Source organism: Somniosus microcephalus, unplaced genomic scaffold, assembly GCF_052327205.1.
Source record: "Somniosus microcephalus isolate GS21.2 unplaced genomic scaffold, FLI_Smic_1.0 unresolved_chr2, whole genome shotgun sequence".
NCBI lineage: Eukaryota > Metazoa > Chordata > Chondrichthyes > Squaliformes > Somniosidae > Somniosus > Somniosus microcephalus.
Window position 1 is genome coordinate 56,901,459 of NW_028225180.1, and position 71,731 is coordinate 56,973,189.

The 71,731-nt window shown below is 47.7% G+C and overlaps 1 protein-coding gene across 5 annotated transcripts; it reads left to right on the plus strand.

Moving 5' to 3' along the window:
- Nucleotides 1-22,367: 22,367 nt before the first annotated feature.
- LOC147092685 (NACHT, LRR and PYD domains-containing protein 3-like) lies at nt 22,368-59,462 on the plus strand. 5 transcript variants are annotated; one of them, XM_085975988.1, is made up of 12 exons: nt 22,368-22,451; nt 22,982-23,148; nt 27,684-27,776; nt 30,172-30,338; nt 35,649-35,820; nt 35,923-35,988; nt 43,437-45,171; nt 52,585-52,671; nt 52,811-52,981; nt 53,127-53,294; nt 53,467-53,546; nt 56,561-59,462. In XM_085975988.1, exons 3-12 carry the CDS (start codon nt 27,701-27,703, stop codon nt 56,635-56,637), a joined length of 2,799 nt encoding a protein of 932 aa, XP_085832114.1. In that variant the 5' UTR covers nt 22,368-22,451; nt 22,982-23,148; nt 27,684-27,700; the 3' UTR covers nt 56,638-59,462. The 5 variants fall into 5 exon arrangements, with proteins under 5 accessions (XP_085832114.1, XP_085832113.1, XP_085832115.1 ...); XM_085975987.1 differs by lacking the exon at nt 22,368-22,451 and adding an exon at nt 22,466-22,609; XM_085975989.1 differs by lacking the exon at nt 22,368-22,451 and having other exon boundaries at nt 22,618-23,148; nt 56,557-59,462.
- The last annotated feature ends 12,269 nt before the right edge of the window (nt 59,463-71,731 follow it).

The following is a 71,731-nucleotide window of genomic DNA, read 5'->3' on the forward strand; positions in this document are numbered from 1 at the left end:
GTGTATCCAGCTGCAGCTACTGGCAGATCGCATTGCGGCGCTGGAGCTGCGATTGGATACATACTGGACCATTCGCGATGCTGAGGACGTCGTGGATATTATGTTTTAAGAAGTTGGTCACACCGCAGGCAAAGGTTGCACAGGCAGAAAGGGAAGGGGTGACCAACAGGCAGAGTAGTAGGTGCAGGCAGGTAGTGCAGGAGTCCCCTGTGGCCAATCCCCTCTCAAACAGATATACCACTTTGGATACTGATGGGGGATGGCTTACCAGGGGAAGGCAGCAGCAGCCAACTTCCTGGCACCAGGGGTGGTTCTGCTGCACAGGACGGGAGGAAAAAGAGTGGGAGAGCTATAGTGATAGGGGATTCTATTGTAAGGTGAAGAGATAGGCATTTCTGCGGCCACAAACGAGACTCCAGGATGGTGTGTTGCCTCCCTGGTGCAAGGGTCAAGGATGTCTCAGAGTGGCTGCAGAACATTTTGGAAGGGTAGGGTGCACAGCCAGTTGTCGTGGTGCATATAGGTACCAACGATATAGGTAAAAACTGGGATGAGGCCCTAAAGGCTGAATATAGGGAGGTGGAGGTAAATTAAAAAATAGGACCTCAAAGGTAGTAATCTCAGGATTGCTACCAGTGCCACGTGCTAGTCAGAGTAGAAATAGAAGGATATTTCAGATGAATACGTGGCTAGAGGAATGGTGCAAGGGGGAGGATTCAAATTCCTAAGACATTGGAACCGGTTCTGGGGGAGGTGGGACCAGTACAAAACGGACGGTTTGCACCTGGGCAGGGCCAGGACTGATGTCCTAGGGGGAGTGTTTGCTAGTGCTGTGGGGGAGGGTTTAAACTAAAATGGCAGGGGATTGGGAACCTGAGCGGGGAGACAGAGGAAAGGGAAACGAGGATAAAAGCAAAAGACAGGAAGGAGAAAAACAAAAGTGGCAGTCAGAGAAATCAAGGATTTTAATCAAATATGGCCACAGTAAATAATAATTCTAAAAGATCTAATTGCGTTAAAAAAACAAGCCTGAAGGCCTTGGGCTAGAAATTCAGTAAGGCCCCGCCAGCTTTGCGCCCAGTTACTGCCCAAAGAGGACTTCTGCGCCAATAGAGGAGTTTGCGCTGATATTCAGCGCAGCGGTAATGGCGGCGGTAGCCGGTAGCGCTGTGCCGGCAGCGATGACGTCATCGGTGTGCGCAGTGCCCCGGTTCTGCCCCGATACCGGCCCGACCCCCATATTTAGTTGCGGCCGCCTCTTCCGCAGCGGCCACAAACAACGTTCTGCAACCGTGGCCGTCCTGCAGCCTTAGTGGCACTAGTTAAGGCGGAGGTGCGGCCGGCCACTTTTTTGGCGGCGGCCGCCTGCCCACACCTCCTTCCCCGGCCTCCTCCACCCCCCCCGCCGCGGCATTGCCGGCTGCTTTCCGCGAGCCCGGCACTTCTCCGTGGTGCCGGGCTCATTTGCCGGCACTATCAAGCGGCGATCTCCCCGTTGCAGGCACCTCCCCCTTGAGAAGGAGAAGGCCTGCAGTACCGCAGCCTGCCGCTCCGCAGCGGGTGGCGCAGCGGCACCTACAGCGCTGAAATTCAGTTTCAGCGCCCCAAGCGGGGGCGGGCACACCCTGGAATAGCGCCCGGTTCTGACTTGGGGCGCAAAAACTGAATTTCTGACGGTCGCAACTGGCTCCGCGCGCAGCGCTAACTTTTGGGCGCAAGCGAGCTGGCGGGGCCTTACTGAATTTCTAGACCCTTGTGTCTTAATGCAAGGAGCATTCATAATAAGGTGGATGAATTAGCTGCGTAAATAGAGGTAAATGAATATGATATGATTGGTATTACGGAAACATGGCTCCAGGTTGGTCAAGGCTGGGAAATCAACATCCAGGGGTATTCAAAATTCAGGAAAGATAGGGGAAAAGGAGGTGGGGTAGTGTAGGATTCGCAAAATTGGATTTCATATTAATAAGGATCAATGGGCAGAAGAGGCCATGATTTTAAAGACTGTTGAAAAAGGGGCATACAAAATGGCCGCCGTATCATGTGACCAGCTTATTGGGACACTTTAAAATGGTTCCTGCACAACCTCCGACAACTATGTGGATTGAACCCATAGCAAGTTCTGGAAGCTGTTTCTGAGAGGACAAAGCCAGACCCACAGGCATGCATATGGATTAGATGCAGATCCACTCAAGATCTGGCTGGAGACAGAGGCCATCTAAATGTTGACCCAGATGAAAGAGACAATAACTTATTCATGAGGACAACACCAAGGGCTCGGTAACAGGATTAGCACGAAATTAAAAACAATGAGAGCCATTTCAAACCAGAGATGGGCCTGTTACCAGCCGCTTAAAATGATTTAAAATATAATAACTGCCCCGCTGTGCTCAAAGCCCACCAAAAGTTAAAACAAAGACTCACCTGATTTTGGGGGGGAAGTGAAGCCTCAGGAAGAAAGGTATAACTGAAGAGACTTTTCAGCAGTTGAGACAAGCAGAAGCACCGGGTTGGAAGCGACACTCGAGGCAAGCTGAATAAGCAGCTTGGAGGACCGGCAGTGGGACACGACTCGACAGGGGCAACGACCCCAGGGACAGCTTGGACGAGTTGAGACACAGGACCAGGACGCAGCACCCCGGAACGCAGCTTGAGGAGGAAGACACAGCTTGGGAGAAGACGTTGGAGGAAGCTTGAATCAACAAGCTCGGACAGTCACAAAGAGAGCGGAGAAAAAGGACCGTTTAAAATCGGACAGTCGTTGCAGCCCCAGCAGCCTCGTTTTCAAAACCTTGCACTTCCTAGTGGGATTGGTGAGCATGTTTCTGGCCCTTCACAATCAGATATAGTTGGGTTTAATAAGGGGGTGGATTTAAGGGTACAATTAACATGAGTTATTGTCCCTCGATGTTCCATGTGTTTCTTTATTTCATGATGATCTTTGTAGAGTATAAGATGCCTATATTTGCCTTAGTTAGTATAATGTCGTTATGATTTGTTTGTATTTGTTTTTCCCTCCCATGTACCGTACTCTTGTCTTTGTTGCATTTGATTTGAGATTTTTCCATTTGCAATAAAATTTCATTTTTATTCATCAAACTTGGTGTACAAGAGTCTTCTCTGCATTGCAGTTCCTGCAACTAAGTCCAGATTATAGAATCTAAGGGGTGAGTGGGTCGAACCACTCAAAGTTTTACTGTGCAAGAGAGAGAGGCCTCTAGAGAGAGAAACCTCGGGAAACCTCTCAAGGAAAACCCCTTACAGTAGCATTGCTGGTAAGAGGGGATTAACACAATTGTAAGGAAGGATATTAGCTCTGATGAAGTGGAATCTGTATGGGTAGAACTGAGAAATAAAAGGGGGCAGAAAACGTTCGTAGGAGTGGTATATAGACCTCCAAACAGTAAAGTGGAGGTCGGGGATGGCATTTAAAGGTAAATTAGAGAAGCTTGCAATAAGGGCACAGCAGTTATCATGGGTGACTTTAATCTACATATAGATTGGGTTAACCAAATTAGCAACAATACTGTGGAGGAGGAATTCCTGGAGTGTATACGGGATGGTTTCCTGGACCAATATGTCGAAGAACCAACTTGAGATCAGGCCATCTTAGACATTGGTATTATGTAATGAGAAAGGATTAATTAGCAATCTTGTTGTGCGAGGTCCCTTGGGTCGGAGCGATCATAATATGATCGAATTCTTCATTAAGATGGAGATTGAAGTAGTTGACTCTGAGATTAGGGTCCTGAATTTAAATAAAGGAAACTATGATGGTTTGAGGTGCGAGTTGGGTAGGATTGATTGGGGAATGTCACTCAAAGGGTTGACGGTGGATAGGCAATGGCAAACATTCAAAGATCGCATAGATGAGCTACAGAATTTGTTCATCCCAGTTTGGCATAAAAATAAAACAAAAAAGGTGACTCAACCGTGGTTAACAAGGGAAATTAGAGATAGCGTAAGGTCCAAGGAGAGGACATATAAATTGGCAAGACAAAGCAGTAAAACTGTGGATTGGAAGCAGTTTAGGATTCAACAAAGGAGGACAAAGGGATAAATTAAGAGGGGGAAAATAGAGTATGCGAGTAAGCTTGAAGGGAGCATAAAAACTGACTGTAAAAGCTTTTATAGATATGTGAAAAGAAAACGATTGTTGAAGTCATGCGTAGGTCCCTTGCAGTCAGAATCAGGGGAACTTATAATGGGGAACAAAGAAATGGAAGACCAATTAAATACATACTTTGGTTCTGTCTTCACAAAGGAGGAAACAAATAACCTCCCAGAGATGTCGGGGAATATAGGGTCTAATGAAAGGGAGGAACTGATAGAAATCAGTATTTGTAGGGAAATGGTGTTAGAGAAATTGATGGGATTGAAGGCCGATAAATCCCCAGGGCCTGATAATCTACATCCTAGGGTACTTAAGGAAGTGGCCCTGGAAATAGTAGATGCATTGCTGGTCATCTTCCAAAATTAGATAGATTCTGGAACAGTACCCATGGATTAGCGGGTAGCTAATGTTACCCCACTGTTCAAAAAAGGTGGTAGAGAGAAAACGGGGAATTACAGACTGGTAGTGGGGAAAATGCTAGACTCCATTATAAACGATGTAATAGCAGAGTACTTGGAAAACAGTGACCGGATCGGACAAAGTCAACATGGATTTACAAAAGGCAAATCGTGCTTGACTAATCTACTGGAATTTTTTGAGAATGTAACTGGTAAAATAGATAATGAAGAATCAGTGGATGTGGTGTATTTGGACTTTCAAAAGGCTTTCGATAAGGTCCCGCATAAGAGATTAGCGTGTAAAATAAAGGCACATGGGATTGGGGGCAAGGTATTGACTTGGATAGAGAACTGTCTGGCAGACAGAAAGCAAAGAGTTGGAATAAACGGCTCTTTTTCCGAGTGGCAGGCAGTGACTAGTGGGGCACCGCAGGGATCGGTCCTTGGACCCCAGCTATTCACAATGTATATTAATGATCTGGACGAGGGAACTAGATGTAATATCTTCAAGTTTGCAGATGACACAAAGCTGGGTGGGCATGTGTGCTGTGAGGAGGATGCCGAGAAACTCCAGTATGATTTGGACAGGTTGGGTGATTGGGCAGAAGCATAGCAGATGCAATATAACGTGGATAAATGCGAGGTTATCCACTTTGGTGTCAAAAACAAGAAGGCAGATTATTATATGAATGGCAATAGATTGGGAGAAGGGGAAGTGCAACAAGACCTGGGCGTCCTTGTGCACCAGTCGCTGAATGTAAGCATGCAGGTGCAGCAGGCGGTTAAGAAGGCAAATCGTATGTTGGCCTTCATAGCAAGAGGGTTTGAGCACAGGAACAAGCATGTCTTGCTGCAGTTGTACAGGGCCTTGGTAAGACCACATCTTGAGTATTGTGTGCAATTTTGGTCGCCTTATCTGAGGAAGGATGTTCTTGCCATGGAAGGAGTGCAGCGAAGCTTCACCAGGCTGATACCTGGGGTGGCAGGAATGACGTATGAGGAGAGATTGGGTCGATTGAGCTTGTACTCGCTGGAGTTTAGAAGAATGAGAGGGGATCTCATTGAAACTTATAAAATTCTAACAGCACTAGACAGACTAGATGCAGGAAGGATGTGCCCGATGGTCGGGGAGTCCAGAACCACTGGTCCCAGTCTAAGGATAAGGGGTGTTAGGGAATATAATTACCCGATCTAACAAGGGGTAAGCCATTTAGGATAGAGATGAGGAGGAATTTCTTCACCCAGAGAGTGGTGAACCTTTGGAATTGTCTACCACAGAAGGCAGTAGAGGCCAATTCATTAAATATATTGAAGAAGGAGTTGGATATATTTCTTAAGGCTAAAGGGATCAAGGGATATGGGGAGAAAGCAGGGACAGGGTACTGAATTTGGATGATCAGCCATGATCGCATTGAATGGCGGAGCAGGCTCGAGGGGCCGAATGGCCTACTCCTCGTTTGTAAAGGGAAGATCGTATTTGACTAATATATTTGAATTTTTTTATGAAGTAACAGAGAGGATTGATGCAGGGAATGCAATGGATGTTGTCCACATGGATTTTCGGAAGGCGTTTGGAAAAAAAACGCATAGAAGGCTGGTTAACAAAATTGAGGGTCATGGAATCGGTGGGTCAGTGACAGCTTGGATCAGGAATTGGCTAAAGGATGGAAAATAGCGAGTTGTGAGCAGGATGATTCCAGGTATGACGGATTTCAATTATGTGGAGAGATCGGAGAATCTGGGATTATTGCCTTTACAGCAGAGAAAGTTAAGGGAAGAGCTAATAGAGTTCTTCCATATTATGAGTGGTTTTGGTAGAACAAGTAGGAAGAAATATTCCCTCTGGCAAGTGGGGCGTTAACGAAAGGTCGCAGTTTTAAAATAATTGGCAAAAGAGCTGGAGGGGAAATTAGAATAATTTGTTTTACACAGAGCTTTAAGATCTGGAATGCACCACCTGAAAAACTGAAACAAATTCCATGGGAACATTCAAAAGGCAATTGGACCTGCACTTGAAGAGGAGGAATTTCCAGGGTTATGGGGAGAAAGCTGGGGTGTGGGACTTGTTTGGACATCTTTTCAAAGAGCAGGCACAGGCACCGTGGGCCGAATGGCCTCTTGTGTTGTAAGATTGGAAGGGGTTTGATCCAAGAGCCCAGCAGATATTAACTGTCTCCCCGCCCCCAGCACCAACTTGGAAAGAACCCACATTTATGTTCCCCATAATATCGATATTACACTGCATGTTAATGTAGTACCAGACACTCAAATATATTTCATATCCAACTCTCAATAAATAATTTTACAATTCTGAACTGGACGCTGGGTTTACTTAGTTATTTTCTATCAGTAAATCTATTTCTGAATTTCACAATGGCGGTTGAATTAAATGATTACCATTTAAGTATAAACTGACAAAATGATGCGTAAATCTTATATTTTAATGAATATCAGTAAAACTATTTTGTGTTGCCAGAATAAAGTTTCTTGTTGGTCACATGATGCAAGTTTATAGATACATATAGTTCGATAACAGTAACAGATTTAAATGGTTTTAGGCAATCTGATTTTCAGGGGTCACGGGTTCTATCTCCAACAATGCAACTATTTTATCGCTGTATTTCTGTAGATACGGCGCTGCTAATGTTCTGTACAGATGGGACTAACGGGGGATTCAGTAAACCCGCAGTGTCAGGTCTGGTGGTGTAAAAAATCCGTTATTGGAATCGCAGCTTCATGATTAGAAACAATGGCTGAATGTTCAGGGTTAATGTTCTGAACTAAACTCCAATCATGTGAAGTTGGTTTTGTTATTTTCAATGCGTGATTTCCTCTATTGCCAGGGTAACAATCTGTCAGATCTCAGTACAAGAGGCGTTGGCTCCAATGTATATCCGAAAGACTGAAACAGTCAATGTAAACTCCTGTCTATGTATTCGGCAGTCCAGGAGTCTGAACCTGTTGCTTCTGAGCAGTAGGTAATGTACATATAATTCGTAGGACTACCTCTTGCCATGGTTTAATAACACATCTTTTAAATTTGATAACCTAAGTCTCCATACATTTTGTATAGAGAATATTGTTCCACATGTTATTCAGTTCTGGGCACCGCCCCTCAGGAAAGAAATACTGGCCTTGGAGGGGGTGCAGCGCAGATTCATCGGAGTGATAATTGAACTAAAATAGTTAAATTATGAGGATAGGTTGCAAAGCCTAGGCTCCTATTCCCTTCAATATAGAAGATCAAGTGGTGATCTAATTGAGGTGTTTAAGATGATTAAAGGATTTGATAGGATAGATAGAGAAAAGAAGGTGACATATGCTTCGATACTCAGGGCAAGGCTAGAATACTCAATAAGTTCTTTATAACGGTATTCATTGAGGAGATGGATGCTGACAAATTATCGGTAGAAGTGGAAAAGGCAGAAGCAATAGAAGGGGTGGAAATTGATAGAAAGGATGTACCAGAAAGGCTGGGTATGCTAAGAATGAACAAGTCGCCTTGTACAGAAGGCTTGCATCCCAGGTTGCGAAGGGAATTGGGGGAGAAGATAGCAGAAGGGCTTGCCATTATTTTGCAAACTTCCCTAGATGCGGGGGACATGCCTGAGGATTGAAAAGTTGCAAATATAACACCCTTGTTCAAGAAAGACAAACCTAGTAACTATAGGCCGATCAGTTTAACAGCAGTGGTAGGTAAAGTTTTAGAAACAATAATCAAGGAAAAAATTAACGGGCATTTAAGAAAGGAGGGAGAGAGAAAACGGGAAACTACCGACCTGTTAGATTCCAGCATTTTCCCAATTAATGATGTGAGGCTATTATAAAAGATGGAATAACTGGGCACTTAGAAACTAATAGTAAGATTGGAAAAGGTCAACATGGAATAATGAAAGGGAAATCCTGTTTAACTAACCTATTGGAGTTCTTTGAGAATGTAACTAGTGGAGCAGCCAAAGGGGAACCTGTAGATGTGGTGTATTTGGATTTTCATAAGGCCTTCGATAAGGTCCCACACAAGAGGTTGGTGATCAAAATTAGGACACATGGAATTGGGGGTAATATACTAGCATGGATTTAGACGTAGTTAACAGACAGAAAGCATAAAAGTAGGGATAAATGGGTCTTTTTCAGGATGGCAGGCTGTGAATAGTGAGGTACCGCAAGGATTGGTGCTTGGGCCCCAGCTATGTACAATGATTTGGATGAGGGGACTAAATGCTGATGATACAAAGCTAGATGACAGTGTCAGTTGTGAAGAGGATGTGAAGAGGGCTCAAGGGGATCTCGACAGGCTCACTGAGTGGGCGAGAACATGGCAGATGGAAAATAATGTGGTTAAGTGTGAAGTTATCCACTATGGCAGAAAAAAAGGAAAGGCAGAGTATTTCCTAAATGGTGAAAGATTGGGGAATGCAGATGCTAAATGTGACCTGGGTGTCCTTGTACATGAGTCACTGAAAGTGAATGTGCAGGTGCAGCAAGCCATTAGGAAGGCAAATGGTATGCTGGCTTTCATTACAAGAGGATTTAAGTGCAGGACTAAAGAAGTCTTACTCCAATTATATAGGGCCTTGTTGAGACCACACCTGGAGTACTGTGTACAATTTTGTTCTCCTTACCTAAGGAAGGATATACTTGCCAGAGAGGGAGTGCAACGAAGGTTCACGATATTGATTCCCGGGATGGCGGGAGTGTCGTATGAGAAGAGATTGAGTGAACTTGGCCTGTATTCTCTTGAATTCAGAAGAATTATAGGGAATCTCATTGAAGCATACAAAATTATTACAGGGAATGTTAGGGTGGATGCTGGGAGAATGTTTGCCTTGGCTGGGGAGCCTAGAACCAAAGGCCACAGCCTCAGGATAAAGGGTAGGCCATTCAGGACTGAGAGGAGAAGAAATTTCTTCACACAGAGGGTGGTGAATCTTTGGAATTCTCTACCCCAGAGGGCTGTGGAGGCTCAATCTTTGGGTATATTCAAAACATAAGTTGATAGATTTCTGACAAGTAAGTGCATCAAGGGATATGCCGATAGGGCCGGTGAATGGAGCTGAGGCAGAAGATCAGCCATGATCTCATTGGGTGGCGGAGCAGGCTCGAAGGGCCGAATGGCCTACCCCTGCTCATATTTCTTATGCTCTTAATTTCTTATTTGAAGAGATTTAAGCTAATTAAAGAAAGCCAACACGGGTTTGTAAAAGGATGATCGTGTTTGACAAATATGTTTGAATTTTTGTATGAAGTAACAGAGAGGATTGATGCAGTGAATGCAATTGATTTTGTCCATGTGGATTTTCGGAAGGCGTTTGATAAAAAACGCATAGAAGGCTGGTTAACAAAATTGAGGGTCATGGAATAGGTGGTTCAGTGACAGCTTGGATCAGGAATTGGCTAAAGGACAGAAAAAAGCGAGTTGTGAGCAGGATGATTACAGGGATGATGGATTTCAATTATGTGGAGAGATTGGAGAAGCTGGGATTATTGCCTTTACAGCAGAGAAAGTTCAGGGAAGAGCTAATAGAGTTGTTGTGGTGAAAATAAATTCACACCTAAACCATGTAAAAGTAAAAAGATGCCGTTTATTATCAGAGCTCTGGGAGAAGAGTCTTAGACCCCACGGTCTGTGTGAGCACCTTCTCGTTCTCTCTTGGTTGGTACAGCTTTTTATTCTATTTTCATCCAATCACATTGTATTACAATAATCACCTGATCACATTGTATTACAATAATCACCTGATCACATATGGATTCTTTTCAGTATTAGTAAAGGTTAGCTAAATCTTACTATGCCTTTGGTCACAGGTCAAATTCCCATGACCCCTATATTCTGCTGTGTCTACAATTTTTAGCTAAAGCAGCATATTCCTTATCGCTTACGCAAAACGCACATATTCTGTCTGGTCCCACAACTGCGTCTTATCTTGGTTTTTCGAAGCAAATCACGTTGTTCTTTGTTTAGTTTTGCCTTTTTACGTAAGTCAATTTTTATTGTGATATTTCTTAGCTCAACCTGGTTTCTTTTAGTCACTTTCACATGACCCCACTCCTTTGTTCTGAGTTTAATTTTGCTGGCATCACTTAAGTAGTGGTCACCTCGGCTGTCCGAATTCTGAGAGGGTTCAATTTAACCCCTTCAATACAATAGCTAATTAACCCTCCCCTGCAATGATTCTGGCGGTTAGGCCCTCGTGACCCTTATTGGTCTGCAATACTGGGCTGCAGGTCATAGGTTACAGTATCAACAACTCGTTTGTAACTGAGCCCATTCTTTCTGTTCTGTTTCTTATCTCTGCCACCTGGATTATGACGTCTGGTTCTACAGGCTGCCAGACCATATTTGCTAGGCTGAGGCTTCTTTAATAATCTACGCAAGCCATTTTGTTTCTTTATGTTACTACTTTAAGTTTAGCTGATTTTATTAAATCTTTCTCACAGTTCAGCATTAGCTGTGTGTAGCTTGGTGGCTATGCCTTATCTTCTTGTAAGGCTCCATTGTATAAAGTCCTTGAGCTGGGCAGACATTTTATCATCACCTGGCTTCTCCTCAGCTCTTAGTGATCTCGCACATGACCCCTCTCTCTTTAATTTGTTTGCCCTGCATTTTAAACACTGAGAGGGTTTGCTTTTAACCCTTTCAGAGTTCTTCCATATTATGAGCGGTTTTGATAGAGCAAGTAGGAAGAAATATTCCCTCTGGCAAGTGGGGCATTAACGAAAGGTCGCAGTTTTAAAATAATTGGCAAAAGAACTGGAGGGGAAATTAGGATAATTTGTTTTACACAGAGGTTTAAGATCTGGAATGCACCACCTGAAAAACTGATAAACAAATTCCATGGGAACATTCAAAATACAATTGGACCTGTACTTGAAGAGGAGGAATTTGCGAGGTTATGGGGAGAAAGCTGGGGTGTGGGACTAGTTTGGACATCTTTTCAAAGAGCCGGCACAGGCACCGTGGGCCGAATGGCCTCCTGTGTTGTCCGATTGGATGGGGTTTGATCCAAGAGCCCAGCAGATATTAACTGTCTCCCCGCCCCCGGCACCAACTTGGAAAGAACCCACATTTATGTTCCCCATAATATCGATATTATACTGCATGTTAATGTAGTACCAGACACTCAAATATATTTCATATCCAACTCTCAATAAATAATTTTACAATTCTGAACTGGACGCTGGGTTTACTGAGTTATTTTCTATCAGTAAATCTATTTCCGAATTTTACAAAGGCAATTGAATTAAATGATTACCATTTAAGTATAAACTGATAAAATGATTTGTAAATCTTATATTTTAATGAATATCAGTAAAACTATTTTGTGTTGCCAGAATAAAGTTTCTTGTTGGTCACATGATGCAGGTTTATAGATACATATAGTTCGATAACAGTAACAGATTTAAATGGTTTTAGGCAATCTGATTTTCAGGGGTCACGGGTTCTATCTCCAACAATGCGACTATTTTATTGATGTGTTTCTGTAGGTACTGCACTGCTTAATGTTCTGTACAGATGGGCCTAACGGTGGATACAGTAAATCTGCTCTGGTGGTGTAAAAAATCCGTTATTGGAATCGCAGCTTCATGATTAGAAACAATGGTTGAATGTTCAGGGTTAATGTTCTGAACTAAACTCCAATCATGTGAAGTTGGTTTTGTTATTTTCAATGCGTGATTTCCTCTATTGCCAGGGTAACAATCTGTCAGATCTCAGTACAAGAGGCGTTGGCTCCAATGTATATCCGAAAGGCTGTGAAACATTCAATGTAAACTCCTGTCTATGTATTCGGCAGTCCAGGAGTCTGAACCTGTTGTTTCTGAGCAGTAGGTTATGTACATACATATAATTTGTAGGACTACCTCTTGCCATGGTTTAATAACACATCTTTTAAATTTGATAACCTCTGTCTCCATACATTTTGTATAGAGAATATTGTTCCACATGTTATTCAGTTCTGGGCACCGCCCCTCAGGAAAGAGATACTGGCCTTGGAGGGGATGCAGTGCAGATTCATCAGAGTGATAATTGAACTAAAATAGTTAATTTATGAGGACAGGTTGCAAAGTCTAGGCTCCTATTCCCTTGAATATAGAAGATCAAGGGGTGATCTAATTGAGGTGTTTAAGATGATTAAAGGATTTGATAGGATAGATAGAGAAAAGAAGGTGACATATTCTTCGATGCTCAGGGCAAGGCTAGAATACTCTAAGGCCTAGAAATTCAGTTGGTTGCGCCAGCCGGTAGCGCCTTAGGAGGAGTAGATGTCGGGCGCTAGGCGGCTAGCGGCCGGGCGAAGCACGATCTGCGCCTCTCCCCAACTTCACTCACGATTTAGCGGCGGCGCAAAGTCTTTGCGCGCACTCAGCTGCGCGCGCAGATCCTGACGTAATTTCCTCGTGCAACGCCCTTTGTGCGCCCCAACCGGAAATTCAGTCGCGATGCCCCGTTGTGCGCCTGGCGCCCCTAGCGACTGGTAGAGTGGAACGGTGCTCAGTCGATGCGGGCTCGCAAATTAAAGGGCACTCCTCCGGCACTATAAAAGGCTGCCATTTTGCAGCACTCCTTCTTGAGAGATGGATCTTTGCAGAGAGACCAAGGTAGAGAGCTTTCTGCTTTGGCTCAACACTCGGACAGGTACTTGTGGCTTCAGGCCACAGCTTTCCACTTGTCTTTGCCTTCATTGACATATCATTGTTTGCTAACATATTATGGGGGCTGCAATGGGTGCAAACGCTGGCTTTCTCCATTGCATCCAAAGGGCTCACAGATGCCGTGAGAGAGTGGCAGCCCTGGCTAGATGGAGAGGGGGCAACAGGCGTCGGGAAAGGAGACCTTACCCACCCAGGGTATACCACCAGCAGTTCTCCTATCTCAACATGTCTGACGAGCAGTGTGTTCGGAGGCTGCGATTCTGAAGGGAGGTGGTCACAGAGATCTGCTACCTGCTTGGCTGTGATCTGCAGCCACAGCTGAGGAGCAGGACGTCTCTGTCGGTGGCAGTGAAGGTGACGGTGGTTCTCAACTTCTATGCCACCGGCTTCTTCCAATCCGCTACTGGGGACATTTCCAACATCTCCCAGTTCGCCGTGCATTGCTGCATCCGCCAGGTGACCAATGCCCTTTTCAAAAGGAGACGTCAGTTCATCTCCTTCTCCATGGCCCTTGCCAAGCAGCAACAGCGTGCAATGGGCTTTGCAGCATTCGCGGGCTTCCCCATGGTGCAGGGCGCAATTGACTGCACGCATGTGGCTTTGCGGGCACCTCTGGAGAATGCCGAGGATTACCGCAACCGGAAGGGCTACCATTCGCTCAACGTCCAGCTGGTGTGTGACCACAGGCAGCTCATCCTAGCTGTCAATGCCCACTTTCCAGGCAGCAGCCACGATGCCTTCATCCTGCGCCAGACTTCTGTGGCAGACATGTTCCAGGCCCAGCCTCACCCACGAGGATGGCTTATCGGGGACAAAGGCTATCCTTTGTTTACCTGGCTGATGATCCCGCTCCGTGCGCCCAGCACCCCTGCTGAAGAGTGTTACAATGATAGCCATCAAGTGACCAGGAACATCATCGAGCAAACAATCGGCGTCCTGAAGCAAAGGTTCCGCTGTCTGGATCATTCCAGTGGAGCCCTACAATATTCGCCGGAGCAAGTCTCCCATTTCGTGGTCGTTTGCTGCATGCTGCACAACCTGGCTATCCGCAGGACTCAGCCACTGCCACCAGAGATTGGAGGACCACAGGAGGAGGAGGAGGAGGAGGAGGACCAGCACAGGAGGGAGGCAGAAAGTGCAAGGGCCGCCCGTCGCCGGCTTATTGAACGTCGGTTCTAGGCCCCCTCTCAGGGAATGGCTTGTGCCAATGTCAGCAGATGAATGTAGCCGCTCCACAAGCCCTCAGCCGAGCAGGGCAACCAGGACTTGACAAAAAAACCATGCACAGTGCAATTTAAGAACATTAATTTATTGCAAACCTCTGCCCTTCCCACATTACAACCTCATGTGGAGAAGCCCCCTCCAAAAACACAAAACTAACAGTCTCGGCCTTACAAAAACAAAGAAAGACACCAGTCTCGGCCTTACAAAAACACAACTACACCAGTCTCGGCCTTACAAAAAGCACCAGGCATTTGTGCAGACCTTCTACTTTTTGCCCTGCGAGGGCGATGCCTTTCGCATCCTTGCCTGGCCCCTGCCCGCCCTGCAGCTCCTCCTCAATAGGAGCCCAGTGGCTGCAGCAAGGCTGGGGGAAGGCTGCTGAGGGTCAGATGGCGAGACGGCAGATGCCCTTGGGGGTCGGCCTGCACCAGCTCTGGCCCTGGAGGGGCCGGCTGCTGACTGCTCCAACTCTGCTTGGGTGGCAGCCGTCTGTCCAGCGGCTCGTGGCAGCTGCAACGGCGGAGTGGCAGTGTCGGCTGCAGGAATGGTGCCAACCTGGCAGATCGCAGGTGCTCGCTGGTCACCTGAGACATTGGCACTCGCACGGGCCAGCACTGCAGCATGCACAGCAAACAGCTGAAGAACAGACTGCTGGCCTGCTGCTGCGCGGCGGGTGCCCTGGCGATGCCTGGCTGATCCAGCGAGGGTGGCAGCAGTTAGTGCCCGTGTGGCCCTGGTCTGTGTCCGCATGACAACAGCCAGTGAATGGACGGCATGACTGAGCACTTGGCTCAAAGCCGCCTGTGCTGCCGCGAAGTCCTGTAGACTCCTGGCCTGTGCTGCTCCAAATTGCTGCACACTCCTTGACAAAGACTCAATGGAGTCAGGCATCCTTGCCACTGGAGCCATGAGCTCATTGTGCCTGCGCTCAGCCTGGATGGCCATTTCCTCCAGGAGCCGCACCTCCTCTGCGCTGACCATCGCAGGACTGGAGGCCACACTCACCCTCTGGGGAGAAGTCTGCCGAGCTTCCCCACCCCTACCGTGTTGCTGCAGGCCGCTGGGCCCCGGAGCTTCACTCTCCTCCGACCCTTCCCCCCGGCTCCCCTCCAGGGAAGACGTGTCCCCTTCCTCGCCATGGGCTGGCGCGGCTGAGGGTGGCACTGATGGGCCGGCTTCCTCTTCCTCCTCCTCTAATTCGGAAGCGCTGACAGTGGCAGCTTGAGGGCCCGCCTCCTCACCTGGCGATTCACCATCTGAAAGCAGGAAGGCACAAGAGTAGCTTTAGAGTGAGGACAGGGCGGCAGCGAGGGAGGCATGAGTGCTGCCATTCACTGCATTGGTCGGACAGTGGCAAAGGATGCTGATCTGAGGCGCAAGTGGAACGAGAGAGGTCAAAAAGGTGATGCCCTTACCATTGGTGCCCAGAACAGGGTCGGCATCCCCACTGGCGACGGGGCCAATCAGCCGGCCTGCCATAATGCGCTCCACACGCTGGTCGAGGTCGGAGAGCTCTTTGACGTCAGGATGGCCTCCCCCGGTCTCAGTTCGTTTCCGCCAGTTGTGCGCCACCTTGGCCTGCAAGAGAAAGGACGGCCTCTAAGTACAGTGTGAAGCCCTGATCTTGTCTGCACTGCCTCCCATGGTCGAATAGCTTTTACAGTGTGAAGCCCTGATCTTGTCTGCAATGCCTCCCATGGTCGAATAGCTTGTACAGTGTGAAGCCCTGATCTTGTCTGCAATGCCTCCCATGGTCGAATAGCTTGTACAGTGTGAAGCCCTGATCTTGTCTGCAATGCCTCCCATGGTCGAATAGCTTGTACAGTGTGTAAAGTGCTGAATGTGCAAGTGATTTTCATGACAGTCCCATAGCTGCTGGATGAGGGCTGGCCATTAGGGCTTTCAGGTCCCTTTGCCCATAAAGTGAGGTGCACATGCAGGGATGAGGAGGACACTGGAAAGGGTACTCACCCTGACAACCCGAGTGAGGTCGTTGAACTTCTTCCGGCATTGCACAGGAGTCCTGGCAACCACGCTGTTGGAAGACACCCTGTTTGAGACCTCCCTCCAGGCTTTCCGGTAGGCGCTGGGCAGTGGCCTCTTGCCACCTTCTGGGAACAGAACATGGCGCCTGCGCTCCACTCCGCCAACCAGCACCCTCAGGTCACCGTCCCTGAAGCGCTGCGCGCTCTCCCTGGCCTTCTCCATAGCCCTGGGCATTGTGCAGATGAAGCTGAAGTGGTCAGGCCTAGGTTGAGGGCTGCAGTGTGCAGGGCGTGGCAGGCAAACAAATCGACCCTCCCCCTTTAAGAGCTGACCGGCGCCAGAGTGTCTGCCGTCAATCAACAACTCGCTGCACCGGCGCTGCACCCGGCCTCGGGGGTATCGCTCAGCACTGCCGGCTTAGTGCCTAAAGATAGTCGTGCATCGCCTGTTTTAGCGCAGCAGCAACCTCTTGGGGCGATGCGACTGAATATCGGCGAAGGTGGCGCGACTTTGCGCCGGGCGCAAACTTTAGCGGCCGCCCGACTTTACCACCCCAAAAGTGGCTATACTGAATTTCTAGGCCTAAGTTCGTTGTAACAGTGTTCACTGAGGAGATGGATGATGACAAATTATCGGTAGAAGCAATAGAAGAGGTGGAAATTGATAGACAGGATGTACCAGAAAGGCTGGGAATGCTAAGAATGGACAAGTCGCCTGATACAGAAGGCTTGCATCGCAGGTTGCGAAGGGAATTGGGGGAGAAAATAGCATAAGGGCTTGCCATTATTTTGCAAACTTCCCTAGATGCGGGGGAGGAGCCTGAGGATTGAAAAGTGGCAAATGTAACACCCTTGTTCAAGAAAGACAAACCTAGTAACTAAAGGCTGGTCAGTTTAACATCAGTGGTGGGTAAAGTTTTAGAAACAATAATCAAGGAAAAAATTAACGGGCATTTAAGAAAGGAGGGAGAGAGAAAATGGGAAACTACAGACCTGTTAGCCTCACATCATTAGTTGGGAAAATGCTGGAATCTATTATAAAAGATGCAATAACTGGGCACTTAGAAAGTAATAGTAAGATTGGAAAAAGTCAACGTGGAATAATGAAAGGGAAATCCTGTATAACAAACCTATTGGTGTTCTTTGAGAATGTAACTAGTGGAGCAGCCAAAGGGGAACCGGTAGATGTGGTGTATTTGGATTTTCAGAAGGCCAACAAGAGGTTGGTGATCAAAAGTAGGACACATGGAGTTGGCGGTAATATAGTAGCATGGATTTAGACGTAGTTAAAAGACAGAAAGCAAAGAGTAGGGACAAATGGGTCTTTTTCAGGATGGCAGGCTGTGACTAGTGAGGTACCACAGCTATTTACAATCTATATCAATGATTTGGATGAGGGGCCTAAATGTAACATTTCCAAATTTGCTGATGATACAAAGCTAGATGGCAGTGTCAGTTGTGAAGAGGATGTGAAGAATCTTCAAGGGGATCTCGACAGGCAAAGTGAGTGGGCGATAACATGGCAGATGGAATATAATGTGGTTAAGTGTGAAGTTATCCACTATGGTAGAAAAAAAAGAAAGGCAGAGTATTTCCGGAATGGTGAAAGATTGGGGAATGCAGATGCTCAAAGGGACCTGGGTGTCCTTGTACATGAGTCACTGAAAGTGAATGTGCAGGTGCAGCAGACCATTAGGAAGGCAAATGGTATGCTGGCCTTCATTACAAGAGGATTTAAGTACAGGACTAAAGAAGTCTTACTCCAATTATATAGGGCCCTGGTGAGACCACACCTCGAGTATTGTGTACAATTTTGGTCACCTTACCTAAGGAAGGATATACTTGCCATAAAGGGAGCGCAACAAAAGTTCACGATTGATTCCTGGGATGGCGAGACTGTCGTGTGAGAAGAGATAGAGTAAACTAGGCCTGTATTCTCTTGAATTCAGAAGAATGAGAGGGGATCTCATTGAAGCATACAAAATTATTACAGAGATTGTTAGGGTGGATGCTGGGAGAATGTTTCCCTTGGCTGGGGAGTCTAGAACCAGGGGCCACAGCCTCAGGATAAAGGTTAGGCCATTCAGGACTGAGAGGAGAAGACATTTCTTCACACAGAAGGTGGTGAATCTTTGGAATTCTCTACCCCAGAGGGCTGTGGAGGTTCAGTCATTGGGTATATTCAAAACAGAAGTCGATAGATTTCTGACTAGTAAGGGCATCAAGGGATATGGCGATAGGGCCGGTGAATGGAGCTGAGGCAGAAGATCAGCCCTGATCTCATTGAGTGGTGGAGCATGCTCGAAGGGCCGAATGGCCTACCCCTGCTCGTATTTCTTATGTTCTTATGTTCTTATTTAGAGAGATTTAAGCTACTTAAAGAAAGCCAACATCGTGTTTGACAAATATATTTGAATTTTTGGATGAAGTAACAGAGAGGATTGATGAAGGGAATGCAATGGATGTTGTCTACATGCTTTTTCGGAAGGCGTTTGACAATAAAACAACATGGAAGGCTGGTTTACAAAATTAAGCCTCGTGCAATAGGTGGGTCAGTGACAGCTTGGATAAGGAATTGGCTTAAGGACAGAAAATAGCGAGTTGTGAGCAGGATGATATCAGGGATGACGGACTTCAATTATGTGGAGAGATCGGAGAAGCTGGGATTGTTGCCTTTGGAGCAGAGAAGATTAAGGGATATTCCAAATTATGATGGTTTTTGATAGAGCAAGTAGGAAGAAATGTTTCCTTTGGCAAATGTGGCTTTAACAAAAGGTCACATTTTAAAAAACAATTGGCAAAATAACTCGAGGGGAAATTAGGATAATTTGTTTTTCAGAGGTTTAAGATCTGGAATGCACCACCTGAAAAAACTGACGTAAACGAAGTCCATGGGAACTTTCAAAAGACAATTGGACCTGTATTTGGAGAGGACGATTTTCCCGTGTTATGCAGAAAAAGGTGGTGTACGGGACTAGTTTGGACCTCTTTTCAAAGAGCCGGCACAGGCACCGTGGGCCGAATGGCCTCCTGTGTTGTAAGATTGGAAGGGGTTTGATCCAAGAGCCCAGCAGATATTAACTGTCTCCCCGCCCCCAGCACCAATTTGGAAAGAACCGACCTTTATGTTCCCCATAATATCGATATTATACTGCATGTTAAGGTGGTTCCAGACACTCAAATATATTTCATATCCAACTCTCAATAAATAATCTTACAATTCTGAACTGGATACTGGGCTTACTTAGTTATTTTCTATCAGTAAAACTATTTCTTAATTTCACAATGGCGGTTGAATTAAATGATTATCATTTAAGTATAAACTGATAAAATGATACGTAAATCTTACATTTTAAGGAATATTAGTAAATTTATTGTGTGCTGTCAGAATAAAGTTTATTGTTGGTCACATGATCCAGGTCTATAGATACATATAATTTGATAACAGTAACAGATTTAGATGCTTTAAGACAACCTGATTTTATGGGGTCACGTGTACTATCTCCAACAATGTGACTATATTATTGATGTATTTCTGTAGATGCGGCGCTGTTTAATGCTCTGTACGGCTGGAACTGACGGTGGAGTCAGTAAATCCACAGTTTCAGGTCTGGTGGTGTAAAAAAGCCGTTTTTGGAATCGCAGCTTCATGTTTAGAAACACTGGCTGAATGTTTAGGGTTAATGTTCTTCACGAAACTCAGAACATGTGATATTGTTTTTGATACTTCCGTTTTCTGTTATTTTCAGTGCGTGATTTCCTCTATTGCCAGGGTAACAATCTGTCAGACCACAGTACAAGAGGCGTTGGCTCCAATTTATATCCGAAATACCGTGAAACATTCAGTGTAAACTCCTGCCTATGTATTCGGCAATCCAGGAGTCGGAACCTGTTGTTTCTGAGCAGTAGGTTATGTAGATACATATATATCGTAAGATTTCCTCTTGCCATGGTTTAATAACACATCTTTTAAATTTGATAACCTCTGTCACAATACATTTTGAATATAGAATATTGTTCCACATTTCATTCAGTTTTGGGCACCGCCCCTCAGGAAAGAGATATTGGCCTTGGAGGGGATGCAGCGCCGATTTGTGGTAAATGGCTGTTTTTCAGACTGGAGTATGGCAGACAGAGTGGTTCCCCACGGGTCAGTGCTGGCGCCACCGCTTTTTTTGATATAATAAATTACCTGGAAATTGGAATACAGAGTAGAATTTCTATATTTGCCGATGACACCAAACTTGGAGGTGTGGCAAACAGTGATGATGACATAAATCGACTGCAACAGGACATAGAAAGGCTAGCAGAATGGGCAGACAAGTGGCAGATGGAATTAAATACTGTGAAGTGTGAGGTGATGCATTTTGGCAGAAGTAACAGGGCGTGCCAATATACACTTAATGACACAGTTTTAAAGAGTGTGCAGGGACAGAGGGACCTGGGAGTTAATGTGCATAGGTCCCCGAAGGTGGCAGGACATATTTGGAAAATGGATAACAAAGCATATGGCTTCATAAATAGAGGTATTGAGTACTAAAACAAAGAAGTTATGCTAAACCTTTATAAAGCGCAGGTTAGGCCTCAACTGGAGTACTGCGTCCAGGTCTGGTCACCAGACATTAGGAAGGATGTGAAGGCCCTTGGGAGGGTGCACAGGAGATTTACCAGGATGGTTCCTTGGATGGGGGATCTTAGCTACAAAGACAGGTTGGAGAAGCTGGATTTGTTTTCATTAGAGCAAAGGAGGTTGAGGGGTGATTTGATAGATGTGTACAAGATTATGACGGTTTTGGATAGGCTAGACAAGGAAAGGCTGTTCCCATTAATTGATGGTACAAGGACTAGTGGAAACAGATTTAAGGTTTTGGGCAAAAGATACAGAGGGGATATGAGGGAAATCTTTTTTAGACAGGAACTGGTGATGACCTGGAATTCGCTGCCGACGGAAGTGGTGTAAGCGGAGACACTCAATGTTTTCAAAGGGATAGGCACTTGAGGGAAATAAACTAGTAGGGCTACAGGGATAGAGTGGGGGAATGGGACTGACTGGATTGCTCTGCAGGGAGCCGGCATGGACTCGATGGGCCGAATGTTTTCCTTCTTTGCCGTTATGACTCTATGACTCAATTTTCCCTCTGGTGGGGATGTCCAGAACAATGAGGCATAAACTTAAAATTAGAGCTAGGTTGTTAAGTGGTGATAGAATCAAATAATCATCGTTTCTGCACAGTAGGAGGCCATTCGGCCCCTCCAGCCCGTGCCGGCACTTCAGCTCAATCCCACACCTTTCCTCATAACCATGCAATTTTTTCAGGTACTTATCTAATTCCCTTTGGATGGTGGAAAGCATTTCTTCACACAAAGGGCAGTGGAAATCTGGAAATCAGCCCCCCACAAAGTTGTTGAGGATGGGGGGTCAATTGAAAATGTCAAAACTGAGATTAATAGACGATTTTCTCTCTCCACGGATGCTGCCCGACCTGCTTAGTGTTTCCAGCATTTTCTGTTGTTATTTCGGATTTTCAACATCCACAGTACTTTGCTATTGTATTAATAGATGTTTGCTGGGCATTAAGGGCTATAGAACCAAGGCTGGGGTTAAGACACAGGTCAGCCATGGTCTAATTGAATGGTGGAACAGGCTGGAGGGGCTGAATGGCCGCGTCCTGTTGCTCAATTCCGATGAAGTCCTCCTACCACTGGGGGTGCTATAGTGATGCGTTGGGGCCACAGTTCCCTCCCGCGCAGGCGCGGTGTCGATCCGTTGCAGGCACATTGTCGCACCCTTGCCCTGCCGCGCAGGCGCACTGCCGCACACCTGCTCTGCTGCGCAGGCGCACTGCCGCTCCCTTGCCCTCCCGCGCAGGCGTAGTGGCGCAAACTTGTCACAGCGCGCAGGCGGAGTGTCGCTCCCTCACCCTCCCGCGCAGGCGCAGTGTCGCTCCCTTGGTCTCCCGCGCAGGCGCAGTGTCGCTCCACTGCTCTCCCGCGCAGGCGCAGTGCCGCTGCCTTGCTGATCCCGGGGATGTGCAGTGGGCGGGGTTTGCTGTGTGCCGGGCCGGTGTGTGAGTGACGGTAAGTAACAGGATGGTTGCCCGGGTTACAGGGGCCGCGCTCTGTGACTGAGGGAACTCGGCTCCATTCAGCACACGGCCTGGCAGCGCGGCTGCTCAGCACAGAGTTCAGATCACAGCGAGCGAGCGAGGGAGGGGCTTCACAGAGTCACAGCCCCGGTTTGTAACTTCGCAGAGAAACGGAGGGGAGATTCCGGTCAGCATCAGCTCCCGAGGAATGTGCTGAACCGGCTCACAATACAGGGGCTGGTCCGGGGGTGGAGGGCGCGGTGGGTTCAGGCAGTTTGGACACAAAATGGCGCATTTCCGCCCAGAGCAGTGAAACTGGGGGAGTCTCTGGCGGCCGGAATTTACTGTGAGGAAAATCTCCAAAATAAACACACAGCCCCGGAACTGGGGATCTGAGGAAAGAGACAAAATCAAACAAATATTCGGCCTTGAAATTTAATTTTTAGTAAGCAGAAGAAAAGTTTAGATTACATTATTTCACGCTTTCAATATTGTTCTCATTTTCTGCTCTGCCACAATTAGATCTCCCGGTGAATGACGGAGTGATTGAGGAAGGTCCACAGCTGGAGGTAAACAGGGATTTTAGACTGAGGAACAACAGCAGGTGAACCAGCACCGGATTGTGTGAGCACCAACCAGAGAGAACCCTTCCGATTCAAAGAGCTTCCAGAGATCGACTGCAGATCAAGGTCAGAGAGAGTCCCATTGACTCAGATACACACTGGTCCTGTAGATGGACTGGGGAGAAAGGTCAGAGAGAGTCCCATTGACTCAGATACACACTGGTCCTGGAGATGGACTGGGGAGAAAGGTCAGAGAGAGTCCCATTGACTCAGATACACACTGGTCCTGGAGATGGACTGGGGACAAAGGTCAGAGAGAGTCCCATTGACTCAGATACACCCTGGTCCTGTAGACAGTCCACAAAGCTTACAATGTAAAGCAGGCAATGGTGAGAATGAGACTGGAAGATTCTGACCACTGAGCACAATTATCCAGCATGAGGCCATGCAATGGGATGTAAAGTGTGATCAGTATCTGTCTCTAAACACAGTCACAGTGAATCTTGTGTGTATTTTAGAGTAAAGGAATTTGATCTGAGAGGTGACTCCAGTGTGGGGCAGAGCCCAGCAGATCGACACATGTCTGTTTATTAGGTCGGACTGAACTCACACCGTCGCCATCAGATCTCAGTGTTAAAATAGCTCAGATCTGATGACAAATCAAGTGGAAAGACTGAACAGAGAAACCAATTATAGTCAATTCATTGAACACGATGCAGAGACAAACCTCAAAGATCAGCGCGGCCTGTGACCAGCAGGTACAAAGTATTGTCAGATAGTGAGTGCTGAGCACAGCTTCATTACCTTTGGACATCCCCAGTGTTTAGTACTGGGGACGGTGAAAGACATTAAACGCCGGGTGAGTGCTTGCCTCCTGTTTCATTGGTCACAGACACACACAATACCGAAGTAGGACAACACTGGTCAAAGCAAGCAGGGAATATGCTTCCAAAATCAACGTCAGATACACAGCGAGCATCAGATTCCCAGTGTATTCTGAAATGGTATGAACCCAAACCAAGTCAAATACAGAATGTAGTCTGAAATGGGGATGAGTAATAATATTAGTAATAAAAGCTGAAAATGCTGGAAACACTCAGCGGGTCAGGCAGCGACTGTGGGGAGAGGAAGATGGGGTTGGTGTTTCAGATCCTGAACCCGTTCTCAGGAAAGGTCATTGACCTGAACCGTTAACCCCACCGTCCCCCCCCCACCCCCACAGACACTGCCTGACCTGCTGAATGTTCCCAGCATTTTCAGCTTTTATGACAGTGTTCCAGCATCTCCAGTATTTTGCTGTTAGTAATAATATTACAAGTTGGTTTTGCTATTAGAAGAGATGTATGTTTCCTCCCTTGTACAATGTCCATTATATTCAGGGTAAGACTGTCCAGAGTGCAATACATTCCTGTCCCCACTCTGCCCCCTGCCTCCCCCTCTCTTTCCTCTGCCTCTACCCCCGCCACACTGACCAAACCCCTGTGCCCGCTCTGCCCCCTGCCTCCCTCTCTCTTTCCTCTGCCTCTACCCCCGCCACACTGACCAAACCCCTGTGCCCGCTCTGCCCCCTGCCTCCCTCTCTCTTTCCTCTGCCTCTACCCACCACACTGACCAATCCCCTGTCCCCGCTCTGCCCCCTGCCTCCCACTCTTTCCTCTGCCTCTTCCCAGGCCACACTGACCAAACCCCTGTCCCCGTTCTGCCCCCTCCCTCCCTCTCTTTCCTCTGACTCTACCCCCACCACACTGACCAAACTCCTGTCCCTGCTCTGCCCCCTGCCTCCCTCTCTTTCCTCTGCCTCTACCCACCACACTGACCAAACCCCTGTCCCCACTCTGCCCCCTGCCTCCCCCTCTCTTTCCTCTGCCTCTACCCACCACACTGACCAAACCCCTGTGCCCGCTCTGCCCCCTGCCTCCCTCTCTTTCCTCTGCCTCTACCCACCACACTGACCAAACCCCTGTCCCCACTCTGCCCCCTCCCCCTCTCTTTCCTCTGACTCTACCCACCACACTGACCAATCCCCTGTCCCCGCTCTGCCCCCTGCCTCCCTCTCTCTTTCCTCTGCCTCTACCCCCGCCACACTGACCAAACCCCTGTCCCCGCTCTGCCCCCTGCCTCCCCCTCTCTTTCCTCTGACTCTACCCAGGCCACACTGACCAAACCCCTGTCCCCGCTCTGCCCCCTCCCTCTCTCTTTCCTCTGCCTCTACCCCCGCCACACTGACCAAACCTCTGTCCCCACTCTGCCCCCTGCCTCCCTCTCTCTTTCCTCTGGCTCTACCCCCGCCACACTGACCAAACCCCTGTCCCCGCTCTGCCCGCTGCCTCGCTCTCTTTCCTCTGACTCTACCCCCGCCACACTGACCTAACCCTTGTGCCCACTGGACGCCCAACCCCTTGGCCTGTGAGTGTGACCAGTCTTTCCATTGTAAGTGTTTCCTGACCGTGCACCCTGCTGATGTGTGGAGATGTTTGAAAAGCATCAACAAGCTGTGTCAGTGGGAGGGATTCTCGGGTGAGCAGCACCTGTGGGGCAGGTAGACAGGTAACATTAGCCATTGTCTTCGGTCCCTGCCACGAGCTGTGTTCCCGAGGCAGCGACTCCATCCCTCGCCCTGCCCACTGTCTGAGGCTAAAGCAGAGCATCCGCAGCCTTGCTGTCGTATTTGACCGTACGATGAGCTTCTGACCACATATCCACTCCATGACCAACACCGTCTACTTCCAGCTCTGTAACAGCGCCGGTCTCTGCCCCTGCCTCAGCTCAACTGTTGCTGATAACCTCACCCATTCCTTTGCTCGCTGACCGGAATTGGCTCCGGGTCTGGCAATGCTTCGATTTTTATAATTCACATCCTTGTTTTCAAATCCCAAAATTGCCTTGCCCCTCCCTATCTTTGTAATCTCCTGCAGTCCCCGAAATCCCAGCGCTCCTCCAATTCTGATCTGTGGCATATCTCCGATTTCCTTCTCTCCACCATTGACGGCCGTGCCTTTAGCTGCGGAGGCCCTAAGCTCTGGAATTCCCTCTTTAAACATCTCTACCTCTCTCTGCTCCTTCAACACGCTCCTTAAAATGTACCTCTTTGTCCAAACATTTGGTCACATAAAAGCTCCTTATGTCTTGGAGCCGGTGTGGGGACGGGTCAGTGGGGCAGAGGAACAACAACACGTGATCTGTATAGCGTCAGTGAGGAGGCATGCTCCGGATTACACAGCCTCACTGCAAAGAAAACTAGCATTTAAGGGAAAGCTGGAGAAACACATGAGGGAGAAGGAATAAAAGGTTATGCTGATAGGCTTAGATGAAGAGTGGTGGGAGGAGGATCGTGTGGTGCAAAGACATTGCCCCCTCCTATTTCTCATCTACATGCTGCCCCTCAGACACATTATCCAAACAAAGGAGATCTGCTTTTATATGTACACTGACAGCACTCTGCTCTACCTCTCCAGCACCTCTCTCGACCCCTCCATTTCTTGTGGTTTCTCACGTTGCTTGTCCGACAGCCAGTCTGTGATGACCTACATATTTCTCCAATTGCACATTGGGAAGAATGACGACATGATCTTTGGCCCCCGCCACGAATTCTCGCCAGAGATTCCATCCCTGTCCCAGCCAATGCCTCGGATTGTTCACAACCTCAGTGGTGTAGTTGGCATCAAGCTGAGCTTCCGACCTGATCTCCTCTCCTCACAATGACCGCTTACCTCCACCTCTGTAACATCGGCATTCTTCGTCCCTGCTTCAGCCCGTCTGCTGCTGAAATCCTCATCCTTGCTTTTATCACTGTAGACTTGATTTTTCCAATGCTCTCTGGGCCGACTTTGCTGCTTTCATCCTTCATGCACTTGCATGCATCAAAACCCTGCTCACTGATCACCCCTGTCCTTGTGAACCTACATTGGCTCCCAGTCCCCCAGCAACTCCAAATTAAAACTCTCATGCACGTTTAAACCCCATTCCTTGTCTCAGCCCTCCCTGTCTCTGTAACCTCCTCCAGCCCTAGAATCCCCCACCACCAAGATCTCTCTCTTCCTCCGACTCTGGCCTCTTGTGCATTTCACCCTCTCCTCACTCTAACTAGATCACATCTCCATGAACCCAGGACAACGTCACTGCTCATGGAGACCAGAGGAATCGCACCCAGACATATACGGTGTAAGTGGATCGATATTCATATTCATACAATACCAGAATTTAATATCAAACCTCAACCAATCAACACACATATGTAAATAAAATAATACAATACCGCCACACTGTGTACAACCGAGTGAAGGATCATATAATTCATCAATGATTGCCTGCTCCATATTTCCCTGCAGAATATCCTGTACCTCAGGAATAAGGCTAGTTTTGGCCTGCACTGTGTGAGTAAATCTCACCAATGGGCGCTCCCAGTGCCGATTTTCGGCCGACGGGAGCCATTCTGGAACTCGGTTGTGGAGATCAGCGGGACTCCCTGGATTTCACTGGGCAGCTGTGTGTGTCACACCTGATGTGGAGAGTTGATTGTAACACTCGGGAAATTTTCGATCCCGGAGCGAACAGCTATTGTACTGATGGAGGAGGAGGGACTTGAAAACATGTTTAACAAGGCAACGCTCTCCTCATTTTAATATTTCCATCTAACCCTCCTGTTAATATATTTATTACAGAGCGTCAGAATCTGGGAATGACTGTCACCACCATGGCTGAAGGTCCAACCAGGGGAGAAGATCCAACATCTTCAAGAATGAGAATGGACACAGGTAGGTTCAGAAAATTCAGTAAAATATAATTTCTGTCCCGACAAAGGGTCCAGACCTCGTGTAATATACTGCAGCTCACGCAGGAAGTGGGAACAGGACAGGAGCTGAGTCATAAGAGGGAAGTGAGAGACCATCTAGAGGGGCACCACAGTCACAGGTGGAGGGAGCCCTGAGTACTGGAACTGTCCAATAGATGCCTGGTAATTGGGGTCTGTAAGGTGGATAGAGACAGTGAACCAGGATCGTCTTCCTGAGCAACAGTGTGGTCACTCTGAGTGGGGCGGGTTTGAGAGGCAGTTGCGGCACAGGAATAGGAGAGCGATAAGGGTGGGAGATTCTATCGGCAGTGGAATAGCTTCTGCAGCCCTGAGCAGGTCCCGAATGGTAAGTTGCCTCCCTGGTACACAGAAACATAGAAGATAGGAGCAGGAGTAGGCCATTCGGCCCCTCGAGCCTGCTCCGCCATTCAATGAGATCATGGCTGATCATCAAAATTCAGTACCCTGTTCCTGCCTTCTCTCCATATCCCTTGATCCCTTTAGCCTTAAATATATCTAACTCCTTCTTGAATATATTTAATGAATTGCCCTCTACTGCCTTCTTTGGCAGAGAATTCCACTGGTTCACCACTCTCTGGGTGAAGAAATTCCTCCTCATCTCTGTCCTAAATGGCTTACCCCTTATCCTTAGACTGTGACCCCTGGTTCTGGACTCTCTGACCATCGGGAACATCCTTCCAGCATCTAGTCTGTCTAGTCCTGTTAGTATTTTATAAGTTTCGATGAGATCCCCTCTCATTCTTCTAAACTCCAGCGAGTACAAGCCCAATCGACCCAATCTCTCCTCATATGTCATTCCTGCCATCCCAGGTATCAGCCTGGTGAATCTTCGCTGAACTCCCTCCATGGCAAGAACATCCTTCCTCAGATAAGGTGACCAAAACTGCACACAATACTCAAGATGTGGTCTCACCAAGGCCCTGTACAACTGCAACAAGACATCCTTGTTCCTGTACTCAATCCCTCTCGCTACGAAGGCCAACATTCCATTTGCCTTCTTAACAGCCTGCTGCACCTGCATGCTTTACTTTCAGCGACTGGTGCACAAGGGCACCCAGGTCTCGTTGCACTTCCCCTTCTCCCAATCTATTGCCATTCAGATAATAATCTGCCTTCCTGTTTTTGCCACCAAAGTGGATAACCTCTCATTTATCCACATTATATTACATCTGCCATGCTTCTGCCCAATCACCCAACCTGTCCAAATCATACTGAAGTTTGTCGGCATCCTCCTCACAGCACACACTCCCACCCAGCTTTGTGTTGTCTGCCAGAGGGAAGAACATGCTGCAACGGAAGGAAAGGAGAGCAGAAAATAGCCATAGTCGGAACCAGTAACACGATAGAAATGCGTTTATAGAGGGAATATTGAGACTGAGGCTCTAGACTAAAAATCGAGGCCTCAAGCTGTTGATGTCCGCATAGTTTCGCATGGGCTGAATAAGGAGGGAATATGAGGCTGGTCAATGTGTGGCTGCAGGGTTGGAGCAGGAGGGAAGGGTTCACGTTCTTGGGGCTCTAGAGTGAGTTCAGGGAGAAGGGAAGGGGCGGTCGTGATCTGAACGGACCAACAACAATGATTTTCCAGAATGCGTGAATGGAGCAGTGGGAGGGTATCAGCTGATATGACTGGAGGATGGGAAATAGCCGGATCTGAGACTAGAGAGCGTAATTAGTAAAACTGTTGAAACAGGAACACTTGGGTAGGGGTTTGCATGATGTGGACCCAGCGATGTTGACGGAACGGCGATATATGTCCAAGTCGGGATGGTGTGTGACTTGGAGGGGAAATGGGGGAGGCGATGGTATTCCCATGCACCTGCTGCCCTTGTCCTCCTGGGTGCTGTGATCTATTAACTGAGACAGGACTTCGGTTTGAACGGAACTCGGAGCAAAACGATCCTGCTTATAATATTTTAGGAGAGTGAAACAATATTTGTGGATGTCAGTATTACTAAAGGGTTCCATGTCTGTGCTGGAGCACAAGGATGTTCACTGGAGTTATGTTAAAATAGAATCTATATGTATTCAGTTAAGGAATAGGATTGGAAATAGCACATTTCTCGGTGGGTTTTGCAGGCTATCGAGCAATGGAGATGAAATAGAGGGGGAGGACTGTGTTGTGAGCAAACTCCTGGAATCTGTATTTGAAGGTCGAGTTAGTGAACATTTACAGATACCGGGGATGATCGGGGAGGCTGGAACTGATAAGCTGTCGATAAGTCATGTTTGACAAATTTGCACAGAATTGACTGTATAGATTGATGGAATGAAGCACATGCGATGTATGTGGGATTTCAGAAGGTGTTTGTTAACGTGGTTCTTTCTGTTCACAGATCCCAACTCGACAATCAATAAGTTCTTGATAAAGTGCGACGATTACCAGCTGTTCCAGTTGACAAAGTTCTACCGGGACAGACTGGAACAGGCGGTTGAAGAGGGTGTGGAGGGACTCGGTCTCTGGTTAACAGGCGAGGACCATTTCAGTGGACAAGAGTATCACGTAAGTGGGAGGGACACAGAATGAGTTTAGATTATTCGAACATCACCGAACTGACAGAAACTCCTAACATAGGAACAAAGGAATTGCTTGATGAGAAAGGAACGAGGTCTGTGTAATTCCCCTCCAATATCCTGGTATCGAATGCTACAATGATGAGGGAGTTGTTGACTGATCGATCTCTGTTAATTAATCTACAACAGACTCCTGAGGTGAGGAAAACCCCAGTGGTGGAGAGTTTTGGGAACCGTAGATCCAAAGACACCTGTTCCTCCCAAGCATGCTGCACTTACATCATGGCCCAGAAATTCGGCTCTCCACGGGTGAGTACACACGGGGTACTCACCCATAGGCCGAATGGAAATGCCGGTTTCCTGCATGCACTGCGCATGCGCGGTAAACCGGCACTTCCGATCCTCTGAACGAAGGGGTTCAGAGGTCAAACGCACGCACATGGGAGGCTGCGCGTGCGCTTTGAACTTAGGTTTTTTTTGCAGGTTTTCACGCGAGGTTAAGCCTGCAGGATTTACACATTTAAAAAGCAGGCGTAAGGCCTGCTTTTTACAAGGTAAGTGGTCAATTAATTAAAATTAAAACATTTTTTCCACAGGTTTATTATTTTTAAATACTTTAAAGCAAGGTAAGTTTATATTTAGCCCCTTTTTTTATAAAATTATTTTTTTCAAAAATTTAAATTATTGTTTAAAATAGTTATTTAATGTAATTTATAGTTTATTTAAAAAGTGTGATTTTTAAAAAAAAATTATTTGAAGGTTTACTGCTATTTTGGGGCCCGTAGTATTTATAAGTTTTCACAGTTCTTCCTGTCAATCTTATGAATGGGCTTTTCCCTCCTCCGATTGGCTGCCCATGGCCCACGTGATCCCAGGGAACGCATCGCATTAACTACGCCCCTGGGACACGCAAGCACAGTGCGCCGGAAGCTGGGCCAGGCCCCAGAGTGGAATTCCACGGGGCCCTACAGCTCAACTGCCGGTGCGCAAGGTAAGTGCAGGTCGGGGGCTTGCACCCGCGGGAAGCCCCCGACCCGAGGAAAACCCCAGTGGTGGAGAGTTTTGGGAACCATAGATCCAAAGACACCTGTTCCTCCCAAGCATGCTGCACTTAACACATCATATCTCAAATTACTCCTGTACTATACTACATCCCAGTATGTGATTTTCTGAAATAAATCTATCTAATTTGCCGTTTAATGAATCAATATTACTAACTTCCACCATCTCCCTAGGGAGCCTGTTCCCCAGATTGACCACTCCCTCACTGAAATATTGTTTCCACAGAGTAGTTTTGAATTTACCATCCTTCAAGCACAGACTGTGTCCTCTGTTTCTAATATACTGGGCAAAGTGAAAGAGCGATCATATCAACACTCAACCTTTTCTCTTCCAGTGAGAACATGCCCAATTTACACACTAGCTCCTCCAAATCCAACCCCTCCACCCTCTCAATCATTCTAGCTCTCTTCAATAGCTGCGATAACCTTTTATTACTCAGGCAACCAGAACTGTACACAGTATTCTAAGTGCGGTCAGACCAATGATTAATAAAGTAGCGGGATTATCTCACTACGTCTGTTTAATATTGACCCGTTAGCACATCCATGAATCTGATTTGCATTCCTCACTGCCCCTGAGAATTGTTGCAATATCAAATATTGGAATCGTAGAATGTTACAGAATGGAAACCGGCAAAATATCAAAGAAATGGATAAAACTGCAAATATTGTGAATCTGAAACAATGATGAGAAGAGGTGAATTTACCCAGCGGGTCCGTCAGTATCTGTACAAAGAACAGGGGAACGGTTCTGGTATAACTCCTGTGTGGACTGAAAACAAAGGGAAACGGTTTTAGCGAGACTCGGAAAAGGAGAGACCAGAGGCAACAGACAGGAGTTAGAGGGAAGGCAATGAGCTGAGTGACCAGGAAACTACTTAATAGTAAATCGGGGAAATGTCAGATGGCACACGGAAATCCCCCGTGGGTTAAAGAAAAGACATTAAAAAACAGAAGAGCTCAAATGGTGAAATATTGTGAGACACAGAGAGAGAAAAAAGCAGTGTGGGGAAGGAAAAAACAGACTGTCCCAAATCAATACGGTGCAATTGTTTTCTCCTCCCTGAGTCACCAAGTCTAACCGCAACTTCCTGCTCACTGCCCTTTACTGTTAATATCCCACCTAGTCTAATCCCAACCTCCTGCTCACTGCCCATTACTGTTAATATCCCACCTAGTCTAATCCCAACCTCCTGCTCACTGCCCATTACCGTTAATATCCCACCGAGTCTAATCTCAACCTCCTGCTCACTTCCCATTACTGTTAATATCCCACCTAGTCTAATCCCAACCTCCTGTTCACTACCCATTACCGTTAATATCCCACCTAGTCTAATCCCAACCTCCTGCTCACTACCCATTACCGTTAATATCCCACCTAGTCTAACCCCAACTTCCTGCCCACTGCCCATTACTGTTAATATCCCACCTAGTCTAATCCCAACCTCCTGCTCATTACCCATTACTGTTAATATCCCACCTAGTCTAATCCCAACCTCCTGCTCACTGCCCATTACTGTTAATATCCCACCTAGTCTAATCCCAACCTCCTGCTCACTACCCATCACCGTTAATATCCCACCTAGTCTAATCCCAACCTCCTGCTCACTACCCATTACCGTTAATATCCCACCTAGTCTAATCCCAACCTCCTGCTCACTACCCATTACCGTTAATATCCCACCTAGTCTAACCCCAACTTCCTGCCCACCACCCATTACCGTTAATATCCCACCTAGTCTAATCCCAACCTCCTGCTCACTGCCCATTACTGTTAATATCCCACCTAGTCTAATCCCAACTTCCTGCTCACTGCCCATTACTGTTAATATCCCACCTAGTCTAATCCCAACCTCCTGCTCACGACCCATTACCGTTAATATCCCACCTAGTCTAATCCCAACCTCCTGCTCACGACCCATTACCGTTAATATCCCACCTAGTCTAATCCCAACCTCCTGCTCACTGCCCATTACTGTTAATATCCCACCTAGTCTAATCCCAACTTCCTGCTCACTGCCCATTACTGTTAATATCCCACCTAGTCTAATCCCAACCTCCTGCTCACGACCCATTACCGTTAATATCCCACCTAGTCTAATCCCAACCTCCTGCTCACGACCCATTACCGTTAATATCCCACCTAGTCTAATCCCAACCTCCTGCTCACTACCCATTACTGTTAATATCCCACCTAGTCTAACCCCAACCACCTGTTCACTGCCCGTTACCGTTAATATCCCACCTAGTCTAATCCCAACCTCCTGCTCACTGCCCATTACCGTTAATATCCCACCTATTCTAATCCCAACCACCTGTTCACTCCATGAACTCTAACATTCGTTTTTTCTCTAAGGCAATCGAATTATCTTTTTAAGCAATTTATCAAGTGGCTTCCTCAACAGTTTGTGGGAGTAAATTATACATTCTAACCACCATGTACAGAAATAAATGTATCCACCCTCGCCCTTAATACTTGGAATTAGCCCTCTGACCAGACAGTGGAAACAATCTGTAAACATTTATTTCATCATAAGCTTTCAGAAACTGAAGACTGCCATCAACTCCTCGCCTAATCCACCCAACTCGCGTAGTATGAGCCCTAAATTCTCAAATCGCCTCTAACAGGAATTCCATATCCCAGTGAACCTGCTAAACAGTTTTTCAAATAAATGTATTCCTTTCCTATAGTTGAGTTCCCAAAACTATACACAACTGGGTAAGTTACCTGCCCCTGCGCTCTTGGTGTGGAATGTCACTCCCCATTTTCCTCCAGTTAAACATTGGGAAGACCGATGCCATTGTCTGCTACCCCACCACAAATTCCATCTCCTCATCGCTTGAGTCCATCTGCCTCCCCGGCCACTCCCTGCTACTAAGCCAGGTTGTCCGCAATCTCCACGTCCAACCTTGAGCTGAACTCCCTGCCCCATATACTCTCCATCACAAAGATCCCCTACTTCTAGCCCAGTAACATTGCCCGCCCCTGCCTCGGCCCATCACCAAACCCGACTGTTCCAATGCTCCCCTGGCCGGCCTCCCTCCTTGCACCCTCTCTAATCTTCAGCAACTCCAGAATCCTGCTGCCTGCAACCTGCCCAGGTGTCATTCAGATATCACTTGTGTGCTCACTCACCTTTCATGGCTCCCGCTCCTCGAGTGCCTTCATTTTAAAATTTCCGTGCTGCTCTTTAAATAACTTAAGGACCTTGACCCGTCCTATCTCTGTAACCCACTCCAGCCCTACAACCTCCCGTGCCACTGGAGTTCTCCGTTACTCTGACTCTGGCCTCTTGTGCACCCAGTCCTTCACACCACCACTGGTGGCTGAGTGTTCAGTTGTCTTGGGCCCCACGCTCAGCAATTCACTCCATCAACACCACCGCCTCTCCACCACCCTCTATTCCTTAAACCTTACCGTTTCTCTAGCTTCTGGCCACCTCTGCTAATTTATCCTGCTTTGTCTTGGGCCCATTGTCTGATTCCGCCTCTCTGAAACACCCTGGCATGATTTTCTACTTTATAAGCCCTAAATAAATGTAAGTTGGTGATTGAAGTCCTGATTATCAATTGGTGGACACATGTTCCCGGTTACTGAGCTTTCATACCGGCAGCGATTGTGCAAAAAAATTGAGTGTCATTTCAATTACTGAAGAAACATGTGATTGGATTTGTCGTCATCATTATTATTATTATTATTATTGATTGATTCTGCTGACCAATAAACCAACAGTGGTTGTTTGGATTAGTCGGTGTAATTTCTCAGTCAGTTTTCTAGCTGCTTCCCTCACTTCCGATTCATCCCTTCCCTGCCACTGGAGTTCTGATTCGCTGCTGTTTTATTTCTACTAAATCACAAAGTGTTACAGCAGGAAGTTAGTATGTGAAACAAGTGTATCACATTGTCAATCAGGAATCTGATGTCATGTTGGACACTGATGGACAGAGAATACTAACCCCATTAAAACTATTGCTGATTCTCAGTGATTCCTCACTCTCCTAGAACAATATTTCTGGTTTCTGTTTTCCTTCTATCTCATTTATTTTCCGTTAATGAGTGAATCAAGATGTTTACAGAATATTCAGCCCCTGTTCAGAATGGATCAGTACCTGGCCCAGTGACTGCTTCCTGTGCTCAAAACAACTGGGAGATCCCATCACTGAGCAGATCCTTTCCTTCTCATTCTGTGTTTGTCTTTCAATCAGCTCCTTAATACATTCATTATTATTCTTTACAGAAAGTCACTGAGCTCGCGGAGCAGGGAAACCGGGCGGACAGTTCCAAACTTCTCCTAAATCTGGTGATGGAGAAAGGCCCTGGGGCCCGAAGGGTGATGTGGGAATCCTTTGTGAAAATGTTGCACAGGTTACCGAAGGTGGACAAAATACTGAAAGAAATACAAGAACATGGTACGGTAAAATCACACTGAATGCAATGTCAGATTCAAACACTGCAGATTTTACTATAATATTAACAGATCTGATTTCATGAAAGTTCATTGATTTAAACAGGTTCTGACCCATTTGATTACATGAGCATCGCACAAGGTTTATTCGAAGTACCCAGTCACCTGAACGGTAAGTGATGAAATTAAAATTTTGAACCATTTATTTCACTTTAGAATCAGAATGTTTGATGGTAGCCGTTTGTTTGGAGGTTGTCAGTATCTGGCAGTCAGGGGTACAAAGATGGGGGAAACAGCATTAAACGTCATTTAGATTCGTGATTAATCCACAAAAGTTCTGCATAGGTTCAATTTACAATTAACTCCGATTTTGGAATTATTGGTAAATTTGCAGGTCTTGTATGCTCCAGTTAATCCAACTGCACATCGCCTACACCTGGCAGAATCCCCATACACACCTGGCAGGATCCTGAGACACTGTGAAACCCCATACACACCTGGCAGGATCCTGATACACTGAAACCCCATACACACCTGGCAGGATCCTGTTTCACTGTGAAAGTTAAAGCACATGGGATTGGGGGCAAGGTACTGACTTGGATAGAGAACTGGCTGGAAGACAGGAAGCAAAGAGTTGGAATAAACGGCTCTTTTTCCGAGTGGCAGGCAGTGACTAGTGGGGTACCGCAGGGATCGGTGCTAGGACCCCAGCTATTCACAATAAATATTAATGATCTAGACGAGGGAACTAGATGTAATATCTCCAAGTTTGCAGACGACACAAAGCTGGGTGGGCATGTGTGCTGTGAGGAGGATGCAGAGAAACTCCAGTATGACTTGGACAGGTTGGGTGATTGGGCAGATATATGGCAGATGCAGTATAATGTGAATAAATGCGAGGTTATCTACTTTGGTGGCAAAAACAGGAAGGCAGGTTATTATCTGAACGGCAATAGATTGGGAGAAGGGGAAGTGCAACAAGACCTGGGTGTCCTTGTGCACCAGTCGCTGAAGGTAAGCATGCAGGTGCAGCAGGCGGTTAAGAAGGCAAATGGTATGTTGGCCTTCGTAGCGAGTGGGTTTGAGTACAGGAACAAGGATCTCTTGCTGCAGTTGTACAAGGCCTTGGTGAGACCACACCTTGAGTATTGTGTGCAGTTTTGGTCGCCTTATCTGAGGAAGGATGTTCTTGCCATGGAGGGAGTGCAGCGAAGATTCACCAGACTGATACCTGGGATGGCAGGAATGACGTATGAGGAGAGATTGGGTCGATTGGGCTTATACTCGCTGGAGTTTAGAAGAATGAGAGGGGATCTCATTGAAACTTATAAAATTCTAACAGGACTAGATGCAGGAAGGATGTTCCTGATGGCGGGGGAGTCCAGAACCAGGGGTCACAGTCTAAAGATAAGGGGTAAGCCATTTAGGACAGAGATGAGGAGGAATTTCTTCACCCAGAGAGTGGTGAACCTGTGGAATTCTCTACCACAGAAGGCAGTTGAGGCCAATTCATTAAATATATTCAAGAAGGAGTTGGATATATTTCTTAAGGCTAAAGGGATCGAGGGATATGGGGAGAAGGCAGGGACAGGGTACTGAGTTTGGATGATCAGCCATGATCTCATTGAATGGCGGAGCAGGCTCGAGGGGCCGAATGGCTTACTCCTGCTCCTATCTTCCATGTTTCTATGAAACTCCATACACACCTGGCAGGATCCTGATGCACTGTAAAGCCCCATTCACACCTGGCAGGATCCTGATACACTTCAAAATCCCGTACACACCCGGCAGGATCACGACACAGTGTCAAAGAAACGTGGACAGCTGCCCACAAAGATTTGACCGTCTTTACACGGCAGACTTGCTGCCATCAGTCGTCTTTTCTAGCGCAGCGCCCTCTACAGGGGATCTGTGGACTGTGAGCAGGAGAAGAAACAGCGAGGCTCTTCAAATAGTCACATGGAAGGATCCTCACTGAGAGGCGCAGATTCCAAACCAGGAATTATAAAACAGGAAATTTAACTTTCATTTATACCATGTTGAGAAAATGAAATAAAGTTTGAGAAATATACATGGGATTAAGGAAGAGAGATAAAGGAGACAAACAGAAAAAGTAAATATACATCTATATAATTTTTTAAAAATCTGCAACATTAATTTTCTTCTGAGGGTATGAGACTCCACACATTTATAATAATTTTTTCAGTGCCAGAGAGATTGATCAGCGGTAATTATCACTTATTAGGCCTTGTAAAAATTCACTTAATCCTGAATGCACTAGTCCTAACTCTTTCAGCCGTCTTTAGTGTGGAACTACTGGGTAAGTACCCCAAGTTTACGCCATTGCAGTGATTTCAATGCCGACTCTCGAGGACTGCAACAGTGCCTCTTGTGGAAGAGCAGGGTATCTGACAGCAACTTCTGGATTTCCACGTTTAACTGCACATTGCGGACACAAGAAGCTGCTGTCAATTTTACCCAGTAATAATGGCGAGCGCTGATAGTCTCCCCATTATTATTACAGTAAAATCCGGCCCAATGTTCAGGCTGACTGGGAGGTTATTGTCTAGCTTCCCAATTGCAGTGAAAGAGCAAACAATATTCTACTCAAAGAATAGTCCTTTAATTCACGAGTCTTTTTAGACCCAATGTAATGACTAACGGAAACATATGTTGGTTCCCAAACCTGCAGTGTAGGAAACTAAGAACAACATTAAACAACGGAGTATAATTGATGGTAGAACATTTCAAATGCACTGTAAATGTTTTCTGCTCTAACATTACACTGAGTGAAATGGGCTATAGTTCTATTTCTGTTTCTAATCGGTGATATGACAGTGGATTGTTGAATAAAATGTTCGCAATTTCTGAAACACAATGGCCCTGAATTTCCGATCTGAGGCTTCCTGCATGCAGATGCCTCCGATCGGAAAAAAATCTACGAATCTACCTGCTGGTTCCGTAGATCCCGAGGCTTCTGATCCTGGGCCTCTCCGGGTTCGCGCAATCCCAGGGGCACATGCGGTTCGCGAGCGCCCCTGCAATTACGTGAGCTAGGTGAACCAATCAAAGAAGGGAACCCTGCTTCATACTTTTGACAGGTCTGTACGCACAGAACTGTCATAAGTATGAATGGGGATCACATTTAAAAACACACTAAACCATTAAATATTTTTTTTTAATCCATTTAAATTAATTAAAATTCCATTTAATTAATTTCTTAAATTACATTTTTTGGAAAAGAAATTAAATGTTTTTGAAGGGTATTTTTAATTTATAAATGAGTTATCAAATTTAATTTTTCTATTTTTCGGAACTGCTTTTACTAGGCGTAAGAATTCTATGGACTTTTTAGCGGGCGGACGTTGTGCAAAAAGTGCGACTCTTCACCCGCAGAGGCACTTCTCCTGTTTTCAGCGCATTCACTTCTATTGCCTGAAACCGGCACTTGCGAGGCCCCTACGGGTGCGTGTACACCTCGTACGCGCCTGTGGGGGTCGGAAAATCCGGCCCATTATAACAGGAGAATGATTAGGTACAGAAAATGGGTATTTTGCCCAAAATAAGCCTGTCCCTGTTTATAGAGATGACCCACTTACCCCTCCTCTCCGTGTATCTACACAAACACATTCAATTCTCCCTACCCCGTCTAACGCGGCCCCATTACTGTCCTACCCTGGCAACTGGTCCACCCGATCTATTACCCTATGGGTAACAAAAAATACCCTGACTTACCTTTTTACTTCTCACTTTCAATTCACTTCATTATTAATTATATTGCTAATTGTGAGCTTGTGTCCTGCATTAATTTTGTGAATTTGATTAAATCATTTCAATACCGAAGTCTTGTGACCAAACAAAACTCATCAAACCCAGTAACCCTTCTCACAGCCTAAACTCTGAATACCTTAAATCATCTTTCTCAGTGTGCACAATACACCGGATAACCTGCGCAAGTCATAAAACAATAGCAATTTACCTCCTGTCTATTCACAGTCTGTCCCTCTCTCAGTGCACACAATACCCCAGATAACCTGCCCAAACCCTGAGACATTTACAGTGAACCTTCTGTTAATGGAGGGAAAGGTTTAGGGTGGTAATTCCTGAGCTCAGCGTCTTGGCAGCTGAAGGCATTGCCGCCAATGATGGAGCGAAGTAAATCCGGTATGTGAAAGGGGCATGAATTGGAGGAGCGCAGTTATCTCGGAGGATTGTGTGGCTGGAGGAGGTTACAGAGATAACGAGCGGGCTAGGACATGGAGGGATTCGAAAATAAGAATGAGAATTTTTAAGTCGAGGCATTGCCTGACCGAGAGCCAATGTAGCACATGGGTAACGGGTAAACAGGATTGATGTGAATTCGGATATGGGCAGCAGAGTTTTAAATGAGCTTGTTTATGGAGGGTGTAAGGTGGGAGGCCAGCCAGGAGACCATTGGAATGTCGATGTCCGGATGTAACGAGGAGCACGGGTGAGGGTTGCAGCAGCAGACGAGCTGAGGCAAGGGTGGAGACTGACGACATGGCAGAGGTGGAAGTAGGCAGACTTCGTGATGGAGAGGATATGGGGTCAGATGGTTAAATAGAACGCCGAGTGGAATGTCCGTCCATTCAGTCTGTCCCACTCGCAATTCACACGTGACCGCAGATAATCTGCCCAACGTCTAATACAATAACAGTGGAACACTTGACCATTCACAGTCTGCCCACTCACAATTCACATAATGCCCTAGATAACCTGCCCAACATCTGATACAATAACAGTGAGACACTTGACCATTCACAGTCTGTCTATATCCCACTGATATGGCCATATGGGTAGAACTTAAAAACAAAAAGGGGGCAAGCACTTTGCTGGGAGTGTACTACAGGCCCCCAAACAGTCAGGGGGAGATAGAGGAACAGATATGCAGGCAAATCTCAGAGAAGTGTAGAAATAATAGGGTAATAATAGGGGATTTCAACTTCCCCAATATTAACTGGGATAGTCCGAGTGTGTAAGGCTTAGAGGATGTGGAATTCTTAAAGTGCATCCAGGAGAGCTTTTTGAGCCGGCATGTAGAAAGTTTTACAAGAGAGGGGGCGTTACTGGACCTAATTCTAGGGAATGTAGCCGGGCAAGTGGGAGGAGTGTCAGTAGGAGAGCATTTTGGTGACAGTGACCATAATTTGGTGAGATTTAATGTAGTCATGGAAAAGGACAAAAATGGACCGGAAATAAAGGTTCTAAATTGCGGGAAGGCCAATTTTAATATGATAAGGCAGGATCAAAGTCGACTGGGATCAGCTACTTGTAGGAAAATCCACATCAGAGCAGTGGGAATCTTTCAGGAAGGAAATAGAGAGAGTACAACGCCAACATCTTCCTGTAAAGGTCAAGGGTGGGACTAACAAGCCCAGGGAACGCTGGATGTCAAGGGATATGCAAGAATTGATTAGGAAAAAAAGGGAGGCTTTTGGCAGATACAAAGGACTAAAAACAGTGGAAGCCCTAGAGGAGTATAGAAAGTGCAGGGGGGTACTTAAAAAAGAAATTAGGAGAGCGAAGAGGGGGCATGAGAAAACACTGGCGGGCAAAATAAAGGAAAATCCGAGGGTGTTTTATAAGTATATTAAGGGCAAGAGGATAACCAGGGTAAGAGTAGGACCCATTAGGGACCAAAGTGGCAATCTGTGTGTAGAGCCAGAAGATGTAGGTGAGGTTTTAAATGAATATTTTGCATCTGTGTTCACTATGGAGAAGGACGATGTAGGCATAGAAATCAGGCAGGGGGATTGTGATATACTTGAACAAATTAGTATTGAGGCAGCAGATACTAGCGGTTTTAGCGGGCTTAAAAGTGGATAAATCCCCAGGCCCTGACTAGATGTATCCCAGGCTGCTGTGTGAGGCAAGGGAGGAGATTGCAGGGGCTCTGACACAAATTTTCAGAACCTCTCTGGCCACAGAGGAGGTGCCAGAGGACTGGAGAACAGCTAACGTAGTACCATTTTTCAAGAAGGGTAGTAGGGATAAACCAGGGAATTACAGACCATCGATGCGTAACATCAGTGGTAGGGAAATTATTGGAAAAAATTCTGAGGGACAGAATTAGTCTCCACTTGGAGAGGCACAGATTAATCAGGAATAGTCAGCATGGCTTTGTCAGGGGGAGATCATGTCTAACCAATTTGATTGAATTTTTTGAGGGGTTGACTAGGTGTGTGGATGACGGTAGTGCAGTTGATGTAGTCTACATGGACTTCAGTAAGGCTTTTAACAAAGTCCCACATGGGAGACTGGTCAAGAAGGTAAGAGCCCATGGGATCCAGGGCAATTTGGCACATTGGATCCAAAATTGGCTTAGTGGCAGGAGGCAGAGGTTGATGGTCGAAGGTTGTTTTTGTGACTGGAAGCCTGTGTCCAGTGGTGTACTGCAGGGATCAGTGCTGGGTGCTTTTCCGTTTGTAGTGTACATTAATGATTTAGATATGAATGTAGGAGGTATGATCAGTAAGTTCGCAGATGACACGAAAATTGGTGGAGTGGTAAATAGCGAGGAGAGAAGTCTCAGGCTACAGGACAATATAGACGGGTTGGTCAGATGGGCAGAACAGTGGCAAATGGAATTTAACCCTGAAAAGTCTGAGGTGATGCATTTTGTGAGGACTAACAAGGCAATGGAATACACAGTGCATGGTAGGACCCTAGGAAGGACAGAGGATCAGAGGGACCTTGGTGTGCATGTATATAGATCCCTGAAGGCAGCAGGACAGGTAGATAAGGTGGTTAAAAAGGCATATGGGATACTTGCCTTCATTAGCCGAGGCATAGAATATAAGAGCTGGGAGGTTATGATGGAGCTGTACAAAACACTAGTTAGGCCACAGCTGGAATACTGTGTGCGGTTCTGGTCGGCACACTGTAGGAGGGATATGATTGCATTGGAAAGGGTGCAGAGGAGATACACCAGGATGTTACCTGGGCTGGAGCACTTCAGCTATGAAGAGAGACTGGACAGGCTGGGGTTGTTTTCCTTAGAGCAGACAAGGCTGAGGGGGGACCTGATTGAGGTGTACAATATTATGAGGGGCATAGATAGGGTAGATAGAAAGGAACTTTTCCCCTTAGTAGAGCGGTCAATAACCAGGGGCATAGTTTCAAGGTAAGGGGCAGGAGGTTTAGAGGGGATTTGAGGAAGAACTTTTTCACCCAGAGGGTGGTTCGAATCTGGAACTCAGTGCCTGAAAGGGTGGTAGAGGCAGGAACCCTCACAACATTCAAGAAGCATTTAGATGAGCACTTGAAACACCATGGCATACAAGACTACGGACCAAGTGCTGGAAAATGGGATTAGAATAGACAGGGCTTGATGGCCGGCGCGGACACGATGGGCTGAAAGGCCTCTTTCTGTGCTGTATAACTCTGGCTCTATGATATCCTATGCCATATTTCCCAGTAAATATTAGAATCAAGTGAGGATTTGAAATTGTTCTCAGCCATTAAGTGAGTTTTAATTTCTATCGAAACTGCGAATTAAATCTTGCGTGGTTTTACTGAATAGTGGAATGGTATTGAGAAGTTCTTTTTATGTCAATACACCTAACACTGAGAACCACTTTCTGTCTGTTCTAATTGAAGATGTTCAACAGAAACACAAGGAAACACTCCGGGTACAAACTGAAACACTGAGAGTGAACACTATCCTAATAAAGGAGAAGGTTAAGAGTTTCCAGCTGGTTGAACGATACGCTGAGCTAACGGTCATTTCTACTGTTCGAGATCGGACACTTGTAGAACATGAACTGCTGGCAAGAGGCCGAGACCATGAAGAGTGGAGAGAGAAACATCTCCGGAGAGAGCTGGAAAAAATCCGAACTGATCAATTGTTCCAGAGCAGTTTTTCCCACAGAAAATCCAAATCTGGGAGTTCAGCAGCAGTGAGCGGAGTCCCGGGGATTGGAAAAACAACAATGGTACAAAAGGTTGTTCATGACTGGGCCACTGGGAAAATATACACACACTTTGAATTTGTTTTCAGTTTCAAATTCCGGGATTTGAACGCTCTTAACTGTAGAATAAACCTGTGGAACCTGTTGCTCATTTTCTATCCTTACTTGAATATTCTGGGAGAGCTCTGGAAGAACCCAGAGGGATTGCTGTTTATATTCGATGGTTTGGATGAATTCAAGGACAGGATTGATATTGCTGACAATCGGAGAAATACAGAACCTCACCACATGCGCACAGATCCCGAAGACTGGTGTGAAGTGTCTGACATTGTGTACAGTTTAATACAGCACAAGCTGCTCCCAGGATGTTCAGTGCTGGTGACCAGCCGCCCCACTGCATTACATTTATTGGAAAAGGTTGAGATCAGTGTCTGGGCTGAAATCCTTGGATTTGTTGGTGAAGAGCGGAAGGAATATTTCAACAAGTTTTTTGAAGATCAGACGGTGGCAGCAGCTGTTTTCAAACACGTGGAGGAGAACGAGATCCTGTACACCATGTGCTACAACCCTTCCTACTGCTGGATCCTCGGGCTGTCACTTGGTCCCTTCTTTACACAAAGAGACAGGGAACAGCAGCGAGTTCCCAAGACCATCACCCAACTATATTCCTACTATATTTACAACATTCTGAAAAACCATGGCCGAGAGATTGAAAGCCCCCGTGATGTGTTACTGAAGATTGATGAGCTGGCCTTCACAGGAGTCTCCGAGAAGAAGATTGTGTTTAGAAATGGAGATTTGATCAAGTACAACCTGCAACCTTCCCAGTTCCTGTCCGGGTTCATGATGGAACTTTTGGAGAGAGATGATTCTGCCCAGAGCGTGGTATACACATTCCCGCACCTCACCATCCAAGAGTTTGTAGCTGCACTCGCACAATTCCTGATTCCTGATCCCAGGGACATCTGTAAACTCCTCCGTGAAACCCACAGTATGGAAGATGGGCGATTTGAGATATTTCTCCGATTTGTTGCTGGTCTCTCCTCCCCACAGTCAGCTCGGCCCCTGGAGGAGTTTCTGGGTCCATTTCCTCATCAAACCACCTGCCGAGTGATTGACTGGGTGAAGGAGAAGGTTGAAGGACAGATTGGAAACACAGGGAGTGAAACTGGTAAAAGGAACCTCCTGAACACATTCCACTACCTGTTTGAGTCTCGGAATAAAGCACTGACTCGGAAAACAGTGGGATCCGTGCAATCACTTACATTTAGTGGATTGACATTGACCCCGATTGACTGTGCGGTCTTGTCTCATGTCATTGGACTCTGTGAAAGAATAAATCACCTTGATATCGTAGGCTGCTCCATTCAGTGTGAAGGACTCCAGTGGCTGGGACCCGTACTGCACAAATGCCAGAGTCTGAGGTAACTGTTTATTTGTCTCTAACTGTTGGGCGAATTGTAGAAGTCACGGATTGTGTTGTTGCTCCGTAATGAAGGGAAACAAACAGTTCAGTTAAACCAAAGAGAAGCAGATTCAACACACGTAAGACCAATAATAAGAGGATCGTTTAATAATTCTCTAAGGACTGGAGAATCTAGAACGGATCCTTTTGAACAAGTAGGGAATTTACAGTCTTTGTCAGATCAGCAAATACAGGTTTCTGAGAGTCTGATAATTTAATTACAATAAATCCTATTTAATAAGGCTGGACAATGGAATGTAAACATAAAATATAGTCCAGCAGTAAAGATAAAATTAATTAAAAATATATTCCACATCCACCATTTCAACTAGAAACAGGAGAGAAACCCGAGATTAAATCACTAACGGTTCGCTATTTACTCCAATACTGTGTAGGGTGCATCTTGTCGAGGGGGAAGTTTCCTGGATTGGGAATAGTGGGGAATCGGGAATTCTTTCAGCTTTAAATATTTACAATTATTCGCAGTCCTGAACATTAAGACAAGAATGTTATTCAGGATCTTAAATCGGCCGGTAAAAAGGTTCCAATCTAACGTGTTGTGGGGTATTAGCCCCGGAGTACAGAAGCACAGAGACCAGCGGTGGGGCCTCGTACACAGTGGGGGGCTCCTGTGTAAACCGGGTCAGTGATGCGTCATCAATTACTCAAAAGACTGAGGTTAAGCGAGTAACAACCAGGCTTTTATTAACTAAAGAATGAAGGTCTTGTCTCGAGTGGTCGACCCGTCCAGAATACTAAGGGACTGGGAGGTAGTCACTTATATACCTGGAATAGTGGGAGGAGTCAGCCGAGGCATGTCCAGACCTGTACCTAGTGGAATACACATTACACATACAGACAGGTATACAGTGGTTTACCACATTCACCCCTTGTTTAAAAATGAGTCCGGCGGGGTGAAGTGTATTTAAAAGTTCGTGTATTGGAGTCTCTCCGGAGGTCTTGTCTGCCGCTGTGATCGACGTGGCGACGGCAGGGGTGGTGGAGCTTCCGGCGTCGCGTCCCGTGTAGGCTGGGGCCCTGGAGTGTGGTCCTCATGGGTGATGGTCCAAGGCGAGCCGGCTGCTGGGGTTGGGGGGGGGTGGTAATGGGTAGTGGGTTACAGCGGTCCCCGAGGGTGCGAGGTCTCGTATGGAGACTGTGTCCTCCCGCCCGTCCGGGTACGCAATGTAAGCGTACTGGGCGTTGGCGTGAAGGAGGTCGACCCTCTCGACCAGGGGGTCCGTTTTATTGGCCCTCACGTGTCTTCTCAGTAGTACCGGCCCTGGGGACGTCAGCCATGGCGGTAACGATGTCCCCGATGTGGACTTCCTTGGGAAGACAAACATTTTCTCGTGAGGGGTGGCATTGGTGGCAGTGCAGAGCAGTGACCGAATCGAGTGGAGCGCATCGGGGAGCACCTCCTGCCAGCGGGAGGTCAGAAGGCCCCTAGACTTTAAGGCTAGTAGGGCGGCCTTCCAAACTGTTGCATTCTCTCTTTCCACCTGTCCGTTCCCCCGGGGGTTGTAACTGGTGGTCCTGCTTGTGGCTATACCCCTAGCGAGCAGGTACTGGCGGAGTTCGTCGCTCATAAACGATGAGCCCCGGTCGCTGTGGATATAGCTGGGGAAACCGAACAGGGTGAATAGGCTGTTCAGAGATTTAATGACCGTGGCACTGGTCATGTCCGAGCAGGGGATAGCGAACGGGAAACGGGAGTACTCGTCAATGATGTTGAGGAAGTACACATTGCGGTCGGAGGAGGGGAGAGGCCCTTTAAAATCGACGCTCAGGCGTTCGAAAGGGCGGGTGGCTTTTATCAGGTGGGCTCTGTCTGGTCTATAAAAGTGCGGTTTGCACTCAGCGCAGACTTGGCAGTTCCTGGTCATGGTCCTGACCTCCTCGATGGAGTAAGGCAGGTTGCGGGCCTTGATGAAGTGGAAGAACCTGGTGACCCCCGAGTGGCAGAGGTCATTGTGGAGGGCCCTCAGCCTATCGATCTGCGCGCTGGCGCAGGTGCCACGCGATAGGGCATCTGGGGGTTCATTGAGCTTCCCAGGCCGGTACAAGATCTCGTAGTTGTAGGTGGAAAGTTCGATTCTCCACCTCAAGATCTTGTCATTTTTGATTTTGCCCCTCTGCTTGTTGTTGAACATAAAAGCAACTGAACGCTGGTCAGTGAGCAGGGTAAATCGTTTTCTGGCCAGGTAGTGCCTCCAATGACGCACAGCCTCCACAATAGCCTGGGCCTCCTTCTTGACCGCGGAGTGTCTGGTCTCCGGGCCCTGGAGGGTTCGTGAGAAGAATGCCACAGGTCTCCCTGCCTGATTAAGGGTGGCGGCCAGGGCGAAGTCAGACGCATCGCTTTCCACCTGGAAGGGGATGGATTCGCCCACTGCGTGCATGGTGGCTTTGGCAATGTCCTCCTTGATACGGTGGCAGGCCAAGCGGGCCTCTGCCGTCAGGGGAAAAGAGGTGGATTTGATCAGCGGACGGGCTTTGTCTGCATAGTAGGGGACCCACTGGGCGTAGTAGGAAAAAAACCCTAGGCACCTCTTCAGGGCTTTTAGGCAGTGGGGCAGTGGGAGTTCCATAAGGGGACGCATCCGGTCCGGGTCGGGACCGATGACCCCGTGTTCCACAACACAGCCAAGGATGGCGAGGCGGTCTGTGCGGAATATGCACTTCTCCGTGTTATATGTCAGGTTCAGGAGTTGGGCGGTGCGGAGGAATTTCTCGAGGTTTGCGTCATGGTCCTGCAAGCCGCAGATGGTCACATTGTCTAGGTAAGGGAAAGTGGCCTGCAGCGCGTTTTGATCGACCATCCGGTCCATCTCCCTTTGGAAGACGGAGACCCCGTTGGTAACGCCGAAGGGAACCCTAAGGAAGTGATAGAGGCGGCCGTTTGCCTCAAAAGCAGTATACTGGCGGTCTTCAGGGCGGATGGGGAGCTGGTGGTACGCTGATTTCAGGTCAATGGTCGAAAAGACGTGGTACTGCGCGATCTGGTTGACCATGTCAGCTATGCGGGGGAGTGGGTAGGCGTCCAGCAGGGTGTAGCGGTTTATTGTTTGGCTGTAGTCGATGACCAGGCGTTGTTTCTCGCCGGTTTTAACGACCACAACCTGGGCTCGCCAGGGGCTGGAGCTGCCCTCAATAATCCCCTCCTTCAGGAGCCGCTCCACTTCGGTTTTGATGAAAACCCTGTCCCCGGCACTGTATCGCCTGCTCTTTGTGGCGATGGGCTTACAGTCGGGGGTGAGGTTAGCAAACAGTGGGCGGGGTGGGACTCTGAGTGAGGAGAGGTTGCATCTGGTGCGCGGCGGGCAATTTGGAGGCTGCTGGCTGCGGACTGTGAGTGGGGGGAGGGGGCCACCGTACGCCATCGTAACGCTTTTGAGGTGGCACTGGAAATCCAACCCCAGTAGGACGGCAGCGCAGAGGTCGGGCAGGACCAGGAGTTTAAAATTATTGAACACAGTCCCGTCTACTACTAGTGTCACCACGCAGTAGCCGCCAATGTCCGCTGACTGGGACTCGGAGGCCATAGAAATCCGCTGGTGCGCAGGCAGGACTGGGAGAGAGCAACGCCGCACCGTGTCGGGGTGGATGAAGCTCTCTGTGCTCCCGGAGTCAAAAAGGCAGTTTATTGCATGGCCGTTTACCTTAACGTCCATTTTGGACCGAGCTAGTTGGTGCGGTCTCGTTTGGTCCAGCGTAACAGAGGCCAGCGTAGGGGTCGGTGTGTCGCTGTGGGTATCAGATGGGGGGGGGTTGGCGGTCTGCTGCGTCCCGGCTGGTGTCCAAGATGGCGGCGTCCATGTGGCTGGAGTCGTCCAAGATGGCTGCTGCTGTGGTGGTTCGCACATGGCTGGGGAGGCACAAGATGGCGGCCCGCACGGCCCACACGCGGCGCTGTTGGGGGCCCAAGATGGCGGCTCGCCCGGCCCACACGCGGCGCTGCTGGCGTTCGGGGTGGCTTTGGCCTTGCAGACGCTGGCGTAGTGTCCCTTTTTCCCGCAGCCCGAGCAGGTCGCATTCTTCGCCGGGCAGCGCGCTCTGGGGTGTTTGGCCTGGCCACAGAAGTAGCATTTCTGGCCTTGGGGTACTGCTGTCTGGCTTTGGGACACTGCTGCGGTAGTTGGGCCGTTGTTGGGCTGTGGCTGGGGTGGCACGGTGCTATGGGGCTGTCCTACCGTGTCCCAGGTTGTCGTTCCCCGCGGCGTCCACGGTGTAGAGGAGTAGGCATCCATGCCCCGGTAGGCTGCGTCCAGCGTTAGAGCGATTTCGGAGGCTTTGTCGAGGGTGAGGTCACTCTGCTCCAGCAGTCGCTGTCGGGTGTAGTTGGACCTGTGGCCCGCTACGAAGGCATCCCGGATCAGTTCCTCCGTGTACTTAGTGGGCGTTACCGCCTTACACCCACAGGGCCGGCCAAGCACGGACAGTGCTTGGAGGTATTCCTCAGTCGATTCCCCAGATTGTTGCTTGCGACTCCCCAGAAGGTGCCTGGCGTATACTTCGTTCACAGGGCGCGTGTACTGGGTCTTGAGGAGCTGGAGGGCGGCTGTGTACGAGGTCGCGTCCCGGATGACTGAGTACACTCGGTGGTTCACCTTGGAGATCAGGACAGACAGTTTGTCCGCATCCGTTTCGACCGCAGTGGAGGCAGTCAGGAATGTCTCGAAGCACGTGAGCCAGTGAGCAAACTTGTTGGAAGCGTCCGCTTCCCGACTGTCCAGGTCCAGGCATGCTGGTGTGAGGATCTTCTCCATTATAAAAAATTTAGTTAATAAAATTGATGCGCCATCAATTACTCAAAAGACTGAGGTTAAGCGAGTGACAACCAGGCTTTTATTAACTAAAGAATGAAGGTCTTGTCTCGAGTGGTCGACCCGTCCAGAATACTAAGGGACTGGGAGGTAGTCACTTATATACCTGGAATAGTGGGAGGAGTCAGCCGAGGCATGTCCAGAACTGTACCTAGTGGAATACACAGACACATACAGACAGGTATAACAGTGGTTTACCACAGTCAGTAAACCTGGGAATTCCCCATAATCCGCCCCCTGTGTGTGAGGCCCTGCTCGGGGAGGGAACTTCCGAAAATTCCCCAAAAGCTGTCGGGCCACTTACATATGAAATAATTGTAGAGACAGTTTAATGCGAATATAGTGAGAGACTCCCCTCCCCTATAAACTAGGAGCTCAGGGACATTTAAAACTTGTAACGGGACAGAATAAACTCTCGTTACATAGAATCCTGGGGACGGATTTTACAGCAGCAGTTAGCGCCGTTTCACAATATAACTCACCCCGAGATATTATACAGATTAATGTAATGCACCGATTATAAAGTACCGGAAATCACCGCTTTATCATTTGAATCGGCACAATTCGTCAGCTGAAATGAGGTAATTTTCTCCAAACATGACGGGGTCGGTCACTGAGCTCCAGGAGGTTAATTCTGATCATCAAGGAATGAGACCAGACTGAGGGACATTTAAAGGCTTCACACAGGTGGCACTTTATTTAGTAAATACATTTACTGACAGTCCCTGAATATATGGGGAGTTGGACAGTGTCACGTTCATTCCCAGTGAGACTCGGGATTTTCCGGGTAGTCAGCGGCCAGGATTGGTGGCGGGTCGGGTGGGAAAATAGAATTATTCCCCAGCGGGTCGGGACCTCACTGTCAACCCGCCGCCACGCACCTTTCCCAAATGTCGGGTCTGTCGGCGCTGAGCAGACCTGACACGCAGTGGCAGGGGAGGCAATTCAGGTCATTATGACCTTTTTAACAAAGAATTAACAACTATTTTCAGCTCACCTTCAGAGTTTACCAGGTCGCCCAGGTGGTCCACGCTGCTTGGGGATCATGTCAGGTAAGCAGGTTGGGAGTTGAATTGACAGCTGGAAATGTGCTATAAAAGCTTCCATCTCACAGCTGTTCACTTTCCAAGCTCACAAGTTGTTGCTTCCTGCATTTGGAAGACAGATCGAGCTTTATGCAGGTTGCAAGTGTTTGGAACAAACTCTATCCAGTACCCCCTCACTGCAACAACCTCTTTCGACTTTGACAGATTGCTTCTGTCATCTCAAGTTCACCTGCCATCTATTACATCAGCATGGATACGGTTTATACTGTCTCACCTTTGTCCTCAGCATCTGGCCACGATCGGCCCCAGCAGCAGGCACACCAGCAGCTCCAACAACCACACCAACCATCTCCGCAATCACCTGATGCTGCACAGCACAGAGGGCATCAACACCCGTCCACATTGCTGACTGGGACGCCAGAGATGGCCTCACCATGGCTAGATTTACTTCACTTGACACTGCATGCCCTGGATGTCACATGATGCACCAGGTTGACACCACCCCACACCAACAACATAAAGCATCCCTACAATGCCCAAGCCATTTCTTTCATACTCATCAACATTGTGGAGAATACCGTTATGTCTCACCATTCACTGCAACTCACTAAGCCACATCCAAAGGTGCACAAAAATCTCTCAAAGAACGGAAAGTGTTGAAAATAAAGATTTCAATGTTTGACACCACATTACCGGAAATTTCACGTGAACATTGGCTAAAACAGACAAGTGCCTACCCTTGAGTGTTGTTAGTTGGTATGATTGGACTAGGATGAGAATGAGTGTGAGGGGTGGCTAGTGAGATGGGGATGTGATAATTTAGATAAAGACGGATGGGTGGATGTGCAAGGTAAGTTGGTGTGAGTAAGAATGTGCAGGTGTAGGGTAGGGAAGGTGGAGTGATGGGGATGTGATGAGTGGCACAGCAGGATGAGGTTGAGATTGGCTTTACAGTAACGTTTCGTGATCTACTGAGATCATTAAAAGGTTTGTGTCACTGCAGCCTGGTCCTCCTGACGACATCCCTGCTTGTGTCCTCCTGTGATATGTGCAACCAGGCTGTGCTGGTCTCTCCCACCCATTGAAAGTGGAGAGAACCTCCCTGCGTGCTGTGCCTCCCTCCATAACCATATGGAGGGAGTTATGGGAGAGCCTGGTTGCAGCCGTGCTCCTCTGTGCAGAGGTTGTCAGTGTTTGCAGCACCTCAATACTGTAGAACATTAATATCACAATGCTCAAACTCAATGTGCGCGTCATCAAATGAGGTCATCAAACCCGCTTCCTCCAATTCTCCAGAGCGAGGCCGTGACCCGACCCCGGCCGCACCCGACCCGCCACCGACCCCGGCCGCACCCGACCCGCCCAGGGAGGGAAATCGCGGGGGAAACCGGGTTATTAATGTTCTGAAGTACTTTCAGTGATTGCTGTAATATCCGGGAGAGAAAAATATATTAGATCCGGGCTTTGATTCAGTTTGTTGCTCTCTCTGTTTCTGTTTAGACTGAACGGCAATAAACTGGGAGATTCAGGAGTGAAACTACTGTCTGCGGCTCTGAGGAACCCGGACTGTAAAATACAGAAACTGGAGTAAGTACCAGACTCTGAGATTGTGTTTATAATAACTGAATGTCTGACACTGTACATTATTATTAGTATCAGTAATAGTGTTATTAATAAACACTGGGGATTTACTCTGATTCCTGTTATTTCTCTCTCTGATCCCCAGCCTGGATGATGTCGGTCTCACAGATTCTTGTGCCGAGGATCTCGCCTCCGCTCTCAGTACAAACCAGTCACTGACGGTTCTGGACCTGAGTAATAATAAACTAGGAGATTCAGGAGTGAAACTACTGTCTGCGGCTCTGAGGAACCCGGACTGTAAAATACAGGAACTGTGGTAAGTACCAGATTGTGAGAGATTGTGTTTATAATAATTGGATGTCTGACACTGTAAATCACTATTAGTGTCAGTAATAGTGTTATTAATAAACACTGGGGATTTACTCTGATTCCTGTTATTTCTCTCTCTCTCTCATCCCCAGGCTGGAGGATGTCGTTCTCACAGATCCTTGTGCCGAGGATCTCGTCTCCGCTCTAAGTACAAACCGGTCACTGACGGCTCTGGACCTGGGATCAAACTCCTTCACAGACCGATCTGTCCCCGCTCTCCGCCACCTCATACTGACCTGCAGCAGTCTGGAGTGGATCGCGTGAGTGTTTGTGTTAATGTTTAATGTAATAAATAAAATATAAATGTGATTCAGTCACTTTATTGAGTAATATTTGTCTGTAATTGTTATTGAAATATTAACCCCAGCCTTCCTGTTATTAACACAGCTGTTCAATCTGTTTATTTCCTGTTTAATCTTTAATCTGTTTCAGGCTGAGGGAGAATCAGTTCAGTTCAACCGGACAGAGATTCCTGAGGTCTCTGCAGGGAACAAGACGCGGACTGAGTGTGGGTGTGTGAACATTTCAATTGATGACGTCACTGCACTCATTATTTGACCATTTTTGACCGATGATTGATTTTAATTTAATTTAAGGGTTTCCAGCTCGAGCTGGGCGAGCGTCATCTCCCATTGTGAGGTCAGAGGCCCAGCCACAGGGTCCCGAGACTCAGCCGCCCGGCCCCACAGCGCTGCTTCTGCAGGATATCCGGGGCTGAATGTTCCCCAATGGGGCACTGGGGAGTAACAAGTGTCTCTGTGTACAGTGTGTGAGTCTCCCAGTGAGGAGTCAGACTCTGTAACAAGTGTCCCTGTGTACAGTGTGTCTCTCTCCCAGTGAGGAGTCAGACCCTGTAACAAGTGTCCCTGTGTACAGTGTGTGTCTCTCCCAGTGAGGAGTCAGACCCTGTAACAAGTGTCCCTGTGTACTGTGTGTGTCTCTCCCAGTGAGGAGTCGGACTCTGTAACAAGTGTCCCTGTGTACACTGTGTGTCTCTCCCAGTGAGGAATCGGACTCTGTAACAAGTGTCCCTGTGTACAGTGTGTGTCTCTCCCGGTGTGGAGTCGGACTCTGTAACAAGTGTCCCTGTGTACAGTGTGTCTCTCCCAGTGAGGAGTCGGACTCTGTAACAAGTGTCCCTGTGTACAGTGTGTGTCTCTCCCAGTGAGGAGTCGGACTCTGTAACAAGTGTCCCTGTGTACACTGTGTGTCTCTCCCAGTGAGGAGTCAGACTCTGTAACAAGTGTCCCTGTGTACAGTGGGTGTCTCTCCCAGTGAGGAATCGGACTCTGTAACAAGTGTCCCTGTGTACAGTGGGTGTCTCTCCCAGTGAGGAGTCAGACTCTGTAACAAGTGTCCCTGTGTACAGTGTGTCTCTCTCCCAGTGAGGAGTCAGACTCTGTAACAAGTGTCCCTGTGTACAGTGTGTCTCTCCCAGTGAGGAGTCAGACTCTGTAACAAGTGTCCCTGTGTACAGTGTGTCTCTCCCAGTGAGGAGTCAGACTCTGTAACAAGTGTCCCTGTGTACAGTGTGTCTCTCCCAGTGAGGAATCGGACTCTGTAACAAGTGTCCCTGTGTGTGTCTCTCCCAGTGAGGAGTCAGACTCTGTAACAAGTGTCCCTGTGTACAGTGTGTCTCTCCCAGTGAGGAGTCAGACTCTGTAACAAGTGTCCCTGTGTACAGTGTGTCTCTCCCAGTGAGGAATCGGACTCTGTAACAAGTGTCCCTGTGTGTGTCTCTCCCAGTGAGGAGTCAGACTCTGTAACAAGTGTCCCTGTGTACAGTGTGTCTCTCCCAGTGAGGAGTCAGACTCTGTAACAAGTGTCCCTGTGTACAGTGTGTCTCTCCCAGTGAGGAGTCAGACTCTGTAACAAGTGTCCCTATAACCCTCCGAGATCGCTCCACTCCTCTGACCTGTTGCACATCCTCGATTTTCGTTGCTCCACATTGGAGCCATGGCTTCAGCTGCCAAGGCCCTAAACTCTGGAATTCCCTCCCTGAACCTCTTCGCAGCTCTACCTCTCTCTCCTCCTCCTCAACGCTTTTTAAAACCTACCACTTTTACCGAGCTTTGGGCCATCTCTCCTAAAATCTCTTTGTGGCTCTGTGTCAAATTTTGTCTGCTAATTGCCTTGTGACGTTTCATTACATTAAAGCCGCTATATAAATGCAAGTTATTGTTGCCCCTGTGTTGTGTTAATAAAACTCTACCGCTTTCTTCAGCTCACGCCTGGTCTCCTCGACATTTTCAATAACTGCTTCATTGTTTTAATATATTAAATAAAGGTTTCTCTAAAGTACATCCCAGCTTCTCCCCCTCTGGACGAGGTCTCGGTCGGTCCCCCTGTGGACGAGGCCTCGGTTGGTTCCCTCTGGAGCAAGTCTGATAGTAAAAGCTGCTGTGGGAACTTTGCATTCTTCTAGTTCCCCTCAACTCAAATCAAGGCAAGACAGGCAGGCAGTGAGAGAGACACATGAAATCAAGACAACATGCAGAATAGAAATCAAAACAAAAATGCTGGAAATACTCAGCAGGTCAGGCAGCATCTGTGGAGAGCAAGAGAAACAGCATTAATGTTTCAGGTTGATGACCTTTCGTCAGAACCTTGCCAGAATCTGACGAAAGGTAATTGAGATGAAACGTTAACTCTGTTTCTCTCTCTCTCCACAGATGCTGCCTGACCTGCTGAGTATTTCCAGCATTTTCTGTTTTTATTCCCATTTCCAGCATCAGCAGTATTTTGCTTTTGATGCAGAATAGAAAGCCTGTATCTGTAGGCTGCAAAATGAAAAGATAAGATACTGAAAAGTGTCTTTTTGCTTTTAAACTGCCAAACACAGCAGAGCAATGAGAAAAATCAACTTTCTTTCATTGCTGATAGTGTTGTGTGGCAATTTTCCGGCTGACCTGTGTTTGTGTGTGTGAGAGAGAGAGAGAGAGAGAGAGAGACAGCAAAAGCTGGTGTGTGTGCAGGGCTTGACTGAGTTCAAGTTACCTGCTGTGTGCATTGGTGTTGCATCTCACGTCTAGGGGAAAAAAAACGAAGTATACACCATTAGATCATACTGATTTAATTCCAGAATGCAATGCTGTGAGATCTTACTTTGCCTTTCTTTCAGAGCATATCCTGCGGTGGGATCTTACTCTACCATTAAGACCAACCCAACCAAACCAAGTCAAGTCGTTTGTAAAAACAAAGTATATATTTAAAAAAATATTTTCAGAATAATCATTTGATGTTTTTCGGGACTGGGGTTTATTAGGGAATGTGCTTGGGGTGTTTTCAGAGCAAAAGCTGCTGTGGGATCATTCCATTCATTTTATTCCATTCCACGCAAATCACAGACAGGCAGACATATTTAGTTAACAAAAGTAAAGTAGATATATTATTATTTATCCCTGATTGTATTTCCTTCTTTTCACCCTCTCGGTCTTTCATTTCCTCGTGGGGACCCGGATTTCTGTGGCCTTGGCTTCACCTCTTCCTGTTGGATTGTCCTCATTAAAAATGGCCGCACAGCCAGGAAGGGACATCATCAAAAATAGACACTCTCAGGCTGCACACCTTTCAAAATGGATGTGTGAGTGTGAGTTTCTGTAAATTGCAGAGTCTGACTGAGTGTGTATGTATGTGCGTGGGTGTCAGTGTTTCTTCAAATTACAGAGTCTGAGTGAGTGTAAGTGGGTGTCTGCGTTTCTGCAAATTGCAGAGTCTGAGTGTGTGTCATGTTACTGTAAATTTTAGTTCAATGTGGGTGGGAAGGAGGCTGAGTGGCAGACAGACAGTCAGTGCGAGAGAGACATGAAATCAAAAGGCAAGTTGCAGAATAGAAAGCCTGTTTCTGTAGGCCACAATGTGAAAAGATAAGATACTGAAAAGTGTCTTTTTGGTTTTAATCTTCCAACACGGTAGTCATCCCTCTGCTGGCTGGCCAGGCTGAGTGAGTGTGTGTGTGAGAGAGAGAGGGTAAAAGCTGGTGTTTGTGTGAGATGTGGTCTGATGTCTTATTACCTGCTGTTGTATTAAACCCTATTGATTTCATTCTGGCCGAGTCCACATGTAATACTGTTGTGTATCACTTTATTTCATTTCACTTCACTTCAAGACAGTCAGTCAGTGAGATACTGTAAAATGTCTTTGTGGACGGTCTGAAAATAAAGGCTGCTCTGGGATCTTTGCATTCTTTTTATTCCACTCCACTCAAATCAAGACAAGGCTGGCAGGCAGTGAGAGAGACACATGAGGGGCGATTTTCCTGCAGGTGTGGGGAATTGTCGGGTTCACCGAATGTCGGGGTCCCCACACGAATCTAACTGGGTCCCCACACGAATCTAACTGGGTCTGCCTGATTGATGCAATTTTCCCTCAATTGGCCAATTCATTTCCAGCGTGTGGGAACCTTTGCTAATTGACTATTTCCAGTCAGAAAGTCGCACAGTATGATGTCATCATTCGTGGTGCTTTTAACGTCCACAGCAAGCATTGCTTCCTCTGCAGGCTTCCAAATGAACCATACAGGATGGCAGAGGAGCCTGCAGCAGCTGTGGCCAGTGCCAGACCCTGAGCTGCCTCCAAATTCGACGAGGCTTCACTGCAGGCATTACTGGATGGGGTTAGGGCCCCCAGGGAGGTCCTCTTCCCTAGGTCAGGGAAGAAGAGGCCTCCCACTGAGACCAAGGCTGCATGGATGCAGGTGTCAGCAGATGTCAACTCGCTGGGAGTCACCAGAAGAACCTGGCTGCAGTGCAGGAAGCGATTCCATGACCTTCACCGTACAGGAAAGGTAAGTATGAAGTTTCCATCACCCTCAAACTGATCCCCATTGCCTTTCCCCACCAGCACTCAGCTTTAGCACTCTCTTCCTCCACATCCCACTTCACAGCCACATCCAGGCACCATTACCCATTCTCTCTCAATGCTCACATTCACATAACTATTCCACCATGCAGCCCTCACACTCCCTCTCACTCTGATGCTTTGAACACAACTGACAACACACAGGGAGGACCCTTGGTCTTGCAGCCTCACACCATCTTTTGTCTCCCTCTAAGTATCTATGCTATGCAATCTCTACACTCCTTCATTCTCACTCAAACTCCACTTGTCTCCCTCATTGCAGGAAAAGTGAGCTCACAACAACAGAGAGCGAGCCAGGACTTGAGGAGGCCCACCCTCAATAGCCCACCTGACCCCCTGAGAGGAAGGAGTGCTGGAAATTGTCGGGGCTGATGTGGCTGCGGAAGTTGGGGAAGGAGAGACGGGGCAGTCCCGCAAGCTGGTGACGGAATAGTTTTCCATCTCTCTCATTGACATAGCATAAGTCGCTGTTATGATTCTGAAGCTACATCATTTGGACTTACGAACATCTGCAAAATCCAATGTGCATGTAACCTTGGCATCACATCTCTAACTCTTTCCTTTACTCCCCCACAGGACCATCCAGAGCCCCCGCCCCCACTGTGGAGGAGGAAGAGGCTGAGCAGCCAGACTCCTCAGAGGAAGCTCCAACCTCTGAGGGCGCAGCGTCAGAAGAAGTAAGCGCATCCAGCACCAGCGCAGACACTCACACCTCGGGGGGGACCTTCGCGACATAGAGTAATGTTGTCACCTGGTGTTTCACAGCTCACAAGTGAGCATCAGCAGATTGTGGAGACAGGGACAGCAGTGGAGAGTCCTCGTCGGAGGGCGCAGGACTCTGCCAGCTCAGCTCAGCTGCATGTCGACCCTCTGCCTCTGGGTCCATCTGCAAGAGAAGAGGTGATGGATCTCCATGCACAGATGCAGGAGTCTCTGTAAGGTTTTGTCCCCAGGGTCGTGCGAGTGTGGAGCGAATGGAGGCATCCATAGCGAACATGAGCAGAGGCTTAGTGGAGTCATTGCCGCATAAACGCATCACCATGGAAAGGATGGCTACAGTAGAGGAGAGGATGGCTACGGCCATGGAGGAGCTAAGTCGCCAGTGTTGAAAACATGGTGAGTGTTCAGAATAGACTGATATCTCTGGAGGAGCGATGGTCAGCTATTGAACAGAGAAACCAGACCTTCATGGCAGGCCCTCTGAGTTGGACTGCCATTGTAGAAAAGGGTCCACATGGCCCCCCTGATGTGCAGCAAGGTGCTCTCAAGCCACTTGCAGGCGCTCAGGGGGACCTGACCCATGAGAGGGAGGTTGGTGGCAGACCTCAAGGAAGTGGGGGCTCCTCTCCAAGCGCTCACACTTCCATGCCACTGCAGAGCCCTCGGTCAGAGCCCCGCTGGAGTCCACACCCAACGGAGATAGAGGTCTCAACCCCTGCACAGCCGCAGGAGCAGCAGAGGAAAATAAAGCACTAATAGTCACATGGGTAGTCACTTGGGTGAAATGTTGTTTATTTTAAAAATGCCATCAGTTGGTTATTGTAAATAAAATTTCTGATGGCAACTTCTGCAGTTGTGGCGTGTGTCATTTTGCGAAGGGGGCTGGAGGTCCTCTAATGCCAAGAGGGGAAGGAAAAAAAGGCCTCCCATGCTTCTAGTAGGTGCCTCAGTTGAGGAAGCGCTGAGTGAGGGTGGCGAGAGGGGCTTCCCAGGAGGTCACACTGGAGAAGTGTGTGAGGTTCCAGCCTTCCACAGCTGTGCCTAAGCCTGGAACAAGTAGCCCCAAGCCTGAAACAACAAGGTCCTGCAACCTACAAATGATTTCTGATTAAATCTCTTTCCTTATTGACCTGCAGCTGATAGTCAGCAATCCGATATTATTCACGCCAGGTTTCATCAGCGGGGTTCACACCAGGCGTGTTTACCATGGGAAACGGCTGAAAATAGCAAGGGCCCCTTAAAATGGCATTATAGATGCCAATTATTGGTGATTAAGGTGCCTGAAGACCAGTCCCGCCTGCTGCGGCCGGGACTCATTCGGGTCGGGCAGAAACACCTGGGTGAAAATTGGACAGGGTGGGGAATCAGGCGGGGGGGGTCGCGACCCCCTATTTTTGCGATTTTACCCCCCCACACACCTGAAAGCCCGCCTGCCGACTCCAGGAAAATCGGCCCCATGGAATCAAGACAACATGCAGAATAGAAATAAAAACTAAAAATGCTGGAAATACTCAGTAGGTTAGGCAGAATCAGAGGAGATACAGATAAACAGAGTAAATGTTTCAGCTCGATGTCCTTTTGTCAGAACCTTGCCAGAATCTGACAAAAGGTAATCGAGCTGAAACATTGGCCTAGAAATTCAGTTGGTAGCGCCAGCCGCTAGCGCCTTAGGAGGAGGAGAAGTGGGGCGCTAAGTGGCTAGCGCCCGGGCCCGGCGCGATCTGCGCCTCTCCTGAACTTCACTCAAGATTTAGTGGCGGCGCGCACAGCTCCTGACGTAATTTCATGGTGCAACGCCCTTGGTGCGCCCCGAGCCGGAACTTCAGTTGCGCTGCCCTTCTGTGCGCCTGTCGCCCCCAGCGACTGGTAGAGGGGAATGGTTCCCAGTCGCTGCGGGGCACGGGGGGTGCTATTTAAAGGGGACTCCTCCTGCATATGAGTGGCAGCCATTTTGTGCCAATCCTGTGTGAGAGACGGATATTTGGAGAGTGACAAAGGGAGAGAACTTTCTGGTTTGACTCAACGCTCGCACAGGTACTTCTGGCTTCAGGCCAGAGCTTTGCTCTTGGATTTAACCTTCAGTGTCATAGCCTTGAGTCGCCACATATAATGGGGGCTGCAATGGGTGGAAACGTTGGGCTTCTCCATTGCATTCAAAGGGCTCAGAGACACCGTGAGAGAGTGCCAGTCTTGGCCAGATGGAGAAGGGCCAACAGGCGTAGGCACAGGAGGCCTTACCCACCCAGGGTATACCGCCAGCAGTTCTCATATCTGAACATGTCTGAGGAGCAGTGTGTTCAGAGGCTGCGATTCAGAAGGGAGGTGGTCACTGAGATCTGCCACCTGCTTTGCAGAGATCTGCATCCACAGCTGAGGAGCAGGACGTCTCTGTCAGTGGCAGTGAAGGTGACGGTGGCTCTCAACTTCTATGCCACCGGCTCCTTCCAATCCGCTACTGGGGACATTGCCAACATCTCCCAGTTCGCGGTACATTGCTGCATCCGCCAGGTGACCAATGCCCTTTTCAGAAGGAGACGTCAGTACATCTCCTTCCCCATGACCCTGGACAAGCAGCAAGAGCGTGCAATGGGATTTGGAAGAATAGCAGCCTTCTCCATGGTCCTGGGCGTAGAATTGATGAACCAGCAATGGTCAGGCCTTGCTTCAGGGCTGCAGTGTGCAGGGCGTGCCAGCCAAACAAATTGACTCTCCCCCTTTAAGAGCTGACCGGTGCCAGCGTGTCTGCCTTCAATCAGCAACTCGCCGCAGCTGTGCTGCGCCCGCCCTCAGTGTTAGCGCCTCGGCTTGCCGGCTTAGCGCCTTATGATAGTCGTGCATCGCCTGCTTTAGTGCAGCAGCAACCTCTTGGGGCGATGCAACTCAATTTCGGCGAAGGTGGCGCTAAGTTGCGCCGGGCGCTAAATTTAGCGAACGCCCGGCTGTAGCGCCCCAAACGTGGCGATACTGAATTTCTAGGCCATTAACTCTGTTTCTCTCTCCACAGATGCTGCCTGACCTGCTGAGTATTTCCAGCATTTTCTGCTTTTATTTCAGATTTCCCACATCCACAGCATTTGCTTTTGATGCAGAATAGAAAGCCTGTTTCTGTAGACTGCAAAATGAAAAGATAAAATACTGAAAGCTGTCTGTTTGCTTTTAAACTGCCAAACAGAGCAGAGCAATGATAGAAATCAACTTTCTTTCATTGCTGAAAGTGTTTTGTGGCAATTTTGCAGGCTGGCGCGTGTGTGTGTGTGTGTGTGTGTGAGTGAGAGAGAGAGAGAGACAGACAGCAAAAGCTGGAGTGTATGCAGGGCTTGTCTGTTCAAGTTATCTGCCATGTGCATTGGTACTGCATCTCATGTCTGAAATAAACAGAAAGTATACACCATTAGATCATACTGATTACATTCCAGACTGCACTGCTGTGCGATCTTACTTTGCCTTTCTTTCATGAATTTTGTAAAAAGCAAGGCTACATATATACATCAAGTTATTTGATAGTTTTCTGGATGGGATTTTGTTGGGGAATGTTTGTGGAGTGTTTCATGGCATATCCTGCCGTGGGATCTTACTTTCCCATTCAGCCCAACCCAAACAAGACGAGACCTTTTTTTTAAAGTATATAATTTTAAAATTATTTTCAGAATAATCCATTTCATTTTTTTCTGGACTGGGCTTTATTGGGGAATGTGCTTGGTATGTTTTCAGAGCAAAAGTTGCAGTGCGATCTTTTATTACACTCCAGGCAAACCACAGACAGGCAGACATTTAGTTAACAAAAGTAAAGTATATATATTATTTATTCCTGATTGTATTTACTTCTTTTCACTCCCCCGGGCTTTCATTTCCTCTCGGGGACCCGGATTTCTGGGGCCTCGGCTTCACTTCTTCCTGTTTGATTGTCCTCATTAAACACGGACGCACAGCCAGGAAGGGACAGCATCAAAAATTGAAACTCCCAGGCTCAACGTCTTTCAAAATAAATGTGTCTGTGAGTTTCTACAAATTGCAGAGTCTGTGTGAGCGTGTGTGTGTGCGTGGATGTTTGTGTTTCTGCAAATTTCAGGTTCTGTTTGAGTGTGTGTCATGTTACTGTAAATTTTAGTTCCATATGGGTGGGAGGAGACTGTGAGTGATAGACAGACAGACAGTCAGTGAGAGAAAGAGTCATGAAATCAAAAGGCAAGTTGCAGAATTGAAAGCCTGTTTCTACCACAAAGTGGAAAGATAAGATACTGAAAAGTGTCTTTTTGGTTTTAATCTTCCAACACAGCAGTCATCCTTCAGGCTGGCCAGGGTGTGTGTGTGTGAGAGAGTGAGAGGGCAAAAGCACGTGTTTGTGTGATATGTGGTCTGGTGTCTTATTACCTGCTGTTCTTTTATTAAACCCTATTGATTTCATTCTGGCCTGGTCCACATGTAATGCTGCTGTCTATCACTTTATTGCACTTTATTTCACTTCACTTCAAGACAGACAGTCAGTCAGTGAGATACTGAAAAATGTATTTGTAGATGGTCTGACAGTAAAAGCTGCTCTGGGATCTTTGCATTCTTTTTATTCCACTCCACTCAAATCAAGACAAAGCAGGCAGGAAGTGAGAGACACATGAAATCAAGACAACATGCAGAATAAAATCAAAACACAAAATGCTGAAAATACTCAGTAGGTCAGGCAGCATCTGTGGCGAGAGAGAGAAACAGAGTTAATGTTTCAGGTCGAAGACCTTTCGTCAGAACCTTGCCAGAATCTGATGAAAGGTCATGGAGCTGAAACCTTAACCCTGTTTCTCTCTCTCCACAGATGCTGCCTGACCTGCTGAGTATTTCCAGCATTTTCAGTTTTTATTTCAGATTTCCCACATCCACAGCATTTGCTTTTGATGCAGAATAGAAAGCCTGTTTCTGTAGGCCGCAAAATGAAAAGATAAGATACTGAAAAGTGTCTGTTTTTAAACTGCCGAACACAGCAGAGGAATGATAGAAATCAACTTTCTTTCATTGCTGATAGTGTTTTGTGGCAATTTTGCAGGCTGGCCTGTGTGTGTGTGTGTGTATGAGAGAGAGACAGGCAGCAAAAGCTGGTGTGTATGCAGGGCTTGTCTGTGTTCAAGTTACCTGCCATGTGCTTTTGTACTGCATCTCATGCCTGAAAAAACAGAAAGTATACACCATCGGATCATTTCATTCCGGATTGCACTGCTTTGGGATCTTACTTTGCCTTTCTACCTAGAATGTTGTGAAAAGCAAGGCTCCATATATACATCAAGCCATTTGATATTTTTCTGGACTGGACTTTATAGGGGAATGTTTGTGCAGTGTTTCATGGCATTTCCTGTTGTGGGATCCTACTCTCCCATTCAACCCAACTCAAACAGGACAAGACTAGTAAAAAAAAAGATACATATAGCGGGGGAGAAATTGGGTTAGTAGCGCCACCTGTTTGCGCCTAAAGAAGCAGGCAGTGGCTGTAGCGCCACTGGCTGCGCCTCCCGCGATATTCAGGAGGGGCGCTAATGGTGGCGTTAGCCTGTTGCGCTGCGCCGCCACTGATGACGTCATCGGTGTGCGCAGTGCCCCATTCGCGATATTTGGTAGCGAACGCCGCAGTTGCGCCGTTTGCTACCCGCGCCCGGCTCACGGGGCCTTCTGTGCCAGCAGCGGCGCAAGTTAAGGTGGAGGTGCGGGGCGGCCGCCTGCCAGCACCTCCGTCTCCGGCCTCCTAACCCCCCCCCCACCCCCCGCGGCATTGCCGGCTGTTTCTCGAGAGTCCGGAACTTCTCCTTGGTGCCGGGCTCATTTGCCGGCACTCGCGAGCGGGGATTGCGCTGTTGCAGGCACCTCCCCCTTAACAGTGGGAGGAAGGCCTGCAGTACCGCAGCGTGCCGTGCCGCAGCATGTGGCGCTGCGGCACGTAGCACTGCGATATTCAGTTTCAGCACCCTAAGGGACGCGGAGCGCCTCGAGCCTCGCCCCATGTCCCTCGACGGGCACTGAAACTGAATTTCTGGCGATCGGTATTACTCCGATCGCTGCGCTAAATCCTGCGCTCAGGCGACTTTTGCGCCACTTTGGCGCCCCAACCCAATTTCTAGGCCAGCATATTTTTTACTTATTTTCAGAATAATCCATTTGATGTCTTATGGACTGGGCTTTACTGGGGAATGTGCTTGGTGTGTTTTCAGAGCAAAAGCTGCTGTGGGATCTTTCCATTCATTTTATTCCACTCCACGCAAATCACAGACAAACAGACATTTAGTTAACAAAAGTAAAGTGTCTTATGTTCATTAATAAATAGACATTCTTATTATGACCACAGCTAGCTTTTGCTAGCTACTTTTATTGAGCACATGTGGACTAGGTACAGTATCTGTAGAGGCTTCCATCTTGACTGTTGCCTTGTGGGTAGCCTAGTGCCTCATGGGTAATGTAGTCTTATATACATACAGCTGGGTAGTGTAGTCTTATACATACAGCTATATACAGCTCTACGGCTCCACCTAGTGTCCACTATAGAATGACATGTTATTGATCACTACATCCCCCTTTCTTTGAGGTTTAACAAAATCAACATATATCAACTTTCAAGAAAACAATAAAGATAATATCAGTAACACTTTTGTTAGTGCTCTATAAACATAAACATTTTCAAAACAGTCAACACATTTTCAAAGCTTTACATTGTACTCAAAGATTAAGTCTATCAGGCTTTTTTACTTCACGTGTGGATCTTCGCAACATGGGTAAGTCTGATGTGCCTTCATGAGATTGTTCTGGCGGTGAATGACAAGATGCAGTTGCGGCATTGTCATCAATCTGCTCTTGTATAGATCGAGGTCTCCTTGCGATCTTTGCTTGGAGAGGGTTTCAGTGTTTCCTTCACTCTTCATGCCATAACTCTCAATGTAGTCAATGCACTCTCGAAAAACTGCTCGCAGCTGGATCCCATCATACAGCATAGCCCTCTCAGCAGCCTCGGCTAATGGAACACCAAAGATTGGCCTGAGGGAAGAAGGAGTATCCACCGGAACTGCTTCCTGCTCTGGTGCAGGCTTCTTTTTCTTTTTCTCTTTTCACTGCTTAACAACATCTGCTGCGGTTATATCTTTGGACTTTTCCTCCTTGTGTTTTTCCTCTTTGTGCTTTTCTTCCTTTGGCTTCTCTTTGACCTTAAAGTATTTTTCTTTCTTCTTGGAGAAACTAAGCTTTTTGAAGACATGGATACCCTTTGGCCTTTTCATCCTTGATGGGCTCTCTGCTTCATCACCTGAGTCATCTGGTCTGCTTATGGCACAGTTTATACGGTAGACTCTCTTGACCAGTTCTAAGCCTTCACAAGCTTTGTCACCTAGTATCGAATCAAGTCTTTCAGCCACAACAGAAAACATGAGATGATGCACTTTGTCTTTGACTGTCACTTTAAGTCTGCATACACCTAAGCTATCTATTTTCTGTCCATTATAGCTCTTCAGTAGTACTGACTTTTTCTGTATTTTGGGCTTTTCTTTCATATTTTTTATGTCACTCATACTGATTAAGTTTGCTTTTGCCCCAGTGTCCAGTTTCAATGTAACTAATGCTCCATTTATCTGCAGTGGGATCATCCATGTGTCCACTTTTACTGCATTGACTTTATGTTCAGCATTGTCCATTTCTGAGGGCTGCACATTTTCTGTATCTTTTTTGATATCGTCACATGACACCATTCCTACAAAAAATCTGACTTAAACCAGTGTCCTCAATCACATTAACTTGTTGCCCTTTCGTTGTTTTTACTTTTGAAAAGCATTGTTTGGCAAAGTGATTCTTTCCATTACACTTTGTGCACATTTTTCCAAACGCTGGGCATTGTCTTAACTGGTGTTTGTAACCACAGCATTTACAATTAAAAATTTCATCCTCCATTTGCTTTTCATTTCTGTTCTGCCCATGTTTCTTCCCTTTATAGAACACAGCACCGACAGCAGCATTATCACTCATTACAATCGCATCATTATTGATTTCACTGAAAGTCTTCGCGTGCTTTCGAGCTAGCTCGCTGGCTTGGCATATTTTCACTGCATTTTCCAAATTTAGTTCGGTTTCTCTCAACAGACGTTCCCTGACTTTTTTTATCATGAATACCAAACACAATCTGGTCACGAATCATGGATGATTTCAGCTCAGAGAAATTACATGTCTGTGCTTTCAGTTTCAGATCAGTTATAAAGCTATCAAAAGTCTCATTTTGTTGCTGTGTCCGAGAACGGAAGATGTATCTTTCATATTCTGCCCTCGCAACGCGATACTATGCAGAGCTAGACAGATAGCGAACAACTCGATATCTTCCAATAAAATCACAAGGCTTGACTTTTCTTGTAACGCTTTACTGAAAGATTCTTACTGTAAAACTGAAATACAACACAGAAATGGAAGGACACATTAGTATACAGACGCATAATTGATATGTATACACAAATTTAGGTACGCCTGGGCAACACAGTACATCTGGCAACGAATTACATTTAGCAAGCTGGAAGGCATTCTCTTTAAATTAGCCCTGTACATAGTGTATCAAATACGGCTGCTAGTTAACCAGCTAGACAGAAAAAGTTACAACTAAACATTTTCTACAACATGCAGTGTACGCTAATCGTCTATAGCATTCTAAATACTCACAGACAAACAATTTCCAAGAATGAAGCATGGGGACAATACAACCGAGGAGCACCGTGGCGCAGGTCTTGTTCCGGCGGCAGCTCCACGAGGAATGAACTTGCAGTGCCGTGGGGAGCGTGGTGACCTCATCACGCTCGGGGTCGTGACGTCGTCGCGTTTGCCGGTAGTTGCGTCGTTGGCCGTTGGGGCCTAAGTCGGGAGCAGGAGCTGGGGGCCAGGCTGGGCCGGTGCTTGCCGCGGGAGCGGAAGATAGCAGCGCTCCCGGCGGCTGATCGATGCGGCCGAAGACGCTGGGCCGGGCTGTGCCGGCAGCCTTTCTGGAGAGCCGAGTCGGGCCGGCAGCCGCCTCACGCACGTCACGTCGTACGTGACGTGACGTCAGCACGCTAAGGCGCGTCTTCAAGGGGCAATGGCCCTAAACAGTGAGTTAAAGGGGCAACGGCCCTAACAGGTAAGTTATACATATATAAGTAGGTTATGTACATACAGCAAGGTTAAGTTAGAGGGAGAGACAGCACACTCCCCGCTTGGTACAATTCCATTTGTACCACTACAGATACAAAATAACCTGAAGAAAACGTCCTTTGGCTGCCACACACTCAGAGTCCGTTCTCTAGATTTCTTCGGAAAGGAGGACTATGATCTCTGAGACTGGCCTCAGAAACACCTTGACAGTCTCTTCCTTGACGATCTTCACCTCCACCTTGCGGACCCTCTTGTCCCTGCTCGGCAGAGTTTTGACGGCCAGTCCCACTGGCCGTTCGTTTGTGTGCTTGGCTGTCTTTCAGCAAGACGACATCTCTCACTTTGACATTCGGCTTGTCTTCTGTCCATTTCCTACGGTTCTGTAGGGTGGGCAAATACTCTCCTCTCCATCTCTTCCAAGAAGTGTCTGCACGACACTGTACTTGCTTCCACTGCTTCCCGTGCAGCTCGGCCATGTCGAAGTTTCCAGAGGGAGCTGAAACAGCACTCATCTTTTGAGTCAGGAGCATCGCTGGGGTGGGGACTGCAGGCATGTCTGGGTCGGTGGACCATGGCACCAGGGTTCTCCTGAGCGAGCAGAGGCGCCCCGCAGCCTGCTCCCCGCTACTCGGAAGACGGCGTCCAGGAGGGCGAAATGGCAGGGGTGCCGCCCAGCTGTGTCCATCGTCCTTGGACCTTTCAAACACTGAGCATCCTAGGCCATCTGTGCTCACAGTGGGGCCTGCCTCTTCCTCACAGGCAGAGGAGGTTGACCTATGATGCTGCGTCATGTCGTCGTAGTCCTCCTTTACCTGGATCCTGTTTGGGCATGGGCTGAGACAGGATGTGCGACCATTGCGCGACACGTTTGCTTTATAGACGCTGACATCCGCTGGTTTGTGGACTGTTCCCAGGCAAACTCCACCCACGAGGACCCATCCCAAGTCAAGCCGCTGCGCATAGGGAGCATCGTGGGGCCCGTTGATGTGCTCACGCACCTTGTGCACCCTTAAGATGTCTCTTCCCAAGAGTAGGAGGATTGGAGCGTCCGGGTCCACAGCTGGAATCTTATTGGCAATTGGCTGTAGGTGGGGCTGATGGCGTGCGACCTCTGGGGAGGGGATTTCCGTCCTGTCCTCTGGCATCATGTCGCACTCAATCAAGGTGGGGAGGGGAAGCTGTAGTTTCCCATCCATGGACTCGATCATGAAGTTCCCAACTCTCCTACCCGTAGTCTCTGTTGTCCCTGCACAGGTTTTTAGCGTGTACGGAGCGGTGCTGGCCTTGACGTCGAAGAGATTGAAGAATTCCGTCTTCGCTAGAGACTTGTTACTTTGCTCATCGAGCACTGCATACATTTTGATTGCCTTCTCCTTTCTCCCTGCAGGATATGCTTTAACCAAGCAGATTTTGGAGCATGAGCGTGGGCTGCTTGCATTTCCGCAAACCTCTGTACACTTGGAGGTGACTGAAGATGTGCTTTCGCTTTGCTCCCCGCTACCCTCTTTGTCAACCGCGGCGCTCTCGGTGGTTGACGGAGGAGGACCTGGATGCAGGGCTGCTATGTGTTTTTCGCTGTTGCACTCAAGGCACTTGATTGTCGCCTTGCAGTCTTTTGCCATGTGCGTAGTCGACCCACAAGACCTGAAGCTGATGCAGTTCTCTTTCAGGTATGATGTGCGCTCATCAATGGGCTTGTCTCTAAAGCTTCGACACTTTTTGAGTGGGTGGGGCTTCTTGTGTATAGGACACTGACGATCTGGGTCATCCACTTCATTCCCAGCAGAACTGGATTGGTTGACTGAGGGTTCGGCTGGAACATCTGTTTTGTGCACACTCACAGAGGCTTTGTTGCTGTCCTTTGTGGGTTTCTCTGTTCTCGAAGGAGCGTAACTGCTGGAGGTGGAGAAAGTGAAACTTGGATCATTCCTCACCCTTGCCTGTTGTTGGACAAACCTGGAGAAGAGAGAGAAGGGGGGAAATGCCACTCCATTGTCCTCCTTGTACTTGGATCCCTTAGCTGTCCATTTCTCTTGAAGATTGTGGGGGAGCTTTTCCACTATTGGGTTTACCCCGCGAGCCGTATCCAAATACGAGAGGCCGGTCAGGTAACCTTCTCCCTTGGCACACTCCAGTTCGAGGAGAATGTCGCCCAGTTCTCTGAGCTCCACATTATCCTTGTTGGTTAGCTTCGGGAAGTCCTCAAGCTTCTTGAGCAGTGCATGTTCGATGACTTCTGGTGTCCCATAACAGTCGTTGAGACGTTGCCAAACCAGGTTGAGGCCTGCTGTGGGATTGAGGACGTGCGCTGAGCGAATTATCTTCGCCTGCCTTGACGACTCGGCTCCGAGCCACTTTATCATCAAGTCTAGTTCTTCTCTGGCTGACAGATTCAAGTCCTTGGTGGTACTCAGGAAGGATGCTCTCCATGACCAATAATTTTCAGGACGGTCATCGAATTCTAGGAGGCCTGAACTTAATAATTCTCAGCGAGTAAGGTACCTGGCGAAGTCTTGTGCGCCTTGCGGCTCGGGCGAGGACTGCTTAGCTGGATTGGCCGAGTGTTGTGGAGGTCTCTGCAGGTGAGTCTCACTCGTTTCTTCTCTTTTAAGCTCAGTGTCTCCGAAAACGGGCCGTTTGTTGCTGGGGTGAGTAGCTAGCTCTACGTCGAGATACCTGAATGTTTCCTTTGGGAACACTTTGGAGTGTTGTTGGACATACTCATTTGTACGTTGCACTGGACTGAGGGGCTGTTCCAGGTCATATGTTTCCTGGCTGGGCTCCCCGCATTCGCTCTCCTCATCTTCTTCATAAGCTGCGGCTTCGGCTTTAGCGGCAGCGGCAGCTCTCTGGCTTTGGAGAATGTGGAGAATGGCAGCGAGATCGGCTCTCTGCTTTACAAGGTCAGCTTTCTGCTTCATCATACTAGCGTCGAGGTCGGCTCTCTGCTTCATGAGGTCAGCTTCTTTTTCAGCGAAGGACAATTGCGCCTGGGTGGCCTTTGCCTTGGCACGTGCTTTGGCGGCTGTAGAAGCTGTCGATGACGACGGTCTGCTGGACCGCCGAGATGACCTAGAGGATACTTTAGAGAACTGTGACTTGGCATCGTTTGCTGGGAGAGCTGTCGGTGACGACGGTCTGCTGGACCGCCGAGATGTTCTAGAGGCTGCTTTAGAGGACTGTGACTTGGCCTCGTTTGCTGGGAGAGGCTCGTTCTTCTCGATTGGCTGGTCGACTTCCTCTAGAGTATATTGTTTTCCTGAGCGTAGACTCATGGTAGCTGAGTGGTATCTTCCTGTGCTTGAGCCCGCTGTGCTGCTGTCTTTTTACTATTCTGCCCTCGCAACGCGATACTATGCAGAGCTAGACAGATAGCGAACAACTCGATATCTTCCAATAAAATCACAAGGCTTGACTTTTCTTGTAACGCTTTACTGAAAGATTCTTACTGTAAAACTGAAATACAACACAGAAATGGAAGGACACATTAGTATACAGACGCATAATTGATATGTATACACAAATTTAGGTACGCCTGGGCAACACGGTACATCTGGCAACGAATTACATTTAGCAAGCTGGAAGGCATTCTCTTTAAATTAGCCCTGTACATAGTGTATCAAATACGGCTGCTAGTTAACCAGCTAGACAGAAAAAGTTACAACTAAACATTTTCTACAACATGCAGTTTACGCTAATCGTCTATAGCATTCTAAATACTCACAGACAAACAATTTCCAAGACGGAAGCATGGGGACAATACAACCGAGGAGCACCGTGGCGCAGGTCTTGTTCCGGCGGCAGCTCCACGAGGAATGAACTTGCAGTGCCGTGGGGAGCGTGGTGACCTCATCACGCTCGGGGTCGTGACGTCGTCATGTTTGCCGGTAGTTGCGTCGCTGGCCGTTGGGGCCTAAGTCGGGAGCAGGAGCTGGGGGCCAGGCTGGGCCGGTGCTTGCCGCGGGAGCGGAAGATAGCGGCGCTCCCGGCGGCT

What these genes read in the sequence shown, in the direction of transcription:
- LOC147092685 (XM_085975988.1), top strand. Translation starts at nt 27,701, where the DNA reads ATGACTGTCACCACCATGGCTGAAGGTCCAACCAGGGGAGAAGATCCA. An exon ending in AAGAATGAGAATGGACACAG is followed by an intron (nt 27,777 to 30,171) that starts GTAGGTTCAGAA and finishes TTCTGTTCACAG; the next exon opens with ATCCCAACTCGACAATCAAT. An exon ending in CACAAATGCCAGAGTCTGAG is followed by an intron (nt 45,172 to 52,584) that starts GTAACTGTTTAT and finishes GTTTCTGTTTAG; the next exon opens with ACTGAACGGCAATAAACTGG.